This window comes from Nicotiana tabacum, chromosome 21, assembly GCF_000715075.1.
Source record: "Nicotiana tabacum cultivar K326 chromosome 21, ASM71507v2, whole genome shotgun sequence".
NCBI lineage: Eukaryota > Viridiplantae > Streptophyta > Magnoliopsida > Solanales > Solanaceae > Nicotiana > Nicotiana tabacum.
Window position 1 is genome coordinate 44,069,445 of NC_134100.1, and position 72,089 is coordinate 44,141,533.

Sequence of the window (72,089 nt, forward strand, 5' to 3'; positions counted from 1 at the left end):
CGTGCTTTTACTCTCATCCTCACCTGATAATAGAAATGAAATGGTACGGCATCACCCTTCGTGCTTTACACTCTCCCTCGCATGATAATATAATTTAAATGTCACGGCATCACCCTTCATGGTTTACACTCTCAAATGGTACGATATCACCCTTCGTGCTTTACACTCTTCCTTACCAAGCACATGTATATCATTAACAAGTAAGGTAGGAAGCATAAATAACATCAAGGAGAGTGTTTAAACCACAACACAATACAATAATTTATATCACAATCTGCCACTGATCACAACCAAATTCCAAATATGTAGCAGAATCAATAAATTTCTCAACAAATAGCGCAAGGCTCCACGCAACGTATATAAAACCTCAAAAAATCAACAGAGATGGAAAATACTCAGTATAGGGTGGCAACACCTTCATTAATCTAAATTCTTAATAATTATATAAATACCTCTTCTTAAGCTTATTTAATTAATTATTTATAGATGAAAAATTCATAATGAAATTGATTTCCAAAAAATATCAAATCATCAATTCACGGAATCCACATAAATATACAAGTAATAATCATATCAAATTGTCATATAAAAATAAATTCAACAAACAAGAATTGAGGCATGGCAAAATAGATGATTTAATAAATGCCAATAATTATCCAATTTACTACACAATATGCCTAAGACCTTAACCCAATATATTTTGCACATATAAGCCTGAGTACGTACTCGTCACCTCACGTATACAGCTTTTCATATTTCACAAATGGCACATAAGACTCGATGCCTAAGGGGTAATTCCCTCACTCAAGGTTAGGCAAGATACTTACCTTTTTGAAGTTATGCCGATATTCCAAAATCGCCTTCTTACTTGAATTGACCTCCGGACCATTCAAATCTATCCAAATTAATTGTACAACTTCATTAACATTCATCGGAAACAATTCCGGATAATAAAACGTTGACTTAAAAATTTATTCTAAAAAGTCAACAAAAGTCAACGCGGGACTCGCCTCTCGGAACCCAACATAATTTTCACGAAAATCGAACACTCATTCCGGTATGAGTTCAACCATACCAATTTTACCAAATTCCAATAACAACTCGACTTCCAAATCTTAAATTTTCGTTCTTGAAACGTTTTGCAAAAATCTTAATTTTTTCCATTTAAATCCGAAATAAATGATACATATAATCATAGAATCATAAAGTATAATCACTTTTGGATATAAAACACTTACCCCAATCCATATGGTAAAAATTACCTCAAAAATCGCTTCAATCCGAGCTCCAGAGCTTCAAATATGTTAAAAATGGCTGAAACCTCAAAATATAGCTACTGCCCATGTATTTACTCTTTGCGATCGTGGAAAATAATTCGCGATCGCGAAGCACAACTTTTCTCAGCCCAAAAATTGCCTTTCACGATCGCGGAAAATGCTTCGCGATCGCAAAGAACAAGTGCCCAGTTCTTCCAAATAGCCTCTAGTATAATAATCCTAACATTTTGTATAAAACTCAAAATTGTAAATGGTTTATCTTTCTGAAAACTAGACACCAAGCGCTACAACTTTTATGTTTTGCTTATCTCCCAGTTCTTTATAGATTGCTAGATATAGGCTGCCAAAATTAGCCATGTGCAACGCAAATTTCTTCTTAGCGATTTCCAAACTCTTCCCAGACAGCATGTAGTATATAAACCATAACCTTTTGTACACAACTCCAAATGCCAAATGGTTTGATTTTATGAAAACTAGACATAAAGGGCTACAATTTTTATTTTTGGATCATCTCCAAATTTCTTATAGATTGCGAGATATAAGTTTCCAAAATTGAGTCAGTGCAGCAGGATTTTCCTCTACGCGATCGCGAAAAGGCTTCCGCGATCGCAATTCACAGTGTCCAAACAACAAAATTGCTCTTAGCGATCGCGACCGTTTGTCCGCGATCGCGATACATACCTCTGTGGCCAAAAACCAGCAACTAAAAATGGCCTAAAAATAGTTTGAAACCACCCCGAAACTTATCCGAGCCACTTGGGATCCCGTCCGAACATACCAACAAGTCTCAAAACATATTACGGACTTAGTCGAAACCTCAAATCACATCAAATAATGCTAAAACCACAAATCATACCTCAATTCAACCTTAATGAAAATAAGAAATTTTAACTTCTACATTCAACGCCGAAACCTATCAAATCAAGTCTGATTGACCTCAAATTTTGCACACAAGTCATAAATGACATAACGGACCTATGAAAATATTCAGAACTGGATTCCGACCCCAATATCAAAAAGTCAACTCCCCGATCAAACTTCCAACTTAAATTTTCTATTTTTGCCATTTCAAGCCTAATTTAACTACGGGTTTCCAAATAATTTTTCGGACACACTCCTAAGTCCAAAATCACCATACGAAACTATTGGAATAATCAAAACTCTATTCCAGAGTCGTTTACTCAAAAGTCCAACTCTGGTAAACTCTTTTCATTTAAGCTTCAAAAATGAGAATTGTTCTTTCAATTTAATACTGAATCATCCGAAAACCAAACTCGACCACACCCGCGGATCATAATACATATTACGAAGCTGCTCGAGACCTTAAGTCACTGAACGGGGCGTTAATTTTTTAAACGACAAGTTGTCATTACAATAGCCTAGAGCCTTATGAGTAGTGTGTCAACACATGACCTTTTTCAATGATCACTCATTATTCCTATTAGAATATAGAACTTTGAATGAATCACAGGAACTGAGACAACTTTCTTGCCTCCTGATGCTAAAACTAAAATTGAATGCAAAGTTGTTGAGCTCAATTTTGACATATTAAAAGGTATACAAAACCTTTCTCATTTTCTAGCCTGCTCAGAGGAAGGTTTGAGCTTTATATCTACTTTCTAAATGACAATTCATGCTACACACTCAGTTTTTGAACATTTCATTAACAAGTTTGTACAGTATATTATATAGAAATCCAGCAAAAGTATCTTGAAGTAAGTGTACTTAAGGTATTTACGTTATTTATTGCAACCGTATCTCTGGTAGCATCTTTATTTAGCCAACTAAACCTTTTCTCATCATGATAATTATTTTTTCTCCGTATGTCACTAATGACCTAACATTACTATCTAAATGTTGTAAAAGGATTGTTCTTGATAGAAACTTTAATTCATTTTCTTTTTATGCAAGGCTTTTTCATATTTGCTGAGCTTTTTTCATCTTACTTTTTTCGCAAATTTCCCGCTTTAGACTTCTTCATGTGATAGATACGAAGTTAACATTAACTTCTAATTCGGAGAGCGGTTTTTTATGTTTCTGCTTCTGCTCGACTTTTATCACTACTTTCCTTGATAGTTGGATGTTGATACAACTCGCTTTTATCATATTACTCTCTTGTGTAATTATATGTGTATCTCACTGATTACTTCGATGATAGGAATAAAGACTAAGGATTGGTACTACAAGATTGACACCTATAAAAGATTTTGGGATATAATGGAAAAGGAGATATGGGATAGTTTATGCTGCTGGAGAATGAGTAATTTTTCTTCCATGCCTACAAGTCTACAACTTGAAAGCCAAAGGCTGCCTGTGAAACATTTGGAATAAGCTACAGTATGGTAATTACTATAGTAACGTATTTATCGATTTATTCTTTTTTATTTTAAAATTAATTGGTTTATTTGTTTATTTGATTCCTAATGAAAGACTTGCGAAGCTATTTAATTCAACATTCAAATTCTTACATCAAACTCACAATCCCAATGTTCTCCTACAGTACACTTGGAATCCTCTAAATTTGTTTCTCTTATGTTCTCCTTCCCAATTTGCTACGGTTTTATTCAGATTCAGTGGAGCTCTTTTTTTTTTTGGTTCATTATAGACTTTCAAATTAACAAGTGTTCATATATTCTTTTGACGAACACTCTTGCCTGTGGCAGAACTAAGTGGTGTGAACTGGGAAGGGAAACCTCTTCATCTGGAAATTATACTATACAAATAGAGTAAAATGATCTTTTTTTTGTTATGTATGAGCTATTAAATCTCCTTAATATAAAGAAAAATCCAAGTATAATAGTAAAAGGGGATCCAATTTGCTTTAGGTCATATGTTCAAATTTCAACTATCAAATAATAGTTTTTTTTTAATTCCCTTGTATAAATTTTAGATTCCGCCACATACTGTTGCTTTTTAAATTTTGCGTGGAATCAATATACAACCACATAAATTCTACAATCTTCAATAACTAATGTATAACATTTTTCAGTTTTACAGACTCTAACTTTATAAATTCTTATTACTACTATTTTATTCATTTACTTTAATTGATAATGATTATTAAAAAGAAAAATAGGAGGTATGTTTATCTTCAATATTTTACTTATAATCATTTCTTATTTCTCTATTTTTGCGTAACTTGGTATAGAATTGAAGATTCATGATGGAGATGAACTTTCAATTTCTTAACTTATTGCGTTGGAAACAAAGAGATTTAAGCTATTTTTGAATGTTGTTATCGATTAAATTATGAAAGTGAATGGCAAGATATAGATAGTCATAGTACTCCCTGATTCTGTTAGTATATAATAATATTCTTCTCTAAATATTTTCGTCACATTCGTTTCACTTTATGATATGTTCATACTTTTCTTAGTAAACATGGTCTTTAAAAGTAGGCGTCACTTCCTTATCAAAAAGAGCATGCTTCATAGAAATTATCTTTATTTTTTACCTTTGGTTGCTTTCTTCTCTTCATTTTTCCCTTTGGGGTAAAATAATTAGTACATTAAGAGAATCACATGATAGTCATGTACTTTTTCCTTTTTAATGCTTTATCATCTTTCTTTTTGGTTACTTAATTTGGATTAATACTCTAAAGTTTTTATTTCTGCAATGATTTGTGATTGCGTACTTTTCTACAGGACCAAGGTCGTCAATGACTCTAAGCTCTCCCTTTCCTATTTGGATATGAATTAGGACTCTCAGTTAAAAATGGTGGTGTTGCCGTAGTGTTTTACGTGTTTTACAGATTTGTTCTGTGAAGTGAAATGAAAAATTGAGATGTGATGGTGTAATGGAAAAGAAACCAAAATAGTGAAGAATATGAACAAATGAACGGGAGAGGGGGAGAGTGATGTTTTGTAATGCCGGTGATGATATGTGGTGAAGATTTGGTTCTCGTGCATTGGTGAGTGAATACTCGAATGTCGTCATAGATCACATAAATGTCACAAAATGCTTAACCGACATTTATTTTACACTTAAAACAAATGTCAGAAATTTCGATGTTGGGAATTTTTCGACATTTAAATTAGTGTTGTAAAATAATTAGTGACATTTGTTTTACGACATGTTGTCAAATGTCAATAAGATGTACTCTCGACTCATCTTCGAAAAATATGTCTCGTCAATAGTTTTTCTGTTTTTTGTTTTTTATATTAAAATAATATAATAAATTTTAAAATTATTCATTTGATATTTCATAATACCATACACCACAAAAACAAAACAAATAACCACTTCTGCATACTCTTTTCGTAAAGAACTACAAATTGTAATTATCAAAATATTGTAAGCAACGTAATAATACATAATTGTTATCAAACAAATGTAAATTTTCTTTATACATCTCTAAAATAAGTTAAGATCGTCTATAGTCTATGAAAATAATAATCAGCAATAGGGACCAAGATCTTTCTCTAAACTTAGTTTCAAGCATTTTTTATCTTGTCCGTGCTGTGTTGGAGAATATTACTCAAAACCAAATCTTCCATAATAACCGACTTTCCGTCATAACACTGGAACAACATTGAAAGGGGTTCTTGATTGATCGGCTAGCTAGAAGCCTTCCTTGAAATAGATCGTCACCCAAGTTGTGTATCCAGTACCACAACCTAGGTCACTGATCTATAAATCCAAACTTGTTGAACCTGTAACTCGTTAAAACATAAACAAACAAAAACATAAATAATACTCCCCTCTTGAGAAAAAAGATAGCTAACAAGTTGATAATAATCCTAAAATTTAGAATACCTTGTTGATGCCCTTCCCCAATTTCATATTTTCTTGGCTTTTGCAAATGGAAATCTAGATGTTTCCAAGGAATCCCAAATCAATCGTGAGAAAGGGTTGAGGAAAGGTGAGAGGCGGCTAGGGCTTTGAGAGAAAAGAATTAGAGTGAAGCCTTTATTAAGAGTTCCTAATTTGTTTTTCAGTAATAGTCTTAAAATTTCCTTAATATCCATCTATCAAATTTAAGTTACAAATGCGGTAAATTTTTCATTTTTAGTTCTAAATGTCACTAAATTGTATTTTATTGTGATTTAAGATCAAAATCAAAATTATTATTTTTGTTATCGTTTTTTACACTATTCTGTCGTTATTGTTATGTCAATATTTTAAACAAGCTTTTTATCGATATTTACTATCACTAATTAAATATAAAAAATGACTTTTTTTCTTGTACAAAGTACGATTTAACAATTAAAAAATATAGTAAAATTTCCAACATTAGATGTAAATATTGTTAGTTACCAATTACTAATATGATATTTAAAATATAAGTCATAATGTTTTCGACATTTTGTATCAAATGTCGTTATTTTTACAATTGTTTATATCAAATGTCATTGTTTTTACGATATTTTGTATCAAATGTCATTTATTTTACGATATTTTGTATTCAATATCATTATTTTTATAACATTTGTTCATAAATGTCAAGAAATTCATTTGTTTTCGACATTTATTTCAAATATCACTAAATAAATGTCGCCGTATCCTCACTTTCTTGTAGTGTCCTCAGGCTATTGTAACAATTAACGATGGAAAGGGACTCCCCTTCTAATTTGATAGAGCAACCTCTTTTTAAAAAAGTTTCTTACCGTCGAGGTTCTATATCATATACCTTTTAGGCTTTGAGGAGATGGGCTAAGTGCTGGTTAGCACGTGGATTGTTTTGCTTTTCCTCACTATCATAGCAATGTTTGATGTTGTTTGGAACTAAGATTATATTATACTGTGTTGCTCTTTGTTTAGTGTTTAGAGTGGCTATTATAACAAATCATTTGTATAATAGGACTTGATGACACTTTTTACACCTGTATTATTGAATATTGTCAAAAGATGAGTGAGTAAATTTTTGCACTTCACTTTGTTATTCCATATACAATTATAGGACTTGATCATACTTTTTATACCAAAATTATTTTTCGAGCATTTCAGAATTTTGTCAAAAGATAGAGCAAGTAATTGTTTCAATTTGTTATTCCAAATATACCAATGAACTCATAAAAATATCGTGGCCCTATAACAACCCAGTCATTCAGTGATCGCCAAGATGGTCGGTGAATTTGAAATGTAGATAAGTATTAAATTACTTGTACTTTAATTCTCACCTTCTAACATATTGCAATATTTTTACATGTAAAGAGAAAGTTTCTTGATTTTTTACTACATAGCTTATCATTTTTATTCTTTTCATCAGCAAAATATCAGGAAAAGAAAAAGAAGAAAGTGTCAATCTTGAAGTTTCTAACTCTTATTTCATAACTGATAAGATTGAAAATGCTATCTTCAGTATTCAGAGGCTCCAATTTATCCAAAGAACAAACTAATTCATGTTCATTACAAAATTTTCAACTTCCTTAGTACTTTTCAGAGTATATATAAACTCCATTCAAGATAAAGAAATGTAATATACTCTAATAAAGAACTTGATTTTTATTTACTTGATCTTATATGTTATACATAGGCCTGGTAAAGTTGTTGCCATGTGACCAGGAGGCCGGTCACAGGTTCAAGCCGTGGAAACAGCCCCTTGCAAGTACGTAGCGTAAGGCTGTATACAATAGACCCTTGTGGTCCGGTTCTACTCTGGACTCCGCGCATAGCGGAAACTTAGTGTATCGGACTGTCCAATCTTATATTTTATACAACCGCGCGAAGCACGGTATATTCACTAGTATATTAAAAAATTGGAGAACGATCCATTACTTTCTGTCCATAAGCTTTTTGGCATAAATAATAGTCCTTTCAAGGTTGATAGATACCGTCTTTGATATATGCCTCTTTTGTTGTAGGCTTGTAGCCGCTTGAGAATAATGTCTATGCCTCTATGGTATGTAAACTTGAATGTGGGGATAACATAAGAGGCGTTACTAAGAGTGTTATTACAGAGTAATGTCGGTTTGTTTAATTTTTAGTAGTAACAGTTTGACCAGTGCAATTATGTAGATAACTAATGAGGTGACTTCTTGAACTTTTTTAAATATCACATAAATGACAAAAAAGGGGGGGGGGGGGGAATGAGGTCTTCGGTTTTTAAGAACTCTGGCTTTTGAAAGTCCCACCTCATCAGGCCAATATCCCTCGTTTATAAGATATATAAATAAGATATATAAATAAGATATATCTACCATCCGATTTATTCTTAAAATAACTACTCCTATCATCATATTTTTAGATTATATTTTCCCACAGCTCTTAAATTATTTATTCAAACTCCGAAAATACATGTGATTGATCCTTATTGGATTAAAAAAACTCGTCATATTTCTAATTAAAACTCACCCGACACATACTAATAGCCCAACCATTTAAAAAAAACTAGTTTATAGTACGCACGTTGCGCGTGTACCCATATCAGTGAATATAAAAATATAAAAAAATTACATGAATAATATATTTGCATTATAAAATAAAAATTAAATAAAAATATAAATTTCTGGAAATAATTAATGTTGATACTATTTATTAGTTAGCTCAATAAAGAAATAAATCATGTCCCGCAAAAGTTATCAGTTGCCTTAATAATTATTTTGATGTATGAGTTTTATATTCAAAATCATCAAGATAAATAAAATGTTTTTGTTTGTTTGATATTGTTTTAACGTAAATATTTAAATGTTGTCTTGATATAAATATAATTATGTTTCATTCAAAATATATTCGAGCTTTAATTACGTAATATTTCGATTCCATAGTATAAATATTATTAAGGTTTTCTTTTAAAGAAAAATAAAAAAGGAAAAAGTAACGTGAAAACACCTAAATATTAGGATTGGGAAAAAGTACCATGAAATAAATTAGGAATATACTTTAAATTATAATTTTGTCCAATGTGAAATCTATTTTAAAAGGGTAAAAAGAGCGAACGATATTTCGCTAAAGGCCTTCATGCTTTTAATATAGTACTAGCTTTAGTGTGTGGTTAGCGTCAATCAGTAAAATATGTGTATATGAAGAACATATAAATCAAGTTATCAAATGCTATATTTTAAAAATGTCTATGTTAAGTTAATATTTTAAAATAAGTAACTTTATACAAAGAAAAGTATAGGGAGTTGTCATTTATTTGAACGAATACCAGAAAAAAATTAATTAATGGCAACTAACTTAGAATATATTTTGTCTTCTAATGTTTCATTCGTATTGTTTTTAACGTTTGTATTTTTAACAGTTTGACTCTTACTACTATATTATAATCTATTTTATTATAAATTTTGAAAAGAATGTCTTTGATTTTTCGCAAATTAGTTAAATCAAAGACTTTTTTGGTTAATTAGGATTGTTCTTGACGTTAAATAGATTTTTTTGTTGTTGATTCAAATCTTAATAATAGCTCATCCCAAGTTTTAAATATTTAATAGTAATTATGATTTTTATCCAAAAAGAATTTTACGTTCAATATAATTAAAAAAATTATTCAGGGTACGTGCATCGCGCGTGTATCCTATCTCAATTAGTTTTTGAGTTATAAGATAAAAGTATAAGTTCCTGACAATAGTCATTAATATTGACATTGTACGTATAACTAACTCAATTAAGAAAAAAATATCTCATAGAAATCCTCAATCATCAGTTACTAATTCAACTTAAAATTTATGCCACTTTTTTAATAACTAAAGTTAGCATACTTCATTTTCAGTTTCGTAGTACACATAGTCATTAAAAATATAAATAATGGATAGAACTTCACACATATATCAAACAACTAATAATCCATGAATTTCAAATGAACACAAACTCAAAGTGCCCTGAAAATAAGAAAAAACATTCAAAACGAATACTAAAGTAAGCTAATAAAATACATCGGAGAATGACTTAGAATTATATTTGAAAGAGTATATTTAGTTTCGATATATCATTATTCAAGTGGAATTAGTATTTAAATAATTCTAATATTCATTAACTCCATTTGTCGTTATATTTGAAAGTAATTAGTTTTATAACAATTCTAAAATTTATTTTTAAAAGATAAAATGATCGATATACATTTCGATTGGAGAACACGTATTTCTTCTTAATTTGAAGGGCATATCTTTGGAAACAATCTTACGAAAATTGTAGTAATTCCTATAACATGATATTGAATCTAAAATGATTGATATATCTGTTTTTTGGTAATTAAATTCCGATATTTATTATATAGTTTTATTATGATTCTTCAAAAGGCCATCAATAAAAATAATTATATATTTTTTAGAGATTTGGAATAAAGAGGGTCGTCATATAGTTTTTAGAAGAAACTGGTTCACACGTAAAATATTTGAGCACATATATTTTATATTAATTTGAAGGGCATATCCTTTGGGGTAAGCTTACAAAAATTGTAGTCATTTTTGTGACATAATATTAAATCTAACATGATCGAAATTATTTTATATTTTTATTATAATTCTTCAAACAGTCATCAAATTAACACTAATTAAAAATATATTGTATCTTTCTTTTAGAGCTATTGGAATGAACTGCTAGATCATATAGTTTTTAGGAAAAGAATGAATTATTAAGTAACAATATAAAGTCTAAAACTGACTAATACTGAATGTGTATTTTACAACCAATAACTTAATTCGTATACAAAAAACTATAGAGGGCCATTTATTGGAATAGATGAAAAATAAAAATAATAATAAATATGAACTTTATTTTGAATACTTATTATTTCATTCTTATTTCTTCTATTTTGAATTTTAACCAAGTTAATTTTTAATACTATATTATAATTGATTCGACTTTATTTTCTTATTTCTTTCATCACCGATGGTCTTTTTTATTGAAATATATCTATTTAAGCCAAAAGTTTTGTCAACTTGAAGATAGTTTTACTTGTATGATGAATTTGAAAAATAATAAAATTAAATGTTTTTGCTAATTAGCTATTCCAAATACTTAATTATTTATTTTCAGCAATAAAAGATATAAATTATATTTTATTGATTTAAATTCTTAATATTAGCTCATACCAAATTTTAAATGTTCGATTATAATTATATTTTATCGAATAAAAATTCTTTTGTCAAATTGTAAGAGAATCAAATGAGTGGAAAATAGTTTTGTATATTTTAAAATATTTTAGTATATAAAAGAGTTTCACCTAAATCAAAACATAAAAAAAGTTACTCTGTCATCTTCCAAGAACGTTGTACGTCCTATTTCTTTTTTGATTGAATTCTTGGTATCTCTCCAAAGGGATAAACTTCTAAATACCAAGTGGTTACGTCCTATTTGGTTAGTATTTTTAATTCTTTCCTTTTCTTGTCATTTATATATATAATTTAGATGTAAAAATTTATATAAAATAAAATGTTAATATTTTTGTAATATTAAATTTTTCTACGTTATCCAAATAAGGAAGAATGTAATATATAAAATTTAATTGATTTTGTAGTCCTAAATATTAGGAAAATAATTAAATGAGTATTTCTACATATTAGGAAAATAATTAAATGAGTATTCCTACATATTAGGAAAATAACTAAATTACTATTTTATCCAATGTAAACTCTATTTTTAAAGGATAAAAAAGGCGAACGATATTTCGCTAAGGGCGTTCGTGTTTTTAATATAATATAGATCCAAATGAGGAAGAATGTAATATATAAAATTTAGTTGATTTTGTAGTCCTAAATATTAGGAAAATAATTAAATGAATATTCCTACATATTAGGAAAATAATTAAATGAGTATTCCTACATATTAGGAAAATAACTAAATTACTATTTTATCCAATGTAAACTCTATTTTTATAGGGTAAAAAAGGCGAACGACATTTCGCTAAGGGCCTTCGTGTTTTTAATATAATATAGATCCAAATGAGGAAGAATGTAATATATAAAATTTAGTTGATTTTGTAGTCCTAAATATTAGGAAAATAATTAAATGAGTATTCCTACATATTAGAAAAATAACTAAATTACTATTTTATCCAATGTAAACTCTATTTTTAAAGAGTTAAAAAGGCGAACGACATTTCGCTAAGAGCCTTCGTGCTTTTAATATAATATATAGATAGATAGATATAGATAAACTCATTCGACCGATCTCCTTTCTCTTCCGATTCCCCTCCTTCATCCTTTTGGATTCACCACCCCATCTCCTTCCGCTTCTAATTTCCTTTTGTAACGACCCGACCGGTCGTTTTGAGCATTTACGTTTCTTTCAACTATTTGAAATCTTGAATAATTTCCTACGAGGTATTATGACTTGTGTGAATTGTCGGTTTTGGTTTTAAGGTATTTCGGAGTTAGCTTGGAAGAATGAATTTTCATGTTGGAAGCTTAAGTTGAAATAGATGATCGGATAATGACTTATATGTAAACAACCTCGTAATTTAATTCTGATGATTCCAATAGCTCCGTATGGTGATTTTGGACTTAGGAGCGTGTCCGGAAAATTATTTAGAGGTCCGTAGTGGAATTAGGCTTGAAATGCCCAAAGTTGAATTCTGGGAAGTTTGACCGGGGGGGGTTGACTTTTTGATATCGAGGTCAGAATCCGATTCTGAAAATTTGAATATCTCCGTTATGTCATTTATAACTTGTGCGCAAAATTTTAGGTAAATCGGACGTGATTTGATAGGTTCCGGAGTCGTTTGTAAAAATTAAAAATTTCAAAGTTCATTAGGCTTGAATTGGGGTGTAATTCACGATTTTGAGCGTTGTTTGAGTTGATTTGAGGGTTCGACTAAGTCCGTATGATATTTTAGGACTTGTTAGTATATTTGGTTGAGGTCCCGAGGTGCTCGAGTGAGTTTTGGATGGTTAACGGATAAAAATATTTGGACTTGAACAACTACTGGAATTTTCTGATATCTGATAATTTTTTCCTTCTACGCGATCACGTGAATGTGTCTGCGATCGCGTAGGCTTAGTTGGTAAGTGGGGGTTTTTGTCCTACGCGATCACGTGGGGATATCTGCGATCGCATAGGGTTAATGTGAGGCAGTGGCATTTTGTACTTCGCGATCGCGTAGCTCTAGGATTTTGTGACTCGTTTTGTGCTTCGCGATCGCGTGGACGAGTCTGCGATCGCGTAGGTCTGTGATGTTATGCTTCGCGATCGCGTGGAAAAGTCCACGATCGCATAGAGTAAAATCTGGGCGATGGAAAATTGTTCTTCGCGATCGCGTGGGAATGTTCGCGATTGCGTAGAGCAAATGTCTGGGCAGAGAGTTTAAGTTCTGAAAATCCCATTTTCAGTTTTTGACGGATTTGAGTTTGGGAAGAGGCGATTTTTGGGAGTTTTTCAAGAAAAACAACGCGGTAAGTGTTCTTAACTCAATATTGGTTAAATTACCTAAATCCATGGTTGTTTTTATCATTAAATTGGTGAATTAAGTTGGAAAAGTTTGAAAACCCTCTTAGTTTAAATTAAAGATTTGAGGGTCGAGTTGGGGTCGGATTTTGATAAAATTGGTATGGTTAGACTCGTGGTTAAATGATCTTCCGGATTTTATAACTTTTGTCGAGTTCCGAGACGTGGGCCCCACATGCAAATTTTGAGCTAAAATTCAGATTTTTATGGAAAATTAGCATTTTCTTATGGAATTAATTCCAATAAATTTTATTGACTGAATCGAATTAATTGTGGCTAGATTCGAGGTGTTTGGAGGCAAATTAATGAGGCAAAGGCATGCCGGATTAAAGAATTACACGGTTTGAGGTAAGTAACACTTCTAAACTTGGTTTTGAGGGTATGAATCCCCGAATTTGGTATGATATGAATTGTTTGGAGGTGACACACACGATAGGTAACGAACATGTAGACGTGCACCATAGAAAGTTTATCTTGAATAAATCCTGTGAAGTAGTAAAATTAAAGAATCATGTTATTATCTGAACATGTGAGACGTGTTAGAGGAATTAAGGTGAGGCTAGTAATAAAGATCATGTTTAGGCTATGTGCCGATATTTTAGGGCCCATGGGGTCGTGATGCTGTTGAATTAATTGTTCTACAATATACATTTCACACTCAGTAATATTTTTCCATTGTGAGGATATTTATGGGATTGAGCTGCCCGCCTACAGTAGGCCAGAATGGCTTTATACATTATTATTGTTCTGGATCGGGGCTGCCCGCCTGCAGCAGGCCTTATTGGCTTTATTATTAAATGGATCGGGGTTCCCCGCTTGCAGCAGGCCTCATTGGCTTTATTATTATACGGATCGGGACTACCCGCCTACAGTAGGCCATATTGGCTTTATATCACGCTTGGGCAGAAGGAGCCTCTCCGAGAGTCTGCACAGACCCCCAGTGAGTGCGCTCGACTTATAGCGCTTGGGGTGAAGGAGCCCCTCCGGAGTCTGTACACACCAGTGAGCGTCGATGATTATATATATTCGGGATGGATTTCCAAGGGCATGGACTTGCCTTACTTACTGCTTATATATATGTTTGGGATTGATTTTTCTAGGGCATGGACTTGTCTTACTTATTTATATTGTAATGAATTTACCTGGACATGGATCTTGTCCGTATCATTTGCATTTGGGGTTAAATTACCCCAGGGCTAGATTGGCCTTATACGGTACTGAATGACTGGCTGTCAATCGATGTGTATATATATATGGGGGTTGGAACACCCCGGGGCTGGACTAGCCATAAATTGTACGGAGTGACCTAATAATTGGTGACTAGTATCTATATGAGGTCTTGCTACTGAGATGTCATATTCCTTATATCATGTAGTATTGATCTATTTCACTTGTACTGAGTTTATCTGTTGAACTTGAAAGCATGCCTACATTCTGTACCATTATTTTTACTGGACTGTACCGGCGGAGCTCATCATTTCTTGTAGCCCAAAGGTTAGTCTTGTTACTTATTGAGTTAGTTGTACTCATACTACACTCTGCACCTCGTGTACAGATCCAGGTGCTTTCGGACACGGAGATTGTTAGCTTTCAGAGTACTGTCAGTTGGAGACTATCAAGGTAGCTGCTTGGCGTCCCCTGACCTTGTCTCTCTTTCCTTCAGTTATTGTACTGTTCTATACTTTCAGGCAGTGGTTTTTATCAGTCAAATATTGTATTCACATTAGATGCTCATGTACTCAGTGACACCGGGTTTTGGGAGTGAGATATTTGATATTTTGATATTTCTTCCACTGAATTTAATTATTTTGTTTTCAAATTTAAAAGAAATGGTGGTTTATTGGGATTTTTGGCTTGTCTAGTATTGAGATAGGCGCTATCACGACAGGTGAGATTTTGGGTCGTGACAAATTGGTATCAGAGCCTAGGTTACATAGTCTCACGAGTCATGAGCAGGTTTAGTAGAGTCTTGCGGATCGGTACAGAGACGTTTGTACTTATCTTCGAGGGGTTGTAGAACCCTTAGGAAATATATCACTTTCTTGTATTCTGTCGTGCGAATTTGTTGATTCCGGAAACTAAATTTATGTTATTATATTCTCTCACAGATGGTGAGAACACGTACTACCGTATCGGACGGCCAGCCATCACTGCCACCAGTTAGGTCCATGAGAGGTCGGGGCCGTGGTAGAGGCCGGGGCCAAGGTAGAGGTCGGGGTCGAGGTGTAGCTCGTACCACAGTTGGACCAGCACCTGTAGTACCACCAGTTACTCCAGCTCAAGAGCAGATCCCAAATATAGCTGAGCCGACAGGATCAGCTCATGCACCAGCTGTGCCCATTGATATTTCAGGCCTTCAGGAGACTTTGGCCTAGATATTTGCAGCCTGCACTAGTCTTGCTCAGGTGGTTTCGGCTCAGGCCGCACCTGCCGCTTCTCAGGCCGGGGGAGGTACTCATACCCCCGTTGCCCGTACTCCAGACCAGGTAGTACAAGGACTTTAGATACCGGGGGCACTACCAGCCCAGCCGATTGCAGCTGCTCAGGCCTTGGTAGTTCCTGTTATGGCAGATGATGAGCAGAGAAGACTTGACAGATTTGAGAGGCTTCGACCTCCACCATTTAGCGGTACTGAGTCAGAGGATGCTCAGGGTTTTCTGGATAGGTGTCAACGTATGCTTCAGACAGCGGGTATTCTGGAGACCAGTGGGGTCTCATTCACTACTTTTCAGTTTTCTGGGGCTGCACTAAGATGGTGGGAGACTTACGAGAGGCGTAGGCCTATTAGCACATCACCCCTTACTTGGCAGCATTTCTCTGTGGTCTTTTTGGAGAAGTTCGTGCCTCAGTCCCGCAGAGAGGAGCTGCGCAGACAGTTTGAGCAACTTTGCCAGGGTGATATGTTCGTGACGCAGTACGAGATGAGATTTTCTGAGTTGGCTCATCATGCAGTATGGTTAGTTCCCACTGATAGGGAGAGGATTAGGAGGTTCATTGATGGCCTCACATATCAGCTGTGGTTACTTATGACTCGGGAGAGGGTATCTGGTGCCACTTTTGATGAGGTGGTTGACATTGCTTCACAGATAGAGGTGGTTTGTAGCCAGGAGAGTGGTGACAGGGAGGCTAAGAGGCCCTGAGGTTTGGGCAGTGTTGGTGGGGTACCTTCTGGAAGGCATTTCTACCACAACAAGGGTCGTCCAGTTCACCATGGTGCATCATCCAGCCATGGTTCATATAGTTCTCATCAGAGTCAGTCATCTCTCAGTGCACTTCCAGCCCCGAGTACGCTCCGTGCACCATCAGTTCAAGGATCATATGTACCAGGTCCTTCTGGTAGTTATTCTGGTTCCCGAGGTCCGCCTCAGAACTCGCCACCATTCTTCGAGATTGAGTGCTATAAGTGTGGAAAGCTGGGCCATGTGAGGAAATATTGTCCCCGCCGTACGTGAGGTCCAGTTCAGCAGAGGAGTTATGCTACTACTTCTGCACCAGTTGCTCCACCACCCGCTCAGCCAACTTAGGGTGGAGCTCAGTCAGCTAGGGGTCGCCCAAGAGGGGGAGTCCAATTTGGCGGCGGTCAAGGTCGATTCTATGCTTTTCCTTCTGACCAGATACTGTTGCTTCAGATGCAGTGATCACAGGTATTGTCTCAGTGTGCCATAGGGAGGCATCTATATTATTTTACCTAGGTTTCACATATTCGTATGTTTCATCATATTTTTGTTCATTTTCTGGATATGCCCCATGAGTCCTTAGTTTCACCTGTTCATGTACCTATGTCGATGGGCGATCCTATAAATTGTGTACCAGGTGTATCGGTCGTGTGTAGAAATTAATGGGGGACGAGACCAGAGTTAGTCTTTTATTTGTTAGTATGTTCAATTTAGATATTATCTGGGTATGGTGAGATGTCATATGTTTTGTTATATGGCCTTGGGCTAAGTGGGGGAGTCTACTATCTACTATTTGATTGCACGATTAGGTGTGGTATTGGTTTTGGTCCGAGGCATACTTGTTGATTAGTTATGACTTGCAAAGGTTGAGATCGGGGATGACTCGAGTAAGAAAACTTCTTGAATGCGGGTTATATTTCACTTTTTGGAAAATCATGAGATGATTAAATTGTTATTTTGAAGGATGTAGTGCGCACAGAGTATGAATTTGATTGGTGGTGTTAAGGCAGAGTTACTTATTCGGGCGGTGCAATTTAGATTTGAGCATAGTGGGTGACTTTCGAAAGGGTTATAATGGATTCAAAATGTATATGTGGAAATTGAAAAAAAAAATTGGATTCGTATATCGCTATAATCGGTTATTTACATTGGGTGGTGTCGGAACTTGCGGTAATTATGTATGACTATGGATTCTACATTTTTATATAAGAAAGGAAAGAGAAACAATTTTTAATTTCACATAAAGTATTTCAGAGTGAGTGTTACGGTTGTGGTACTTTTGTAGTGCTTAAGAAGAATACAATGGCTTATGGACCTTAGGATGGTGTGGTTTTATGTTGTGATGTCTTATAGTGAGCTTTGGGTAAGGGTAGTAGTGTTCTGATAAGGAGAAACGTCAACTTGAGGGTAATTCAGGAGAACCTCGGAGAAAATAGGACCACTGGGTAGTAGGCTAGACCAGTATGGTAATGGCATGCTCTGTTCTTTTGGGTAATAATGATGTGGAAGCTTTACAGATGTTTTGGTGGCAATATTTTTGGGTTTTGGTGACCAGCGTGGCTTGGACGAGATAGAGAAAATTAGTTCTGATAGCTTGATTAGGTAAAAATGGATTTCAAAGTGTTCTTAATTGTTTCTACCATGGTTTGAATTGGATATTTCCTACCGGTGTGGGGAACATGTTGTGCATTGTGATTTCCTCCTGGAAAGAAGCAAGAGAAAAGTTTCCATCTAATAGGGTATGTAATTTGCCGGTGACTCAGAGTTTATAATGAGATTTTCGTGTTTTTCACGTGATAGATGTGGTGTGTTGTGAGGGATTTAGATTTATATGTATGAGGTGGCAGTTCATTCTTGAAAGGAAGATCACAAATTCTGAACGGAATGATCAGTGTTATATATTTAGATGAATGTTATAGTTGCTCAGTAATCCCTGAGAAGGGTGTGCGGTTGAAAGGAGCATTGTGTTTTGATTTACAGATGTTCATTGGTATTACGGTACTCTCCTGATTGATAGACTGTTGATATTCAAATTATTGATATTATTGGCACGTGAGTTGTCCGTGCAGGTTCAGATATTGATACGATAACACGTGAGTTGTCCGTGCGAGTGATGTTAATGTGAGCTCTAGAAGAGCTGGTTACTGTTATTAAACTTGTGTGTATTGGTACTACTATATATAATGAGCTTATAGCATTATAGTTGTGGTAGTGCTTGTTGAACTTGCAATACGATTCTCTTCCTTGAGACATCTCCCATATTTGGGTACACGGATTGCGCAGTTGTGGCTTGTGTTATATTGATGTGGCATGTCTGTGGGATAGTTGTGTTTAATTATATAAGGTCATTGGACCTATAATGGCTACTATCACGTTTGATTATGGTATATTCGGGAGGATAATATTGAAAGTCGGCTTAGAAAGTGATTGTGGTTTTGGTTGGGGCGAGAGAACTCCATGACTTGTTGCTCTGATAAGGGCTCATGAGATTTTTGCATGTTTCTTTTATTATCAGCAGTGTACGAAGGTTTTGGAACGAGGTTTGGCTTGATATGAGGTTTAATACTTGCACTTGGTTGGTTTGGAGTAATTACTATGATCGGGAATGGTGCTGCGAGCATGTGAGTTGTGTAGTATGCAATATGATTATATCTGGGGTTATGACTATGGCTTGATACACCTTGTTCAGGCTTATACAGTGTGTAGATGTGAGATCCAGGTCTTGAAAAGAATTCTGGATGTTAGAAATTTGGCTCCAAGGTTTTTGGGCTAATGTTAAATTAATGATTTTCAGTTATGTTGTGTGGTCAGGCCTATATAGAATAGGGTGACATGACATCACCCCCGGGTATGTGCGTGGTAATGTGGAATAGAGATTTGAAGGTTAAGAACAACTCTTGGCACGTTCGAGGGCGAACGTATGTTTAAGTGGGGGAGATTATAACGACCTGACCGGTCGTTTTGAGCATTTACGTTCCTTTCAACTATTTGAAGTCTTGAATAACTTCCTACGAGCTATTATGACTTGTGTGAATTGTCGGTTTTGGTTTTAAGGTATTTCGGAGTTAGCTTGGAAGAATGAATTTTCATGTTGGAAGCTTAAGTTGAAATAGTTGACCGGATATTGACTTATGTGTGAACAACCTCAAAATATAATTCTGATATTTCCAGTAGCTCTGTATGGTGATTTTGGACTTAGGAGTGTGTCCGAAAAATTATTTGGAGGTCCGTAGTGGAATTAGGCTTGAAATGCCGAAAGTTTAATTTTTGAGAAGTTTGACCGGGGGGTTGACTTTTTGATATCGGGGTCGGAATCCGATTCTGAAAATTGGAATACCTCTGTTATTTCATTTATGACTTGTGTGCAAAATTTGAGGTCAATCGGACGTGATTTGATAGGTTCCGGCGTCGTTTGTAGAAATTAGAAATTTCAAAGTTCATTAGGCTTGAATTGGGGTGTAATTCATGGTTTTAGCGTTGTTTGAGGTGATTTGAGGGTTCGACTAAGTCCGTATGATATTTTAGGACTTGTTGGTATATTTGGTTGAGGTCCCGAGGGGATCGGGTGAGTTTTGGATGGTTAACGGATAAAAAAATTTGGACTTGAACAGCTACTGGAATTTTCTGATATCTGATGATGTTTTCCTTCTACGCGATCGCGTGAATACGTCTGCGATCGCGTATGCTTAGTTGGTCAGTGTGGGTTTTTGTTCTACGCGATCGCGTGGGGATATCTGCGATCGCATAGGGTTAATGTGAGGCAGTGGCATTTTGTGTTTCGCGATCGCATGAAGCGGGATGCGATCACGTAGCTCTGGGATTTTGTGACTCGCGAACGCATGAAGAAGGTCGCGTTTGCGTAGAGTAAGTGGAGCGGAAATAGAAGTCACGTGTTTTGTGCTTCACGATCGCGTGGACGAGTCCGCGATCGCGTAGGTCTGTGATGTTGTACTTCGTGATCGCGTGGGAAAGTCCGCGATCGCGTAGAGTAAAATCTGGGCGATGGAAAATTGTTCTTCGCGATCGCGTGGGAATGTTCACGATCGCGTACAGCAAATGTCTGGGCAGAGAGTTAAGTTCTAAAATGGGACTTTTTCCCATTTTCAGTTTTTGACGTATTTGAGCTCGGGAAGAGGCGATTTTCGGGAAGTTTTCAAGGAAAACAATGGGGTAAGTGTTTAACTCAATATTGGTTAAATTACCCGAATCCATGGTTGTTTTTATCATTTAATTGGTGAATTAAGTTGGAAAAGTTTGAAAACCCTCTTAGTTTAAATTGAAGATTTGAGGGTCGAGTTGGGGTCGGATTTTGATAAAATTGGTATGGTTAGACTCGTGGTTGAATGGGCTTCCTGATTTTGTAACTTTTGTCGAGTTTCGAGACGTGGGCCCCACATGCGATATTTTTTAGCTAAAATTCGGATTTTTATGGAAAATTAGCATTTTTTATGGAATTAATTCCAATAAATTTTATTGACTGAATCGAATTAATTGTGGTTAGATTCGAGGCGTTTGGAGGCAAATTCACGAGGCAAAGGCATACCGGATTAAAGAATTATACGGTTTGAGGTAAGTAACACTTCTAAACTTAGTTTTGAGGGTATGAATCCCCGAATTTGGTATGATATGAATTGTTTGGAGGTGACACACACGACAGGTGACGAACATGTAGACGTGCACCACAGAAAGTGTGTCTTGAATAAATCATGTGAAGTAGACAAATTAAAGAATCATGTTATTATATGAACATGTGGCAGGTGTTAGAGGAATTAAGCTGAGGATAGTAATAAAGATCATGTTTAGGCTATGTGCCGATATTTTAGGACCCATGGGGTCGTGATGCTGTTGAATTAATTGTTCTAAAATATACATTTCACACTCAGTAATAATTGTCCATTGTGAGGATATTTATGGGATTGAGCTGCCCGCCTGCAGCAGACCAGAATGGCTTTATACATTATTATTGTTCTGGATCGGGGCTGCCCGCTTGCAGCAGGCCTTATTGGCTTTACTATTTTATGGATCGGGGCTGCCCACCTGCAGCAGGCCTTATTGGCTTTATTATTAAATGGATCGGGGCTGCCCGCCTGTAGCAGGCCTCATTGGCTTTATTATTATATAGATCGGGGCTGCCCGCCTGCAGTAGGCCATATTGGCTTTATATCACGCTTGGGCAGAAGGAGCCCCTCCGAGAGTCTGCACACACCCCCAGTGAGCGCGGTCGACTTATAGCGCTTGGGCTGAAGGAGCCCCTCCGGAGTCTGTACACCCCCAGTGAGCGTAGATGATTATATATATTCGGGATGGACTTCCCAGGGCATGAACTTGCCTTACTGACTGCTTATATATATGTTTGGGATGGATTTTCCCAAGGCATGGACTTTTCTTACTTATTTATATTGTAATGAATTTACCTGGACATGGATCTTGTCCGTATCATTTGCATTTGGGGATAAATTATCCTTGGCTGGATTGGCCTTATACGGTACTGAATGGCTGACTGTCAGTCAATGTGTATATATATACGGGTTGGAACACCCCGGGGCTGGACTGGCCATAAACTGTACGGAGTGACCGAATAATTGGTGACCAGTATCTATAGGAGGTCTTGCTACTAATATGTCATATTCCTTATATCATGCAGTATTGATCTATTTCACTTGTACTGAGTTTATCTGTTGAACTTGAAAGCATGCTTACATTTCTGTACCATTATTTTTACTGGACTGTACCTGCGGAGCTCATCATTTCTTTCAGCCCAGAGGTTAGTCTTGTTACTTATTGAGTTAGTTGTACTTATACTACACTCTACACCTCGTGTGCATTATGAATACTCTTGAGAAGTTATTTTCCTTAATTTGCGTACCAAACACCGAAAATTGAGTAAGATTACTACTTGTTTTCCAAGAAAATATTTTCTTGTAAAACATTTTCTATGGAAAACATTTTCCATTATACCAAACACACCCTAAAGGTTGAATTTTTCCTCTAGTGTTGCATCTCTGAAATTGAAAATACCATTCCGCTCATAATATTTGTGTTTACCCTTAATATTGGATAACAATTAAACTTATAATATGATTATAAGGACACGTGATTTCACCTAATACCAATTGACAAATGTGAGGATGAGTAATAGAAATTAACAATAAAATAAAGCAAACCAGTGTTAGAATGAAACTCAGCCCTTGAGTTTCGACACCCTTGAACTGGTCGATGCAAGACAAGCTGAATAACAATGGTGAGAAAAATAAAGAGAATTATATTGCTTTTTTGTGTCTGTCAAAACGTGTCCTACAAATGATTAGAACCCCCCTTTATATACTAGAGGAGTTTCACTTATGGTACAATTCTAATTACAGAAAGAAACCCCATGATTAGCTAATAAATCGTTTCTTGTTTGATCCGTTCCAAAATTTACACCATGATCCTCGACCAGTCACCGAGATTTATGCCATGATCCTCGATCAGCCACAAATATCTTGCCTTTCTGTTATTATGATATCTCCGATCTTGCTCGATGTTTGTCTCATTTGACTTCGATCGCTATTAGCCTCGATCTCGACAGGTACCTTGGTTCTGAGCTCGGTACCTTACCCTCGTGATATGGCCTATTCTGTTACGAGATCGTCCTTTGATGTAAACCCCCGGTTTTGGACAAACAGTAAAATCGTGGGGGACCCTGGTTTTAATCGTATACAGATAGTACCCTCGTTTTTTTGGAGTGTAATGACAAGAAACGAATTTAGCCTTCGATTTTCTACCTCGACCTGTCATGACGTCATCCTTGTGACATAAGCAATGAAAGTTACTGAAACATCCTGTATATACAGTTACCAAGGCATTAAATGCGCGCAGTCGATGGTCGGCCACCGCCAATATTGAACCGTCGTTGTGAAATTTATAAATAGCCCCTCTCTCCACCATTTCGAACATTTACTTTCAGATTTCTAATCTCCAATGCTTTTTATATATTCTAACTCCTTCATCTGCAAATCTACGATTTTCACTGCTACCATCTTCTCAAAACACCAAATCTTATCATCTCCATCTATTTTTAACTTCAAACCCATACAAAAATGGCAAAAATATCAAAAACTGTTCCTCAAAAGGAAAAAGCTTCTTCATCGCGGTCGGCCGGCGACAAAAGACCGATGGAACCACGACCTAAAGAGTGTGTTCCCGGGGTGTGTGTTCTCACTTTTGATTTCAAGATCGATAAAGCCTCGTCGATTCCTGGTCGATGCAAGCCATTGTTGAGGTATATATGCTCGATAACCGAAGGGTACCTTAAGTAGATAAGGAAAGACTGCAATTGGAAAGGCAAAAAAGTGGTGATCCCGTCCCCGGAAGAAGACATTACCACCTATGTGGAAGGGTTTTTAAGTGTTACACTTACCCTTTCACGCTGGGCCCCCTCGACCCCATCGTCATTGATTTTTGTCGTCAGTATCAAATAACCCTAGGCCAAATCCATCCTTCTTTTTGGAGAATTATCATTCTGCTCCGATTCTTCGTGATTAAAGTCGAGGGGATCCCTTTCACCCTCGACCACCTCATCAGGTTATACATCCCCTGCCTCTATCAAGGTGGGCTAATAAAACTCCAACGCCGGGCCACCAAAGTGCTGTTCTCGAGCATAGACTAGGACAAGGACCGAGACTGGATGTGCCGGTTCATTCGGGTGTGGACTTCCGACCTAATCGCGGCCGAGAAGATGCCATTTCCTGAGAAATGGAATATGAAGCATAAGTACAATTCCATTGTTATTTCTTATTTATTGTTTTGCCCCTTTGCTTCTTCTTATCAATATCCCTTTCTATAATGTAGCGGTTGCTTGGATGTCCGGTGCAATTCCTAACCTCAAAAGATAGGTTATAGACCTGGCCTCGACCTCTACGTACGTTGAGCGCTCGTGGCGCGATTTATCAAAGGGCCAATGGGAGGCCAATACTCATGGTAAGCCCCTTTTCCATGTCTTTGATGGTTCTGTCAAGGCATTTCTCACTTAATTTCTTTTCATATAGGCCTTGGCAAAGATACTGTTATGAGGCCCTTATCTGGTGAGGGGGAGACTTCGATACCAACACCGAAACCGGTGAAGGACAAGAAAAGGAAAAATTCCTCACCCTCCGAGGATCTAGAACCTAAAAAGAAGGTGGCTCGCAAGCCGAGGAAGAATATCATCCTCCTAACCAAAGAGTCTGTTCGGCGTCTAAGGGAGAAAGATGAAGTAGTGGAAGAAGATGACTCTGGGCTGGTGGCCCGAGTGAGAATGAGCACCGAGGCCCCAAAGGCCACTGAATCGGTGAAGGTTGCAGAGACTCCGTCTCGAGATGAGGGGGTCTCGGGAAGAGACTTGGGCTAAGTCCCTGAGTCATCGAGGATCGAAGATGCCTCCCACCACACTAAGCCAACAGTGAGTACGGTTGTCGAGGCCCCTCGAGATGAGGGGAACGCCCCAAGTTATTCACTTGGGGCAATAGAAATTGGAGGCTCCCCGCTGCTCCACTTATTTTTTGAGGAGATAATTCAAGAGGCTCGGGCCTTGAAGACCCTCTCCATCGACGGAGCCCACGGAAGGGAGGATCCCTTCCAGAATTATTTTACTAGGGTCGAAAATGCTAATGGCCTGAGTGACTTGGATGTCTCGAGTAAGGACTCGGGCGAGGCATCGAGCCTTTTCAATGAAGCGCAACAAACTCTAAATAGGGTAAGGCTTAACTCCCCTTGTTGGTATTAACTTTGTGTTTATTTTTCTCTTTCTAACTTCTTTTCTTTTTTTGGCATAGGCCTCAGCGCTTCATCGGGAAGTATTTTCTCGGTCTTGAGCTGGGCTGAGTCAGTACGAGGCTGACATTCAAAGGCTTACTGATGAGAGGAATGCCCTCAACCTTCTCGACAAGCAAAAAGAAGAACAGATCAAGGACCTTCGAGCCGAGTTGGCCACGGCTCACAAAGATCAGACCGACCTGATCGAGCAAGTAATGAAAATCTTAAAATCTCATGGGCTTGATTCGGGAACGGTGGCTAATATTTCAATCTCACAGCTGTAGAAGATGATCGAGAGGATCGAGCAGTTCCGCGAAGAGGTAGATACGATAAAGGCGGAGTCCTTGGGGTGAAAAGAAGGTATGGACCGCTTTGTTGCAGAAAAAGAGACTGTTCGAGCCCAATTATCATCGGTCAAAAGTCAGCTTCAAGGTATGAAGGAGAAGAGCTTAACTCAAGCAAGGAAAATAGAGGAGCTGGAGGCTCGATTGGCTTCCGAACTTGCCAAGGCCAAATCTGAAGCCGAAAAGGCAAAGGCCGAGGCAGATGCGATCGTGGCCGTCTACCAAGCCAATGCTGAAGCCACTCAAGTCCAAGAGAGAGAGGCATCCGAGACTGCTCACACTCGAGCATATTGGATTGTCGAACTTGCCAAATGCCAATCTCGGAGGGAAACCCTCGAGGAAATCCACGCTCGAGGTTTCCACCTTACCAACGAGATAGTAAAGGCTAGAGAGCATGAAACTGAAGCTGGAGCGCTGGCCACTTCCGATAAAGATGATGATGATGGCAGCAAGAGCGGGTCCGAGAATGGGGAGGACCTCGATGGAGAAGAAGCTGCCCCCGGAGAAGATCAGGAACCTTAGGATTTTTCACCTTTGATCTTTTGTATAGGATCCTGATCGGACCTTGTAAATATTTTCATATATATAAAGATCTCTTTCCTTTCCGATTTGTCTTTATTTCATTTATGCTTTGTGAAAGTTTTGTTCATAAGTTCGAGACTTAGGCAATTTGATCCAAACCGAACTAGTGTAGTTTTTATAATCCAGTGAGTACTTGCTCGAACTCGGACTAGGGTGACCCTTAGGTTTTAATTGAGTGAGGATGATTTATTCGAACTCAAAAATAAACTGGCCCTTTAGGCTCTTGAATTAGGCCGATACGGCCATAGCAAAACAAAAATGGCTTTCTCCCCCTTTTCGGCTTGAAAAGTTTATCGTTATATAAATTCTGTTGTGCCTTAACACGAAATAAAGGATTTTCTCGAGAGTTCGAACGGTTCTGTACCCATTAGGATTTTTAAGGGTTGATATTATCGAGACCCTTTGTTTCGTAATGCCTTAGCATAAAATAAAGAATTTGTTTGAGAGTTCGAACGCCTTTGTATCCATTAGGGTTTTCGAGGGGTAATATTATCGAGACCCTTAGAAATTTAGCCGAGGGTAGCCTTTTTTAACCGGTTTGTGAAAATATTCGAAGGCCTATTTAATAACAAAAATCGGCCGTCTCTGAATCGTGTTGATTTGGCCGTAGCCTTTAACTTGGGATTCACCTTTTGGTCTTATTCCTTGTTATACTTAGAACTTGTTCAAAGTATCAGTCCCCGAGTGGGGTGGCCGTGGCCTATAAAATCGAGGATTGCCTTTTTAAGGTCTTACGATCTCGAGGTTTAGTAATTCGATTGTGTCAATTTTTTGGACGGTAGTCCCCGAGTATCGGGTAAATTGTTTGAACTTTAGCTGTGATCGGCCCTTAAGCCAGTTTCCACCATAGATCATAAGTATGAAATTGTAAAGTATAAATTTTTCTAAAGCATTGAGCATCTGGTAAGGAAAAATACTTCTTCTAATAAATTATACATGTGTACATGTTTTGCCATTAGGGCTCGAGTAATCTACACGGTTTATTTGACCGTTTGGTCCTCTACAAAATTTACCTATCGAGACCTTGTCGACATGAAGTATTTTCTTTGTAACTATCCGAGGGTGATGCCCCCTAGTATTCGAGGTTGATTGTAAAGGAGCCTCGGATACTGTTGAATTGCTCTAAGTTAGCACGAACAATGGTTCCCTCGTTAAAAACCTCGCCGGAAAAACCCATTTGGGATAAAAACCGGCCTAAGGGAAAAAGAGTGCAACACGTGCTTTCAGACCTAAGGACTGCGTTTGAAGAATCCTTTGATGTCTTTGATCAAACATCTGCAAATGGTTAGTATAAAATATAAACGAAAATGGAGAAGGTCATACCTTAGCAGTAATATCGTTTGAGGAGTGATATGTTCTAATTGTTTGGTAATTGTTCGCCGTTCATAGTGCCAAGTTTGTATGATCCTTTTCTAACGATGTCGAGGAACTGATATGGTCCCTCCCAGTTCGGACCAAGTTTTCCTTCATTTGGGTCTCGAGTATTGAGGGTGACCTTCCTCAGAATCAAGTCCCCGATTTTGAAGTGTCGAAGATTGGTTCTTCGATTGTAGTACCTTTCGATCCGCTATTTTTGTACGGCCATTCGAACGAGGTCGGCTTCCCGTTTTTCATCTAGCAATTCGAGGCTTGTATTTATAGCCTCGTGATTTGACTCTTCTGTTGCATATCAAAACCTGATGCTGGGTTCCCCGACTTCAATAGGGATCAGAGCTTCGGCGCTGTATACTAAAGAAAACAGTGTTGCCCCCGTACTAGATTTTGACGTCATTCGATACGCCCAAAGGACTTCGGGAAATATTTCTCTCCATTTTACCTTAGCGTCGTTCAATCTTTTCTTTAGATTTTGAATGATGGTATGTTTGTTGATTCGTCCTACCAGTTCCCACTATGGCATCGATAGGATCCTCTTTATTTTGTGATCTTCGAGCAATTTTGTTACTTTGCCGCCGACGAATTACTTTTCATTGTGGCATACAATCTCGACAGGCATCCCGAATCGGCATATAATGTGATCCCAGATAAATTCTATGACTTCTTTCTCTCTAATTTTCTCGAAATAACCCACTTAGAGAAATAGTCAATCATAAACAAAATAAATTTAGCTTTACCTGGGGCCGATGGAAGATGGCCGACGATATCCATTCCCCACTTCATGAATGGCCATAGGGATAAGACTGAGTGGAGTTGTTCTCCAGGCTGATGAATCATCGGTGCATACCTTTGACATTTGTCGCACTTTCGAACAAACTCTTTTGTATCCTTTTCCATATCGGCCCAATAGTATCCTGCTCTGATGACTTTTTGAACCAATGATTCGGCACCGGAATGATTTTCGCAAGTGCCCTCGTGGATTTCTCATAAGACGTAGTCGATATCTCCTCGTCCCACATATATCACCAATGGTCCATTGAACATCCTTCTATATAGTGTTCCATCTTCGGCCAATGTGAATTGTGCGGCCTTCGTACATATAGTCCTCGATATTTTAGGATCCGATGGAAGCTTCCCGTTCTTTAGGTACTCAATATATTTGTACCTCCAATCCCAGTTCAAACTTGTGGAGTTGATTTCGGCGTGGCCTTCTTCGATTACTGACCTTGAAAGTTGTACGACAGTCCTCGAGTTAATCTCGCCGTCTTCAACTGATGACCCCAAATTTTCAAGGGCATCGGCCTCGCCGTTTTGTTCTTGAGGTACATGTTGTAAGGTCCATTCTTTAAACCGATGTAGAGTCACCTATAATATGTCCAACTACCTCTGCATTCGATCTTCTCGGACCTCGAAAGTTCTATTGACTTTGTTTACCACGAGCAGGGAGTCACATTTGGCTTCGATGACTTCTGCTCCCAAACCTTTAGCTAGCTCAAGACTTGCAATCATGGCCTCATACTCGGCCTCATTGTTAGTTAACTTGAAAGTTTTAATAGCTTGTCTAATTGTATTACCCGTGGACGGCTTCAAAACGATGCCTAGCCCAGACCCCTTCACGTTCGAAGTGCCGTCTATGAAGAGGGTCCACACACCCCGATGGTGTACTTGATTTTAATAACAGTTCCTTTTCGACCTTAGGTATGAGGGCGGGTGTAAAGTCGGCCATGAAGTCTGCTAAGATTTGAGACTTGATGGTCGTTCGGGGTCGATACTCGATATCACACCCACTGATCTCGACAGCCCATTTGGCCAATCGGCCCGAAAGTTCGGGTTTATGCAAAATATTGCGAAGGGGATAAGTAGTCACCACACATATCGAGTGACACTGAAAATATGGTTTTAATTTCCTAGAAGCGCTTATTAAGGCAAGTGCTAATTTTTCTAAGTGTGGGTATCGGGTCTCGACCTCACCTAGAGTTCGACTAACATAATAAACAGAAAATTACGTACCTTGCTCTTCTCGAACTAGGACCCCACTTACCGCGATTTTCGAGACTGCTAAGTACAAGTATAGTTGCTCGTCTGCTTTCGGAGTATGAAGCAGTGGCGGGCTCGAGAGGTAACGCTTTAGTTTTTCCAATGCTTGGTGACATTCCGGGGTCCATGCAAAATTGTTGTTCTTTTTGAGCAGTGAGAAGAACTTGTGACTTCTATCTGAAGACCTCGAGATGAATCGGCTTAGGGCGTCTATGTGCCCTGTTAGTCTTTGTACGGCCTTAACATTATCCACGACTATGGTGTCTTTGATCGCCTTGATCTTATCGGGGTTGATTTTGATACCCCGATTTGATACCATAAAGCCGAGGAACTTGCCCGAGCCGACCCCAAATGCACATTTTTCCGGGTTGAGTTTCATGTTGTATTTCCTTAGTATATCGAAGGTCTCCTGCAAATGTGTCAAATGGTCCTCTGCTCGCAGGGACTTAACTAGTATATCATCAATATAAACTTCCATTGACTTACCTATTTGTTCTTCGAACATTCGATTTACTAAGCGTTGATAGGTGGCACCAACATTTTTTAGTCCAAACGGCATTACATTATAACAATAGGTGTCGTACTTAGTGACGAACGAAGTCTTTTCCTGATCCTCCGGGTTCATTTATATTTGATTGTACCCGGAGTAGGCATCGAGGAAACTAAGGATCTCATGGCTGGCCGTGGCATCGATCATGCAATCGATATATGGCAGACGAAAAGAGTCTTTAGGACATGCTTTGTTTAAATCTGTATAGTCTACACACATCCTAAGTTTATTTCCCTTTTTAGGGACTACAACTACGTTTGCTAACCATTCGGGATATTTTACCTCCCGAATGGACCCTATTTTGAGAAGTTTGGTTACCTCGTCCTTGATGAATGAATGTTTTACCTCGGACTGGGGTCTTCTCTTTTGTTTTACCGGGCAGAACTTCGGGTCCAAGCTCAGTCGATATGTAGCGATTTCCGACGGGAACCATGTCATATCTAAGTGGGACCAAGCAAAACAATCCATATTATCAATAAGAAATTTAATGAGTTTTTCCCTAAGCTCGGGCGTTAACCCTGTACCCAGGTATACCTTTCGATTGGGTAGATGCTCGATCAGTACGATTTGCTCCAGCTCCTCGACCATCCATTTAGTGGTGTCAGAATCCTCGGGGATTATGAAGGATCGAGGGATCAAATAATCATCGTCCTCGTCCTTTCCCTGCTTCTCTGATTAAGTCGGGGCTGGTAGCTGTGGTTGCTATTTAGCTCCCTATTTTCCTTTAGACTCTGATCCTTTTGTTGATGAAAGTGTCGATACCGGTATCACCTCGTCGACCGTGAACATCTCTTTGGCAGCATGTTGTTCCCCATACACCGTTTTTACTCCATCTGGTGTTGGGAACTTCAGCATTGGGTGAAGTGTTGAGGGGATCACCCTCATATTGTGAATCCAGGGTCTTCCGAGCAATATGTTGTATCTCATATCGCCTTCGATCACATGGAACTTTATTTTTTGAATAATTCCGGCTACATTTACTGGTAGGATAATTTCACCTTTAGTTGTTTTGCTTGCCATGTTAAAGCCATTGAGAATCCGAGCTGCGGGTACGATCTGATCTTGTAGGCCGAGCTGCTCCACGACCCTCGATCGAATAATATTGGCCGAACTTCCTGGATCAATTAAAACACGTTTAACCTGAATTTTATTCATAAGGATAGAGATTACCAAAGCGTCATTGTGGGGTTATGAAATCCCTTCTGCTTCCTCATCATTGAATGATAAAGTACCTTCTGGCACATAGTCCCAATTTTATTTTTCTCTGGTGATCGATACTTTAGTTCGTTTGAACACGGGCCCTTGTGGAATATCAACCCCACCAATGATCATGTGAATCACGTGCTGTGGTTCTTCCTGCTCGTTCTTCCTATTTGTGTCTCTGCCTCTTAAATGGTTTTTAGCTCGGTCTCTCAAGAATTCTCGAAGGTGACCCTCGTTGAATAGACGGGCCACCTCATCCCTTAGTTATCTGCAGTCTTTGGTTTTATGACCATGTATACCATGGTATTTGCATGTTTGATTGGGGTTCCTTTGGGATGGATCGATTTGTAGGGGTCTGGGTCATCTAGTATCTTTGATTCTTCCAATGGCTGACACAATACCTGATGCATCGACGCTAAAGTTGTATTCTGACAATCATGGTGCTTCTGTGGGATTTGCATGTTTATCGAAGCCGCTTTTGCTCATGAGCCCTCGAGAGCTCTGTCTTCGATCGTTCTTTCGATCATTTTGGATGGGATTGCATCCTGGGCCGCTATTTCTACAATCTGCGTTGTATGGTAGATACCGATCTCTGCTCGACCGGGGTTCTCTGTCGATATCCCTTTGAGTTCTGCCGACGGGCCTGTTTGGATAAGCGGAATCGAAAGGGGTCCCAATTGATCATCCTCGACCCTGATCTTTGACTGGTACCGATTATGTACATCGGCTCAGGTTACCGCAGGATATTCAATTAAATTCTGCTTTAGCTGTCGTGATGCCACCGAACTTCGTTCGTTCAAACCTTGAGTGAAGGCCTGGACAACCCAATCGTTTGTGAACGGTGGTAGTTCCATGCGGTTCCATCTGAAACCGAGATACGAATTCCCTCAATATTTTGTTGTCTTTTTGTTTCACCTTGAAGAGGTCTGATTTTCTAGTTGTGACCTTTATTGCTCCGGCATATGCCTTTATGAAGGAGTCTGCAAGCATGGCGAAGGAATCGATGGAATTAGGCGGCAAATTGTGGTACCATATCATTTCTCCTTTCGACAAGGTTTCTCCAAATTTCTTCAGTAGAACAGATTCAATCTCATCGTCTTCTAAGTCATTTCCCTTTATTGCACATGTATAAGAAGTGACATGTTCATTAGGGTCAGTGGTCCCGTTGTACTTAGGAATTTCTGGCATTCGGACTTTCTTCGGAATGGGTTTCGGTGCCGCACTCGGAGGGAAAGGCTTCTGTACAAATTTCTTTGAATCCATGCCTTTTAAAATCGGCGGCGCCCCTGATATTTGGTCAACCTGGGAGTTATATGTCTCTACTTTCTTGTCATTTGCCTCGATTTTCTTTTCTCCCAATTTAATCCATTTAGTGAGCTCCTCGAATATTTTTATAATTGTGGGGTCAGTCCCCGATTCATTGGCATTCGACCTTTCCGGCACATGCTCGATCCTTTGAACAACTTTTGGTCCGATCTTACTCGATGTTCGGTGTTGATTTTATAGTTGTGCTATAGTGGCCTGTTGAGCCTAAAATATTTTGAATATCAGTTGGAGGCTAACTCCACCATCTTCTCTGCCCTGTGCACCTCGACCACCTGATCGAACTTCCTTGTATATACTACCTTTGGGCTCAATGCCCAAATTTGCATTTATGGAGACATGTGAACTAACATCGACATGATTTGCAATTGGTGCTCCCTCGAGGTCGGCCTGAGGCACCTCGATTCCTAGGGCGGCTATGTTGTCGTTTTCCTCGTGAAATCCAAGGTTGTTGTCACTGTGTGTAGGTGCTGCTTGTGAGTTTGACATGTTTATCCTGAAAACAAAGATTCTTATGAGAAAAAGTGTAAAGCAGTGTGTGTTATTGAAATTAGTATTAAGCAATCACTATTATCCTTAGCCCCACGGTGGGCGCCAAATGGTTTACCCTTAAAATTGGATAACAATTAAACTTATAATATGGTTCTAAGGATACGTGATTTCACCTAATATCAATTGACAAATGTGAGGATGAGTAATAGAAATTAACAATAAAATAAAGCAAACCAGTGTTAGAATGAAACTCAGCCTTTGAGTTTGGACACCCTTGAACTGGTCGATGCAAGAACTATAAAAGTATAACAAGCTGAATAACAATGGTGAGAACAATAAAGAGAATTATATTGCTTTTTGTGTTTGTCAAAACGTGTCCTACAAATGATTAGAACCCCCTTTATATAGTAGAGGAGTTCCAGTTATGGTACAATTCTAATTACAGAAAGAAACCCTATGATTAGCTAATTAACCATTTATGGTTTGATCCGTTCCAAAATTTACGCCATGATCCTCGACCAGTCACCGAGATTTACGCCATGATCCTCGGTCAGCCACAAATATCTTGCCTTTCTGTTAATATGCTATCTCCGATCTTACTTGATGTTTGTCTCATTTGACTTCGATCGCTATTAGCCTCGATCTCGACAGGTACCTCGGTTCTGAGCTCGATACCTTACCCTCGTAACATGGCCTATTCTGTTACGAGACCATCCTTCGATGTAAACCCTCAATTTTGGTCAAACAGTAAAATCGAGAGGGCCTGGTTTTAACAATTTGTCCAAATAAAATCCCGTAAAATCTAATATTCCGTGCATTGAAAAAGGTTGGATCCCCCCCCCCCCCCCCAACTAGTTACCTCTTGTTTCGTTCCTCTAACCTTTAAAGTTGTAAATTACAAAAAATTTAGCAAAACTTGAAAGTAAAATCCATCAATAAAAAAAGTTAAAGGTTATACTCTAAAATATCTTTCTGACAAGTAAAGAAATCAGAATACTAGAAAACATCAAAGAGAAAATTTGAAATATTAATGAAGAAATGAAAGTGTATTGATGAAACTAGCTGAAACACTCAAATCACTTCTCTTTTTCCTCGAGAAAACAAAGAACAAAATCTTGAATCTTGCACTGAAATATGAAATTAACCATTAAATTAAAAGGATTCTTAAAGATTATTCTTAAAACTAGCTGAAACACTCAAATTATAAAGTATCATTTTCCACATTTTATCAATAGAGAGATGGTAACAAGAAGGGACAGGGGAATTAGATAGAGATGGTGGTGAATCCAAAAGGATGAAAAGGGGGAAAGAGAAGGGGAAGATAGGGTGGAATGCATATAATTTTTTTGGGAATGGGTGGATTATTAATATGGAACAGTTGGATTTTAGTTTGGAAATGAGGCGGGTCTTTTTAATCCAATCAGGGCAGTCACGTGTATTTTTTAAGTTGGAATGAAGGATTTAATGAGGGGGCGCAAATATAGGCCAAAAGTATGACAGTAGAGGTAGTTATATTAAAAAAATCGAAATATATGGTAGATATAACTTATTTTCGAAAGTAAAGGGACAAATATGACCCTTTGTCATTTTATTTATCTGGTTGAAGGTTATGGTCCATTTTGTTTTCTTTCACGTAGTTACTAGGAGAGTAAAGAAAGTTAGTTGTATAATAATAGCTGCGAAATCTGTAAGATTTGAACTCGTAAAATCATATTTAAATTACGCTAAATATATATATGTGGCCCCTTAAACTTGCTCGATTTTTTTATTTATGCACCTAAACTGAGTGTTGTTACTATTGAATATCTAAACCTAAGTTCAAGTGTGTCTATTAGACACATCTCTCACACTCTCAGAAACAACTTAAGCGTGTGTTCTCAAACCCCTTCTATATGACAAATAAATAAATTAATATGTGACATATGAACAAGCAAAAAACCTTTCTTACTATTTTTTATTCAGAATCTCTCCCCGTCTTCTTCTTTCCCACTGGCAGCGATGTCGCGGGAGTGACCATCAAGACCTCCACCAATAAATTGAAGATGACTTACAATGAGGAGAGGGTGGCTACATAGCAATCATAAACAGAGAGACAATCCTACAAAATCACTTTCAGATTCTAGTTAATATTTATATGGCACATAAAAATCATAAACAACGAATGAATTAACTTCAAGGGACGTTCTTTAATGGAAATAATTTGTATATTTTCTTGTTTACGGGAAAAATAGTTTATTCGCTTTACCAGTTTTTTGATAAAAAATGGGTTAAATGCTACTGAATTGAGGATGATACAAAATCCTTTATCAGCTAGTATGATCTGTAAGAACCGTATGAAGAATTTAGACAAAAACAATATCAATGATCAACAAGGCAGGGCTAGAGATCTAAATAAAAATACAGTGATGAGCTTTTTCGTACTGGCTAATGCTTTTTTTCTTCAAAATAATACAGATAGAGAGAGAGAGTTCTATCGTAATGGATCTGCCTTATATTCACTGAGAAGCTATCTATATAAAATAAGAAAGCGCCTTTTTTGTGATAAGACCCTTTGACAGTGCAAAAAGGACTATTAAAAAGGCGTCTATGGTTCAACACAGAGCTCGATAATAGCTGATGTCAGAGAGTTAGTGATAATGCGCTCCAACTAGCGTTAGGATCAAGGCCAAAATAAAAAGATCCGTTGGATCTAGTGTTACTGTACCACGGGCCAACAATGACCTTAACCATTTTGAGACAACAAAGTTGCCTAGAGATACCAATTGCCACGATCTTAGAGCCCCCAAATGAGGCCATCTGCCACGATACCATGAGTGTCAGACTTCTATTGGTCCGAACTTCCACATGTCATATCCCTATTGGTACACCTGGCAGGTCTAAATTTTCATCTTATACATATAATCCCCCACTTTTCGTATACTTGATGAAACATATCATGGAAGTGGAAGAGGTACAAAATTCCACTGGCGGTAAAGAAATCGAAAAGGCTATCGACGGCTTCAGATACGTGCCACGACGTGCATTAAAGAGCCCTAATTATTACTCTTGGATTTCGTTCGGCGGTACCTTTTACCTTAAACTTGCGAGGTCACCTGGCCCCTCCATGATTGAGCGGTTACTGGATGCAACGATTTCACGTCTTCTTACTCAAACCAGTTCCAATTGCAAGAATGGTTCATTACCTTCCTTTCATTACCTAACGGTGTCTACTTCCTAAAATTACTCATTTTCGCTACAACTCCACCAAATGATTTGGCTCCTTCTGTGCGTAGAAGAGGGAAGGCCCCCGTGGTGGAAACTGCTGACAAGTTGGGTCTAGAGGATCTCGTCGCCGAGATAGTTCCTCAAACCCTATACCTTGAGGGCGACTATCAAAGCGTCAACAAGGGCAGGCCAGTGGAGGAGTATGTGTCCTTAGTGAGGGAGGAATGCCTTTCTCGAGTAATGGCAGATTGCGACTGGATGCCGATGTTGAATTCGACATCGTGGGCGACGAGGCTCGAATCACCAACCACATGGCAGGCTTCTCTATGATCTTCACTAACCCGTTTACCATAGGCTTTGGGCTCTCTATACCCAAAATTATTGAAATCTTCTGCCACCACTATCAGGTCTGTTTGGCTTAATTGCCCCCCCCCCCCCCAGTTCTGGAGATTGGTTGCATGCATCTAATTCCTGGCCGATCGGGCCAAAATGAATTTCACCCTTGACCATCTGATACATCTCTACTCTCTTCGACTATTCTGGGAGGAATGATACGCTTGATTGCATGAGGTACACGCACCTTGATGATGAGTGCTGAAGACGACCTTGACCGGGGATAGTGGGACCAGTTTGATAGAATCTTAACATATCGACTGCATCAGCCAACTTCCCCACCGCTTCCGAAAACATAGAGGCTTTCACGTAAGGCTTTGTAACGCTCTTCAACACTTTTTATTAGTCCAAGTCTTACTCATCTTTTACTATGTTGGTTTTGCGTTTGCATCCCGAGCGGTCTCCTGTACACCTGTACCTAAGATCTTCGACTAGGTGAGGGACATTTTATGAGTCTCTGTACAGGATGACCGAACATGGAGGGCCATTTTATTCAACCGATTAAAGGGTAAAAACCATGGTAACCGGTGGCTAGAGCGCATGAAACAAAAAAATTTCTTGTCACATCTTCCTTATCTCTGAATTTGTATTTTCTGTATGCATGTTAGGGAAGATATCAAATGCTAGGGTGCTCCCTTAATCCGCCTCCATATTTGCTCGTATTCGGGACTTAGCTTCCGAAGTTTCTTTACACTAGAAAAGAAGGGCCCAGGATTATTGCGAGCCCAATATTAAGGGGATCAATGCACGTCTCCTCCACCGTTGTCGGGAGATCAGGAGCTGGAGGGCAGAGATGACCAGGGTGGTCAACATCGATGCCGAAGAGGTAGAGGCCATTTCTATGGGAGGAGGTGGAAGATATGAGGTTTCAACCGCTGAATTGGAGGTGATCGGGGGACTTGTGAAGGAGAGTGTGGTTCCTTCCGGTCCGGCAATCAGGGACGGCTGAGGTACCATTGATCAGGAGCTTCCCACTGAAGAGGGCCTCTCGAATCTTCTCCTTACCCGGTGGGTTCTCACGATCCGAAATCCTCTCTTTCCTACCTCTTTTAAGTAACATAAGCTTTCCTCTTATTTTATCTTTCTTGAATTTGGAAATCTTATCTTGATGCTTTCACTCGTGTAGCTCTATTCACTTGCCATCACCTCTATGAAAATTGCATGAAGTTAGCCGATGGCACTCACCGAGGAAGTTGAGTGTGCTAAGGCTGAGGTCAGCGAGCTTCACGCAAACAACTCTAAGCTTCGAGAAGATCAAGAGGATAGGCAAGCTCTATGATCATTCTTATCTTTGTAGTTTGATTATGTCCAGAAGGAATTGATGGAGCGAAAGGCTACTCTGGCTGTTCTCTCCGAATCCAATCGGGAGCTCTAGGTGAAAAACCTTTCTAGGGCGAATGACCATGCTCAAGATTTATCTTCAAGCATTGCTCTTCAGGAGTGGATGGCTCAATGCAGGCTGAACTAAAGACCTTCAAGGACCATTGTCATCAAGAGGTAGCTTCTAGAATAAAGCTCGAGGACCAATGTAGGAAACTCTGGGTGTACCGCCAAGCTGACAAAGAAACGGCCGAGTTGGACCAGAATTGGGTGATCCTCTCTACCCATTTGGAGACCCTGCATCCAGTTCAGGGAGGCGGCCTTGATCTTTCCTAAATAATCATCGAGGCTGAAGCAGTCACCGCTACTATAGAGCAAGCCCTAGAACTGGTGCCATCTGGGTCCGATGAAGAGAGTTCCGAGAGCGAAGATTCTGCTGGTCCTTTTAGAAGTGTTTCCCCTGTCTTAGTGTTTGTTTTATGGAGTCCTCAGGATACTATGCCCTTTTTATATTTTATCTGTTTTGGGCACTTAGGTTAGGTATTTTTAGATCCTTTCTACGTGTGAATGACATTTGGTCCCACCAAACAAATACAACCTTCTCCTGGTTATGTATACAAGTGAGTTGATGAATGCTTACTTTGCTATCTTTTGTGCTTCTCATGATTGCCTTGCTCTGTTCTTGACACTTAGATTTATTTGAATGTTGTTTTGTGATTAAACGTTAATGAAGAATTCCTCATAAATTAAGGGTACGATATGTGTCTAAATGGATCCTCGGAGTTCCCCCAATCGATTACTTAACACTTAATCGTGAAGGCTTTCCGACTTTTACCTTTTGTTGGAACTATGTTCGCGGGAATGTACTACATGTTTTGAGTGACAACTATGGTTTGCCTTGAAGGTTTTTAAGTTTATATTTCTCTTTTTGATGAAACCAAGTCTCAAACCAAATCTGAATACGTAGCATATGATGGCGTTTGCTATGATCAAGAATTATCCATTCGATTCATGAACAAGAACACTTAACCGTAAAGGTTAGTTTGCTTTGATCCTCTTTCAGGACTGTATTTACATTTGAGAAATAGGGGAATATACTTAGGGATTAGGTGAAAATTTTCGGTTATCTTCGAAGGAATTTTTTGCTTTTTAATCCTTTTACCTGTTGTCGAGTTTTGAGCCGAATCTGGGTATGTAACTTCCATTTTTGTGTTAAAATCGGGAATTAGTCATCCTACTCAAAAAAGGAGGGCCCTTTTAACATGGTGCATATGAGGAGAACGTCTTGACCTCATTTTTAGGCACAAGATCTTTTTAAAACTTTATGATTTTAATCCGGAGATTGTGTCGCGTGTTTCTTGTGAACTTTTACAATCTAAGTCTGGAGACTGTGTCACGTGTTTGTAGCGGGATTTTATGATCTAAGTCTGGAGACTGTATCATATGGTTGTTATGAGCTGAGTTTAGGAATGTGTCATGTGATTGGTTTTTAATGAAAACTATACGTCTGAGTCGGGGACTTGTTATAATAAAAGAAAATGTGAGAAGATTCTTGAATTTGATAATTGCTTTATTTTCTTTGAGGGGAAAACTGCCCTATTTATACATATCTTTGAGGGTCAAATAGCCCTAGTTATACATAAACCTCTACGAGTTTCCCCGACTTAAGTTGTGAGCTTTTTGTAAGTATGGTAAAAGGAAATATTCCTGGCTATTGATCTCACTTGAGCAGTCTCCGTCAACCCTGATTTTGTGAAGTCTCGGTACCTAATCCCCCTAGTGAATAAGTATGAGGGTGGAATACTTTAGCTCTGGAATCCTTTCGCGAGTCCTGCACTCTGGAATCCCAGTACACTCTTGTGGTAATACACATTACATTTGTTGTCTTATTAAAAACCTTGCCAGTAAAATTCGTTCAAGATAAAAATCACGGGTAAGAAAAAGAGTACAACGCGTATTTTAAGGTATCTTGCTCGCCATGACATTAGACGTACATCTGTGCTTGTAGTCCCGGTCATGTGGGTGAATTATTTTTGTGACCAAAAATTGGTGAAATATAGTCTAGATTAAGAGTGTGAATCATACTTATGTTTTAACAGTAGTAGAATATAAATAGGTGATGTTCCAATTTCTTTATAATTCCTCACTAGTCCTATTTGTGAGTCGGCATGCACCTTTGAGGGCGACCCCGATGACTCGATACAATCCTTCCTAATTTCGACCCAATTTTCTAGTGTTGATTTCTCTCATTTTGATAGTCACTTTATGGAGGACATAGTCCCCGACTTTGAAGTGTCGTGGGTTGGCTTTGCGGTTGAAGTATTTTTCAACTCTCTACATTTGCACCATCGTTCGGCTGAGAGCAATATTTCCATGCTCCTCGAGTAAGTTCAGCCCAATATACTGTAATGATTCGATCAGTCATTTTGTATAATTGCGCCCAGTTTACCCTTTTCATACTTCACACGGATGTGTTTAAGCTTTTATGACTTGTGGGGTTGGATAGTTTCGTTCTGGCAAGCTTTCGGGTTAATTTGGACTCTTGATTTTGGACTTAGAAGTTTAAATTTGAAAATATTGACCAAACTTTGACTTTTATGAAAATGACCCCAGAACTGTATTTTTATGACTCTGATAGCTTTGTATCATGATTTCGGACTTGGGCGTATGCCCAAAATTAATTTTGGAAGTCCGTAGGTTGATTTGCCGAAATTTGGCAATTTAAAATTGAAACGTTGGACTGTAGGTTGACTTTTAGCTATCAAGCTAGGAATTTGATTTTGGGACATGGAATAGATCCTTTATGGTATTTAGAACTTGTCTGTAAAATTTGGTGTCGTTTGGAGTTGATTTGATAAGATTCGGACGTCTAGTTTTAATTCTAGAAGTTCTTGAAAATTTCTTTAAAAATCATGCATTTTAGTGTTTGATTCGTATTTTTAGATGTTATTTTTATGTTTTGATCGCGCGAGCGAGTTCATATGATGTATTGAGACTTGAGTGAGTATTTGGTTTGGAGCCTCGAGGGCTCGGGTGAGTTTCAGATGCTTAGCGAGGTGTTGATAGAGTTTAATTGATGGTTTTTTGCACATGTGCCTCTGATCTCGCATTTGCAAGTTTTTGGATCGCAATTGTGAAGTTAGGCCAAGTCTGATGGGTTCACATTTCCAGTGTTCGCATTTGTGATAGGTACCTGGGGAGAGATGGTTCATATTTGCGATCTCCATGGTCGCATTTGTAGAGGTCCAAGGTTCGCAATTGTGAACTTTTCATCACAATTGTGATGACAACAGAGATGGAAGGTCTTCGCTTTTGCTAGGGATTCTTCGCATTTTCGGGGTTTACAATTGCGAACCCCAGATCGCAATTGCGACATCTGCGACTGGACAAATAGCTGAGGGACGGGATTTTTGAACTCATTCTCTCATTTTTGAACCCTAGACTCGGTAGGAGGTGATTTGGAGAGGAGACTTTCACCTACAAACCTTGGATAAGTGATTCTAATCTATTTCTAATCATATTCCATCAACATATCTTAGATTTTAACATCTAAATTATGTGAATCAAAGTAGAAATTTGTGAAACTTTGTCAAGTTTTTGAAAAATAAGAAATTAAGTGTTGAGAGTCGATTTGGACTCGAATTTTAAAACTAATCACATAAATGAACTCGTGGGGTCATGGGTAGACAGAATCTACCATTGGACCCGACTTTTGACTGAGCGGGCTCCAGGTTTATTTTTATTGACTTTTTAGAAAAAGTGTAAAGATTTTAACTTTATCTATTGCAATTGAATTCCCTAGCATTGTTTGATGATATTGAGTCGATTTTGGGTAGATTTGAGCCGTGAGGAGGTAGATTTTAAGGGAAAAACTATTTTCGAGTGTTGAATTGGCTTAGTTGGGGTAAGTGTCTTGCCTAACTTCATGTGGGGGAACTACCCCTTAGGATTGGTATTGTTTGATTCAATTGTGCTAAGTGAAATCCGTGTACGCAAGGTGACGAGTGGGTACACGGGTTGTACGTGGTATTTGATTGATTTAGGCTACTTAGACTTTTTCCATGCTTTAATTGAAATGCCATATCATGTTCTAAATTCTCATAGTCAATCTATCCTTAATTGTGTTAGACTATTCTTGCATACCTTAATTGACTTATTTAGTACTTGTTCTACATCCTACTTGCTAAATTTCTCCCATGCTTTAGTTGAACTTGTTGCCTCTTTTATTGTTACATGCTATCTCTTCATTGTTAATTATCATTAGTTAAAGTTATTGTTCATATTATCTCTTTCCTTATTGATTTTTGTTACTTGAAGTAATTGTTCATGTTATCCCTTTACTTGTTGATTTCCATTATTTGAGACTCATTGTTGAATATTATCTCTTTTATTGTCAGTTAGTCTTATCTAATATTGTGGTTATACATTATTTCTTTCATTGTTGAGCTATTTGGTGTTGAAGTTGTGAAAGTCGTTAATACGTTGAGGCGATGTTGGTTATTGTTGAAACATCTATCGTATTGAGCATTTTTCATCCATTGTTTTTATTGATATTCTTGTATATGTTGTGGTGGAGCCGTAGGCTATTGTTGTGAAAACATTGATATTGTTGTTGTCGGCAAGTTGTGATATATGGACACTTGTGGTCCGAATTATTATTGTGATATGATAGTGACACACATGTGGCGGTATAAGGCTTGGGGTTTATGTGCATGCAGCGGTATAAGGTGGGACTTATGTGCGTGTTTCTTGTAGGGGAACTACTTGAAGCCACGCAGCGTCATAAGGTGGGCTAAAGTGCATGTAGCTATTTTGGAAAAACAGTTTTCAAAAACCTATTTTAAATGTAAGGCTCACGCGGCGGTATAATTAAAGATTGTGACTGAAATTGAGAAATGTGAATACGAGGCAGTACCTCGGTTGTGATTCTTGATTATACAAGGCGGTACCTCGGTTTTGATTTTATTATACACGAGGCGGTACCTCGTTGTGATTCTTGCTATTCGTTTCATGTTGCAAGGTGTTTTTAGTGGAAAATATATCTTATCGTGTCATTCCTTATTGTTCTAGCAGTTGTTTTCAGTACATGATCATTGTAGCACTTTAGTTGCTTCTTTTATGCTATTTCTACTATTGATTTCCAGTACTAGTTCTTGCTATTATATTGTTCCGTATCAGTTATTTCTTCACTTTCCATTACATATCCATATTATATTTTTATACTATCTATTTTATATCCTAGTAGGGGTCTTGACCTGTCGTCATCACTACTCTACTGAGATTAGGCTCGATACTTATAGGGTACCATTGTAGTGTACTCATATTACACTTCTGCACATTTTTTGTGCAGATCCAGGTACGTCTGCTCGTACCAGTCGTTAGAGGTTGTTGTTGTTGCTGCTTGGGAGACTTCAAGGTATACGTGCTCCACATCCGCAGGCCTTGGAGTCACCTTCCCTATTTTTACTTCCTGTTGCATTTTCTTTCGGACAGTGATGTAGTAGTACTCTAGTTGTATTCTGTAGAGCTTATGACTCAGTTCCACCGGTTTTGGGGTTTGTATTATGAGATTTTGTTTTTCGGAAGGATTATTCTATTATTCAGTTATTTTCAGTAACTTGTTAGTTATATCTGTTTAGTTGTTACTATTTGTTAGGCTTACCTAGTCGCAGAGACTGGGTGCCATCATGACATCCTTCAGAGGGAAAATTGGGGTCGTGACAAGTTGGTATCAATGCTCTAGGTTCACAAGTTTTACGAGTCATAAGTAAGTTTAGTAGAGTCTTGCAGATCGGCATGGAGACGTCTGTACTTATCTTCGAGAGGCTACAAAACTATTAGGAAAACGTCACTTCTTTGATTCCTTATCGTGCAAATTGGATGATTTCGAAACTAAATCTTTGACTTTCTATTCTCTCACAGATGGTGAAGACACGCACCGCTGGATCTGACGATTAGACACCCGCGTCCCCTACTAGAGCCGCGAGAGGCCGGGTCTAGGGCAGAGGCCGAGGAGGGGCACGTGGTGAAGCCAGAGCACCTACTCGAGCTACGACAAAGGAGCCACCAGTAGCTCCAGTCGGGGGATAGGCACCCGAGGTGCCTATTGCCACCCCAGCACTTTAGGAGACCTTCCTGAGCATGTTCGGTACCTTAGCTCAGGCAGGGTTGATCCCACTTGCACCAGCCACATCTCAGGCTAGGAGAGGAGCACAGACTCCCGCAGCTCGTACCCTAGAGCATCGGGTCCAGATTGATCAGGTCCTAGAGGTTATACCAGTACAGTCTATTGCTCCGGTTCAGCCCGTGGTTAGGGCATCAACATCTGAGAAGGAGGAGCTTAGGTTCGAGAGGTTCAAGAAGTACCACCCTCCTACTTTCAGTTGTTTGGCTTCAGAGGATGCACATGGTTTTCTTGAGGAGTGCCATCGTATCATCTTAACTTTGGGTATTGTGGAGACGAGTGAGGTTGTTTTTACTACGTTCCAACTAAAGGGAGCAACATATCAATTGTGGCGAGCGTACGAGGTGGGTAGCCAGGAGGCAGCTTCACTTACATGGGATCAGTTTTCAGAGTTTTTCTTGAGAGAGTTTGTCCCTCAGACCCTTTGGGATGCTTGGCGCGCGGAGTTTGAGCAGCTGCGCCAGGGTGCTATGACAGTGTCGGAGTATGCTGTTCGATTCAGTAATTTGTCCAGGCATGCACCTGCCTTGGTTGCTACAGTCAGATAGAGAGTCCGTCGATTCATTAAGGGGATCAACCATGGTATTAGATTCAGCATGGCCAGGGAGTTGGAGTCAGATACTCCGTATCAACAGGTAGTTGAGATTGCACGGAGGTTGGAGGGTATGTGACGTTGTGTCATGCCCCGTTTTCTCTCGAAAGTGGGTTTCAACATATGACAATTCTTTTATGTGGGTATTAAAAGAGAAGAGTCACCACCTAACGGTTTAAGGTGCGTTAGGGAACCTATTTGAAAATAATTTTGTCTAACTAGTCTACGTCACCAAAGATCCAGTAAAGGCTCAAATTACCTCAAATAGAGGGTGTTAGGCACTCTCGAGGTCCACAACTGTGGGTCCCGACCGAAGTTTATTCTATGTGGGATTATCTTAGTATAATTGTCCTAAGTGATCATATAAGTGAGGAAAGACAAGGAATTTAAAGGTTCTATTATAAACAAGTGTAAAGAAAATCGGACAACAATTAAACTATACATATAATCAGTAAAGTCTTTAGAAGTTATAGGGTACAACGTAATTATTCTAAGTTCAACAACTAAGTGCGATCAATAAACATATAATATAGGGGGGGTCCTAAGTGTTTTAGCCTAAAGGATCATCTCGTGCAACATAAATAATACTTCGCAACTCCCTTAGAGTAGGGGTTGCTCATATTATTCAGCGGACACAGACTATCATCTCCTGCTACCCGATTACTATGTTAAAGTTGTTTACTTAAAGCGCTCTAATTCAATTCTAGACCGTCTCCTATGAGTGCGCTAACCATCCCATGCCTATGGTCCAGGAGGCTTTGGACCTACTATTTGGGTGGTTCTAGACTTTACTTAGGGTGCTCAAAATAATAAAACTAGGTACACATTCATAACATGTAGGACTACACGTAAAGAAAATAAATGGCTCAAGTTAGCCTCCACACATAAACAACAAATGCACGCGGGAAGATTAGGCAATAGACAATTTCAGAGTTAAGACACATCAGAGTCACTAAGTCCTATAGGCAGTGTTTCTATATGATTCTGATTTCCAGTATCGTACAGACAGTATTGCAGCTTTAGACTAACGAATTTACAGATTAAAGGTATTAAAAACCATATAGGCATGATCTCTAAATTGTTTGAGCAATGAAGCAATACAACTATTTGAAAGCTCAGAATTAACAGCGTTGATTTTATAAACAGGCTTTCTAGGCGAGTGAAAGTATCCTATAGACAGGATTTCAAACAGTTGGCATTCGAACTTGATTTTATCATACTTATCCCTATAGGCATGCCATCTAGGTGGGGCAATATAATGAGTGCAACAAAAAGTAGTTGATTAATTAATTAAAACCCTATTGTTATGATATCTGGATGAGCATTAGCGGAGGCATGTTGTAACACCCCAAAAAATTTCGAAGCACTTAAGTGTAAAGCCCAGTAAAATTCTTGCAAAAGAAAATAATATTTTGTGGTGCCGAATTGGGCTTACGTGTTTGAGGATTATATATTCGATCTTTTTGGGATGAACAATGCATTGAAAAGTAAAGGAAACATTTTTGGCAAAAGAGGACGTTTCTGCGGCCCATTATGCGGTAGCAGAATCACTCTGCGAACCGCATAATGGCCGCAGAAGTGAGGCAGGAGAGGGGCAGTTTGGATGCCATTTTGCGGTCGACTATGCGACCACAGAACTGTTCTGCGGTTCATTATGCGACCGCAGAATAGGTCTGCGGGCCGCATAGTGATCGCAGACCCAGGCAGATATTTGCCAGTTTTGGACACCAAATATGCGGTGGATATGTGGTCCACATATCGGTTATGTGATCGCGGACCATGTTCTGAAGCTTCATTTTTGGGTTTATAAAACCCGACCCTACTTGGTTAAATACACGCTTTGGGCCATTTTTGAGCTAAAATCTGATGTTTTGGTGAGAACCATGATCATCTTCCTAATTTTGGTTCAATTTGTTATATTTCTACAATAGATTGAAGTTGCTAAGAATTAAAGAACATTCTAGAGTTTAAGAAAACTCAATTAAGGTATATTGGCTAAACCCTTCTCTTAGAATTGAATCCCATGACATTCATGTAATTTATGCAAGTCCCGAGTGGTTCATTATAAAATTGGCTATTCCGAGTAAGATTGGGTTGAAAGATATATGTTCCATAAGTATCCCAAATGCTTTATTTATGTTATGTTATCAATAGAGGATGTGTTAAAAATATGGGCTGTGCATTAAAAATGTTCAACTTCAAGTCAAATTCAAACGAAGGCTATTATGCCAAAGTTTGTGAAGAATCTCTGTGTGCCTTAGACTCTTAATTGCTCACAGGTGTACTACATACCTTGATTTGAATTGTTGTTGTTGGTAATGATGATGTTGATGTTGGAAAGTGAAAATGTGAGCATGAAATACTAAATACGGCCAACGTGCCTATAATGATTTATAATTATGGCCATTAGTGCCAATGAAATAAAAAGATGTGAAAGAAGAATGAAATGCGATGATTGATATAAAAAGGTTGATGTCTCGAATAAGACAGCCTAGCCGATCGGGTCGTAATCGGACACCATGCCGCACACATGGTGGTGATTGTGCCGAAAATTGTAATTGAAATGGTAATTGTGGTTGATGTCCCTAATGGATAGCGTAGCCGATCGGGTTGTGATCGGACATCTTGTTAAAGACGGTGGTATTGATATTGAGAGCAATTGTGGTTGATGTCTCTAATGAGATAGCCTAGCCGATCGGGTCGTGATCGGACTCTGTGCTGAGAGTACGGTGGCATTGGTATTGTGAATAATGGTATTGTGAACAATGGTATATGTTACTAAAAATCTCCCAATGTGAGATATGAAAATTAATTTTAACACTGTCTTGATCCTAAATTGAGGTTTGATGTTGTTTAAGGCTTCCATTGATATTATGATATTCTTGTTTGTATTATTCATTATTCTATTGAGAGGGTGTTTTGTCATTCATACTAGTACTATTCCATATGTTCTAACATCCCTTTTGCCGGGGGAGCTGCATCTTCAATGGATGCAGGTGGTTCTACAACAGGAGACACTAATCAGTGATAGTGGTACACTCTCTTCCCAGCAGACTTGGTGAGCCCCACTTCATTTTGGGGTCATGTATCTTTTGTTCCTCGTGTATTGTGTTTGAGGTATAGCCGGGGCCTTATTGCCGGCATTATCATAGTACTCTTTTGTATCTATAAGAGGCTCCATAGACATAATGTGGGTTGTGTATTGGTGCTGGAAAAGTCAAACTATGTTATGTTGTGGTTGTATTACTTCTCTGTTTGAGACTTTAAAAATGATGAAACGTATGGTAAGAAGTTGGTATTGCAGACATGATCATCTTATTGTCTAATTATTGAAAATATGTATTATCTCCATTCATGGATGAGTTTGGGTAGAAGAAAATCTAATAGGCTTGCTCGGCCGGGTTCACTCGGTTGAGCGCCGGTCGCGCTCCCCGGTTTTGGGGCGTGACACATGTATTATTGCGTCTTATAGGCATGATGTCTAATAATTAAACAAGTAGTTATTGGCGTTAGATTCCTATAGACATGTTGTCTAATAGCGCACAGTAGTAGACAGGGAAACAGGTACATCATTTTTTTAAGCTAACATGCTTTGGATAGTGTACAGGTATTAGACAAGTTAAGTGAAGTGTGTGATTTCATATAGGCATGACTTCTACTAGTGTATAGAAATGGAGCATGTCAAACAAATATCAAACAAGGCACGTACACCCTATAGGTATGTTTTCTACCCCCCTTAAGCAAAAACAAAATATACTCATTTCCTCAATTTCACTAGCTCCCCAATTGTTTGTTTACAAATTATTATAGGCCCAGATAATGAGTACAAGTACAAATATTTACACAAAGAACCATATGCGAGCCTGAGAATATGCCCAAACGAAAGTAACCCAGCACTGACTGGGCCTTCAACAACCTCACTCTCCACACAACCAGCAGACCCAAATCCCAAACTTAGTAGAACAATAGAGTATGCCTAAATCTGGTACCGAGGTCCAACAACATGTATGGCCCAAGATGTATGACTTACTTAACCCAACCGATGCCAGACTTAACCATGCAAGTAACAACTACACAGGGAAGTAATTAAACATCTCTGAATGCCACACACTTAGTTCTTAAAGTTGTAACTAATAGAAGTTCTAACCAAGGCATATAGACAGGATCACATGAAGCTTTAGAAAGTAACAAGGCGTATAAGGTGGACTCATGCTAGGTTTCAAAGTGACATGATTGAACATCATAAGCTAGCAAACTACTTCAAATAGAGTTTCAAAACAAAGCATAGTCCTGAATTAGCCTAAAGGTCTTCAGACAATTAACATGAGAATCTAGCAAAGTCATAGACAGGAACAAGTGGATGGCAGTTTTCACATGAAGGTTTTTAACATAAGAGCCTAATGAGCATGTGGTCACAAACAGCGTAACAACAGGCTAGTGGGCATAGATTACAACATTTGGCAGACATATCACTTAGTTGAACATGAGACTTAATATAATGAGTATCAATCATAGCAAGAACAATACCAGAACTTGATAGGTGAAAATATATCAACTCCAAATTAACAGGACATGCATACACTAGGTCTTAATCACATATAGGAGAAGAGGCTAGATATTGAATCACATTCTAGAGGTCTTAGGCAATATTAAAGAGCACCTGATTGAACAAATCAGGGAGCACAAGTGTCACGCCCCAAACTCGAGGAGTGCGACCGGCGCTCAACCGAGAGAACCCGGCCGAGCAAGCCTATTAGATTTCCTTCTACCCAAACTCATCCATGAATAAAGAGGAGATGTACTCAATTAATCAAACACTGAAAAGATTTTATTAACAACTTCCTTTTCATTCTCATTAGCAGCTTCACTCATAATTTCTAAAATATTACGAGTTTATAGAATTAATGAAAAAAAACATGATTTCCAAATATCAACATTTCTAGTTCAATTCCCAACATCAACCACAACCCACAACCTGTCTACGGAGCCTCTAAGTACAATAGAAGTGTAATATGGAAATGCCGGCAACAAGACCCATGCTATACCTCAAAACATAGTACATGAGTAAACAAAAGATACATGACCCCGAAATGAAGTGGGGCTCACTAAATCAGCTGAAAAGAGTGTACTGCTATCACTGATCAATGCCGCCTGCTGTAGAACCACCTGCATCCATTAAAGATGCAGTGCCCCCGGCAAAGGGATGTTAGTACTGTCGAATAACACTAGTATGTATAGCTAAAAGTCCTCTTTCAAAATAGAATGCCCATATAAGAAAAGGCAACACATAGAAACAGCAAGTCACAATCAACAATATCCAAATGTCCAGTTAAAACATAATAATTTTCAAAATACGAACTTCATATATAATTTTTGGTTGGCAGATCATTATCACCGATATACCACCATCTTTGTTAACACGGAGTCTGATCACGCCCGATCGGCTAGGCCATCTCCCCACGAACAATGTGGTTTGACATGGGATGCGAAAGAAAGTTGTTACCAAGAGTAGTACCATCATATGCGCAATATGGCATCTGATCTCCACTCGATCAGCTAGGCCGCCTTCCCACATATGCCGTGTGAGTTAACTTTTCCAATCCACAAAGGTTCCAGTTTCATCCCAATTAAGCGAATAATATCACAATTTCCCAAAGGTTCCAATTTCATCCCAAATAAGGGGAATAATCCAAATCCACCCCTACACCGGCACGTGTAGTTTCAGGTGTGGGCTTTATGACCCTCCCTTCCTCGGTTTTTCTAATGATGCTCTCAAAAACATTTTTGATTTAATTTGCACATATAGGTAACATAAATACAATTGTACATACCTCAACATCTGTCACATTGTCTAAATTCTCATTAGTATTTCCAGTCATTCATAGCGACAATATTTTCTTGGCTCATTTGGCCATTCACAACATTCTTTATTCCTGGCACGATGACCGTATTTCATATTCCACACTTTTACCTCTTTCAATTTCAAAGATCACCATCAAATATCAACATATAGAAAATTTCAGAAATCATATACTTCCAATCCATTTGAAATGGGAACTTCAAACACGAATGGTTTCTTCCCAAAGAATGAGGCATACCAACCAACAATACAAACACACATGAAAAATCATAAACAATCAATACACCATTTACTCTTGCAATACTCTTCCCCAGAAATGACAATGTACAATTTCAACACATGAGTATATAGAACTCGAATCACACTGGATATAGATATAAAGCAAAGCATTAGTTAAAGCAGCCACTAATGGGCATGAATTGAGTACAAAAACTCTTAGGCAAATTCTAATTTTCCAAATCACTTTTAACACAGTTGAGTCGAGGCTCATTTCATATTCTTTATCGCATTATCTCAAATCATTTGCACTACTAGCCACAGTCATAACTTAAATTCTTGGCACGTTGGCCACACTCTATATTCCCAATTCAATTATTTCATTTCCAACCACCTTTATAGGTTATCAACAATAAGACATTTCCAATCAAGACTTTAGGTACACATATGAGCAATTTTGAGTCTTAAGCGTATCGAGTTTTTCTCACCCAATTGGTGTACTAGTTCTCATTTAAAACACGACTCAAAGCCATAACATTTTAATACTCTTAACAATCTTCCCACAAACCTTATTGGTACATATATGTATACATAATACTATCACACCCAAGAATCATACTTCTCATGACCTACTTTTAATCAAAATCCCGAAATTTAGGGCTAGGGAGTAGAATCTTACCTATTAGATGAAGATCTTGTGAAATCTTCAAGCCTTGAGCAAGAATTGATGAACAAAATAGCTAGGTCTTCTCTTTCTCTCTCTAAGATAGCTCTCTCCTCTCTCTACAAAATCACATTTTACCTTCTAAAATGACCCCCTAAGGCCTTATATCAAAATTGGATCGGATATGAAAATTTTCAAAAATGACCCCCGAAGTCAATTATGTGGTGCAATTATGCTATAGCATAATCGTTTTGTGGGCAGCATAATTGCAGCATAATTAATTACGCGATAGCATAATTGCAGCATAATAATTATGCGACAGCATAATAATTATGTGACAACATAATTGCAGCATAATCAATTATGCAACAGCATAATCAATTATGCGACAGCATAATTGCAGCATTATAGTTTGTCTGTCTCAGCTCCACTTTGCGATGCTTATGCGGTCCGCGGAACCGTTTTGCGGTCGCGAAATTGATTGCAGATTCAGCCTTTGGTAATATGGTCATAACTTCTTGTAAGAGTATGAAAATGACAAACGGTTTGAAGCGTTGGAAACTAGACACATAGACCTTTCTTTTGATAGCTAATACACCAAATAATTCTTCATAACAAGAGAGTTATGCTCGTTTGAATTTAGGTCTTGTGCGAACTCACTTGAAACTTTATCCCATCATAAAATTTTCAACTTGACTTAGCCTTGGGGCTCTTCTTAGACCATAAACCATTATTAATGCACCTCATACATATATTATCACGATCAATTGATATAATTCTTATAATAGCCCTTGTATGCACACAAAATAATATAATTAGCGCACATCAACTTTCTTAATAGCGCTTAAATATTTCAAAATTTTCTGGGGTGTTACATTCTCCCCCACTTCAGAACATTCATCCTCGAATGTTTTAAAAGTCCCTTCTAAGAATATAGTTACCATAATTTTACCTCCAACCATTATACATAGGCACTTATGACTACATCGGTCTTATACTTCATTTCCCAAATTTCAACTTACTTATGGACCTTAAGATTTGACTATCTTTACAAATTCTTAAAAATTTTGACAGAGTTTCCCCTGTAACTGGGCCTATCCACCTATCAGAGAATTCCAGAAATCAATCCTAATAATATATCCATTACTGAATGACGTATCACAGTATATATCAACACCACCGATCTTAACATTAGGGCATTACATTAACAAAAGTGGTATCTTGACATGAAATGTACACATTTAAACCATAATGCATAGAAGGTACGTTTTTGAACCACAACCATTTGGCTCTACAAACAAGTGAGAATATTTCCTTTCCTCAACACTTTCGTACTACGAGGTGATCTCCTCGACTCACAGACTTAGCCATACTACTTGACGGAGGCAATCTTAACTTCCAGACTTATCTAACAAGGATAGCAAATAGTTGCTCCTCATAATCTAATTATCCATTAACTTCACCTTCAATAACCTCCACCGGAACTATATACAAAGGATTTCCAGTTACCTTCTTATACATAGGAACATGAAACACCGGGTACACGGAGAACAATAATAGAGAAACATCATACTCGTAGTTTGGCCTATTTCCTTTCAAGATTTCATAAGGCCTAATGTGACTACATATACTTTACATTCCTTAACAATTCACACAATATAGTCATAGACAAATCTTTAGAATAACCCGTTCACTTTCTTCCATTCCAAATATCTACACCGAACGCCCAAACTAAAACTTTTGCGACCTCCAACAATTACTCTAAGATGTGCTAGCATGAATATGACCATAAAATTTTCTATCCAATATATTTGATCACGGAATGATGCTTCTTCTTTGACATGTTTGAACCTTTAACCCCCATAGGTTTACTAAAAATAGGAACAACGAGGTTTGAGATTGGGCTGGAATTATTCAAGAATCCATCAATGTGCCGAGCACGGCATTTCAGGAGGTTATATCCTAGAGACATGAAGATTACTACCAATAGTGCTGACATGGTTAATCATTGTGATGACATCATTGATTCGACATATGAGACATAGAGTTGCCTAGTAGGCATTGATAATGTAGGGATCATGTTCATGATTCTGAGATTTAAAAGAAATGAGTCATGAAAAGGACAACAACAATTGTTTCATTTCATATGTGCCTTGTTCGGCAATAGTAGGCCTCAAAGAGAGATAGTCATATATGTGACACTAGTCGCCTCTTGGAATGTAGGAAAAATTAGTTTAACTTGAAATAAGAATATTCTAACACTCTGAATGTGATATGGGTTTCAAGATAAATGAAGTTGCATTACGCTCTTCACAGTATTTGACACAAGAAATCTATGCCACAAACCCATGAGGTTGAAAAAGAAGTTGAACACTTGTGAGGTTATTTTCATTCTCACAGCTTAACCTTTCCTGATAGTTGATCCTATATGAGAGGACTAGAGATACGAAAAAAACTTGTCTTTCAAATCAATATGCTCATCATAAGTTGTTTAACTTTCGACCACACACAAGTGAAATCATGTAGCTAGGACATCTTAATGTTGGGATGAAACCATGTATTGGTTAGAGAGAATGAATACTTTGTTGTGAGCTAGACATGTTTTTGCCATAACAACTCTTAAGCTGCAATACTAGGCCACTTCATAGGCAACTACAATACTAGTAACAATGTGAGTTACTCACTGAGGCATGACCTAGGTGGACATGAAAGTCATACTTAGATGGGCGAACAAAAAGATCTTCTTGCGACATATTCACGAAAATCTCAAATTCCCGAGAAACTTTATATAGATAAGTGACCCCTTTCAATTGACAGGTACACATATGATAGGGGCTAAGATATGCTCTCATGTTACTAGACAGTGAAAAGGATTCATGATACTATTCATAAAGGAGTAAAGTGATTGTTCCAACCATAGAAGACACATACACCGGAGAGAAAAACAGTGGCTCAAGAAGGATCTCAACACTAGGCTGCTTTACATTAGATTTGATACAGCATAGTAAATATTATGGTGGTGCATGCATAGGCATAAGTGAGCAGATGTTATTCATTCGATTCAAAAGGTTCTGTAAGAAATTCATCTGATATAGTCCCATGTTGAGAATTTAGGAAAGCAAGTGGGATGTATTAATCCTAGAGTTATAACTCAATTCAAGGACATAATTATATAGCTCAATTCCACAAGAGGTTGTAAATAAGAGAATTTGTGATATAGTGGATTCACGAATAACGCGTCTCGTTCAAAGAGTAGGTACATGTATACAACAAGTAAAAATTATGAGATCTCCTCAATATGGGTGCACATATACAACAAGTAAAAATTATGTGGTGTTCATAACGATATAGCAAGGAGTGACTTACTTGGTAACTTTAGATTGACAGGGTAGTACCTTACTTGATGCCCCTCAACTCCACAACCATAACTTATTTCAAGAGTCATTCAACACGTCCCCAAGTGGCGTTTCTTGCAAATCAAACCTTCCGACTTATTGGTACAAACAACCCTCTTTCGTTTCTTAGGTGCTCTTGCCACATGATCCGGTGGCACGATAACATTAATAGGGACAAGTACACTTTCCTTAGCAACTGGTTCTCTCATTCCCTCCTCACTGACTCGAACCTGTAGGTTACTCATATGGAAAATGAGGCATGATGAGGAAAATACCTTCCTATCTTGAGCTCTATCGCATGATCAGGAGTATCAAAGAAGTCTGAAATTCCTAAATGTCCAAGTAGCCTCCTCATTATAAATGTGGTCGATAACACACCAATAAGAAGGACTCTACTATACACGGCTCCGAGACATCCTAGGACACTTGAAAAACTTAGGCTCTGATACCAAGTTTGTCACGCCCCAAACTCTGGGAGCGCAACCGGCGCTCAACCGAGAGAACCCGGTCGAGCAAGCCTGTTAGATTTCCTTCTACCTAAACTCATCCAAGAATAAAGAGGAGATGTACTCCATTAATTAAACACTGAAAAGATTTTATTAACAACTTCCTTTTCATTCTCATTAGTAGCTTCATTCATAATTTCTAAAATATTACAAGTTTATAAAATTAATGAAAAAAACATGATTTCCAAATACCAACATTTCTAGTTCAATTCCCAATATCAACCACAACCTACAACCTGTCTACAGAGCCTCTAAGTACAATAGAAGAGTAATATGGAAATGCCGGCAACAAGGCCCATGCTATACCTCAAAACACAGTACATGAGAAACAAAAGATACATGACCCCGAAATGAAGTGGGGCTCACCAAATTAGCTGAAAAGAGTGTAATTCTATCACTGATCAATGCCGCCTGCTGTAGAACCACCTGCATCCATTAAAGATGCAGCGCCCCCGGCAAAGGGATGTTAGTACTGTCGAATAGCACTAATATGTATAGCTAAAAGTCCTCTTTCAAAATAGAATGCCCATATAAGAAAAGGCAACACATAGAAACAGCAAGTCACAATCAACAATATCCAAATGTCCAGTTAAAACATAATAATTTTCAAAATACGAACTTCATATACAATTTTTGGTTGGGAGATCATTAGCACCGATATACCACCGTCTTTGTTAGCACGGAGTCCGATCACGCCCAATCGGCTAGGCCATCTCCACACGAACAATGTGGTTTGACATGGGATGCGAAAGGAAGTTGTTACCAAGAGTAGTACCACCATATGCGCAATATAGCGTCTGATCTCCATTCACAAGATTCTTTATTCCTGGCACGATGGCTGTATTTCATATTCCACACTTTCACCTATTTCAATTTCAAAGATCACCATCAAATATCAACATATAGAAAATTTCAGAAATCATATACTTCCAATCCATTTGAAATGGGAACTTCAAACACAAATGGTTTCTTCCCAAAGAATGAGGCATACCAACCAACAATAGAAACACACATGAAAAATCATAAACAATCAATACACCATTTACTCTTGCAATACTCTTCCCCAGAAATGACAATGTACAATTTCAATACATGAGTATATAGAACTCGAATCACACTGGATATAGTTATAAAGCAAAGCATTAGTTAAAGTAGCCACTAATGGGCATGAATTGAGTACAAAAGCTCTTAGGCAAATTCTAATTTTCCAAATCACTTTTAACACAGTTGAGTCGAGGCTCATTTCATATTCTTTATCGCATTCTCTCAAATCATTTACACTACTAGCCACAGTCATAACTTAAATTCTTGGCACATTGGCCACACTCTATATTCTCAATTCAATTATTTCATTTCCAACCACCTTTATAGGTTATCAACAATAAGACATTTCCAATCAAGACTTTAGGTACATATATGAGCAATTTTGAGTCTTAAGCATATCGAGTTTTTCTCTCCCAATTGGTATACTAGTTCTCATTTAAAACACGACTCAAAGCCACAACATTTTAATACGCAACCCATACTTTGAAAATTACAAGAACATTATGGAATTCAATTCCAAGAGAAAAATTTTAGCCAACATACCTCGCTTTGAGCTTTTCTTAAATTACTATAACGTTTCGGAAATTCTAGAAATCCCAATCTATTTTGAGACATAACAAAATTGAACATAAATTAGGAAGATATTCATGGTTTCAGCTCATTTGAGCATTTTATCAAATACTAGGTGTGCAAATTTGGCTACAAGGTTCTTCTACAAGATTTCCTTCATTCTATAACCCAATCTTTACTTATTTGAGCTCAACAATCTTCCCACAAACCTTATTGGTACATATATGTATACATAATACTCTCACACCCAAGAATCATACTTCTCATGACCTACTTTTAATCAAAATACCGAAATTTAGGGCTAGGGAGTAGAATCTTACCTATTAGATGAAGATCTTGTGAAATCTTCAAGCCTTGAGCAAGAATTGATGAACAAAATAGCTAGATCTTCTCTTTTTCTCTCTAAGATAGCTCTCTCCTCTCTCTACAAAATCACATTTTACCTTCTAAAATACCCCCCTAAGGCCTTATATCAAAATTGGATTGGATATAAAAATTTCCAAAAATGACACCCGCAGTCAATTATGTGGTGCAATTATGCTATAGCATAATCATTTTGTGGGCAGCAGACTTGCAGCATAATCAATTATGCGACAACATAATTGCAGCATAATAATTATGCGACAGCATAATTGCAGAATAATCAATTATGCGACATCATAATTGTAGCATAATAGTTTGTCCGTCTCTGCTCCACTTTGTGATGCTTATGCGGTCCGCGGAACGGTTTTGCGGTCGCGAAATTGATCGCAGATCCAGCCTTTGGTAATTTGGTCATAACTTCTTGTAGGAGTGTCCAAATGATGAACGATTTGAAGCGTTGGAAACTAGACCCATAGACCTTTCTTTTCATAGGTAATAAACCAAATAATTCTTTATATAAAGAGAGGTATGCTCGTTTGAAGTTAGGTCTTGTGCGAACTCACTTGAAACTTTATCCCATCATAAAATTTTTAATTTGACTTAGCCTTGGGGATCTTCTTAGACCATAAACCATTCTTAATGCACCTCATACATATATTATCATGATCAACTGATATAATTCTTATAATAGCCCTTGTCTGCACATAAAATAATATAATTAGCGCACATCATCTTTCTTAATAGCGCTTAAATACTTCAAAATTTTCTGGGGTGTTACAACAAGTTAAGTAGCAGGAAAGCATGTTTGGCTAAAAACATGATCAAGAATTAGCTCTAGGAAAGCATTAAGTTATACATGAATGATTCAACAGGGATTAGAACATATTCTGGGCGTAAATTGGTTTATTACAAGAATCCAGAACAGGGCAGAAGATAAACTCAGGACAAGCAGCAGATGTAAGCATTCAGACACACACAAACACACTAGGTTCGACATGCTTAAGAAAGCTAGAATCAGGGTTAGAATTTAGGCTAGTTCAGATGCTAGAAAAAAAAAGCCATGAGAATAGCTTCAGAGAAAATAGGGCTACAAATAGAGATGACATAGTAGCATATTGATTCACGAAGGGTTCAATGACATAGATATACAGAGCATGAACACAAACAAATAGAGAATGAAACTGCAAAGGCCAAAGGCACTTACCAATTACAAATTAACGGACAAGTAAGTAAGAAGAACAATTTCCAGTAATACTTTAATTATCAGTACAAAAGAGCAGCAAAACCCCAAAATCCCAGTACGTCAGAGTTCCCAAGGGTTTCAAGTGAACCTCGCGCAGTGCTCACACTGAGAAAAGAACACAATTGAATTCTGGTGGCCTTGGCTTTCAGCCGACCAAGGTCTCAAGTTTAGAATAGTGAGATGAATGAGAGTGAGTGAGTAATAGCAATAGTTCCGTGATTGTTCAGACTTAGAGGGGAACGAGAAATGGGGGTCTATATAGTAGTAGAAATTGAACGTACAAACATGGAAAATAATTAATTAAGAACAAATAAAGAAATAAAATATCACATGCAATCGATAATAGAGCTGGTAAAGGGAGAATTGAAATCCAAAACCTAATTAGGGTTCAATGTTTGAAAATTAGTCTGTTGGTGTGAGAAATCAACCCATTTTCCGTGTATATAGACAAGATAAATTTGGATGATTAAGTCATCACGAAATAATTTGAAAGGATAATTAATAAATATTTGAACAATTTAAATGCAAGAAAATCAATTTTAAAACTTTAAAGATTGTGAAAAATTAGAGAAACTACTTATATAACTCTTGTAAATTGGGTAATGATGCAAAATGATATTTTGAAAGTATATAGAATATTTTATAAAATATGAGGCCAAATTGGGTATCAACAGGTCGTGAGAGGGATAATAGGGAGGCCAAGAGGCCTCGTGGTACGGGAGGATTTAGTGGTGGTCATGCTGCAGTTACAACCCTTCAAGGTAGGGTCTATGTGAGTCGTTCAGTTCATTCAGCACTTCCATCTTCTAGTGGTGATCCGATTGTTCTGAGTTCTCAGGTAGCATACTTTGCTCAGCCACTTTCTAGTGCACCTCCTACACGGGGTGACTTCAGCGGTCAGTCCAGCCTACCAGGCCCGAGCCAGTCCCATCCACAACTCCCAAGCTTACTTTGAGTGTGGTGATACCCGCCACATGGTTAGATACTGCCCTAGACTGAGGAGGGGTGCACCTTCCCAGACTACTCAAGCTCCACAGAGATGCATCAGTCTTATTTGATCCGGGATCCACTTATTCATATGTGTCATCTTACTTTGCTCTGTATTTGGATATATCTCGTGATTCTTTGAGTTCTCTGGTTTATGTGTCCACGCCTGTGGGAGATTCTATTATTGTGGATCGCGTGTATCGGTCTTGTTTAGTTGTTATTGGTGGTTTTGAGACCAGAGTTGATCTATTGTTACTTAGTATGGTAGACTTTGATGTTATACTGGGCATGGACTGGTTTTTGCCCTATCATGCTATTCTTGATTGTCATGCAAAGACTGTGACGCTGGCCATGCTAGGTTTACCACGGTTAGAGTGGAGGGGTGCATTAGTTCCTAGCAGGGTTGTCTCATTTCTAAAGGCTCAGCGGATGGTTGAGAAGGGGTGTGATGCATATCTAGCATATGTGAGGGATGTTAGTGTTGACACTCCTACCATCGAGTCAGTTCTAGTAGTGAGGGATTATCCAGACATATTTCCAGCGGATCTTCTAGGCATGCCGCTCGAGAGAGATATCAACTTTGGTATTGATTTTGTTACCGGGCACTCAACCCATTTCTATTCCACCATATCGTATGGCCCCAGCGTAGCTTAAGGAGTTAAAGGAGCAGTTGCAAGGGTTACTTGATAAGGGATTTATTCAGTCTAGTGTGTCGCTGTGGGGTGCTCCGGTCTTGTTTGTGAAGAAGAAGGATGGTTCTATGCGCATGTGTATTGATTATCGTCAGTTGAACAAGGTTACACTGAAGAACATGTACCATTGCCACGCATTGATAACCTATCTAATTAGCTACAGGGTGCCAGAGTGTTCTCCAAGATTGATTTGCAGTCAGGTTATCATCAGCTAAAGATTCAGGATCCGGATATTTCAAAGACTGCCTTTAGGACTCGGTACGGTCACTACGAGTTCCTTGTGATATCTTTTGGGTTGACCAACGCCCTAGTAGCATTTATGCACTTGATGAACAGTGTATTCCGGCCTTATCTTAATTCATTCGTCATTGTGTTTATTGATGACATCCTGGTGTACTCCCATAATCGGGAAGATCATGAGCAACACTTGAGGATCGTGCTCCAGATATTGAAAGAGAAGAAGTTATATGCAAAGTTATCAAAGTGTGAATTATGGCTTGATTCAGTGGCATTTTTAGGTCATGTGGTGTTGAATGAGGGGATCAAGGTAGATCTAAAGAAGATTGAGGTGATGCAGAGTTGGCCCAGACTGTCTTCAACTACTAAAATTTGGAGTTTCCTTGGTTAGGCCGGGTATTATCATCGTTTCATAGAGGGCTACTCATCTATTGCTGCACCTATGACCAGATTTACACAGAAGGGTGCTCCTTTTAGATGGACCGAGGAGTGTGAGGCGAGCTTTCAAAAGCTCAAGACTACTTTGACTACAGCCCCTATGTTGGTGTTGCCTACGGACTCGGGGTATTATACTGTGTATTATGATGCATCACGTGTTGGCCTTGGCGTGGTGTTGATGCAAGACGGTATGGTGATTGCTTATATGTCTCGATAGATGAAGACTCATGAGAAGAATTATCTAGTCCACGATTTGGAGTTGGCCGCCATTGTTCATGTATTGAAGATCTGGAGGCATTATTTGTACGGTGTTCCTTGTGCGGTCTTTACAGACCACCGTAGTCTACATCATCTGTTCAAATAGAAAGATCTTAACTTGCGGAAGTGGAGGTGGTTAGAGTTACTGAAGGACTATGATATCACTATTCTATATCATCTCGGGAAGGCCAATGTGGTGGCCAATGCCTTAATTCAAAAGGCGGAGAGTTTGGGTAGTTTAGCATATCTACCGGTAACTGAAAGGCCATTAGCATTAGAGGTTCAGGCTTTAGCCAACCAGTTTGTTAGATTGGATGTTTCGGAGCCTAGTCGAGTTCTTGCTTGCATAGTTTCTCGGTCTTCTCTATATGACCGTATCAAGAGCGTCAGTATGAAGACCCCCATTTGCTTGTCCTCAAGGACACGGTTCAGCATGTCGATGCCAAGGAGGTTACTATCGGGGATGATGATGTGTCACGAATGCAGGGCATGTTATGTGTGCCCAATGTGGATGGTTTGCGTGAGTTGATTCTTCAAGAGGCCTAGAGTTCGCGGTACTCTATTCATCTGGGTGCTGCTATGATATATTGGGACATGAGGAAACACTATTGGTGGAGGAGGATGAAGAAATACATAGTGGAGTATGAAGCTCGGTGCCTAAATTGTCAGTCGGTGAAGTATGAGCATCAGCGACCGGGTGTTTTGCTTCAGCGGCTTGAGATTCCTGAGTGAAAATGGGAGCGTGTCACCATGGACTTCGTTGTTGGGCTCTCACAAACTCAGAAGAAGTTTGACACGGTATGGGCGATTGTGGACAGGTTGACCAAGTCGGCTCATTTCATTTCTATAGTGATTACCTATTCTTCAGAGCAACTGGCTCGGGTTTATATTCGCGAGATTGTCTCAATTCATGGCATACAAGTATCTATCATCTCTGACCGGGGTAAGCATTTCACATCGCATTTCTGGAAGGCTATGCAATGCGAGCTAGGCACACGGGTTGATTTGAGTACAATATTTCACCCTTAGATAGACGGACAGTCCGAGCGCACTATTCAGATATTGGAGGATATGTTTGCGCCTGTGTTATGGATTTCGAGGGTGCTTGGGATCAGTTTTTTCTACTTGCGGAGTTTGACTACAACAAAATCTACTAGTCGAGTATTTGGATGGTTCTGTATGAGGCTCTATATGGGAGACGGTGTCGTTCCCCAGTTGGGTGGTTTGAGCCGGGAGAGGCTAAGTTATTAGGAACGGATCCGGTTCGAGATGCTTTAGAGAAGGTCAAGATGATCCAGGATCGGCTTCGCACAACCCAATCTAGATAGAAGAGCTATGCGGATCGGAAGGTTCGCGATGTTTCATTAATGGTTGGAGAGCGAGTCTTGCTCCGGGTTTCACCCATGAAGGGTGTGATGAGGTTCGGGAAGAAGGGCAAGTTGAACCCTAGGTATATCGGACCTTTTGAGATCCTTGAGAGGATTGGGGAGGTGGCCTACAAGCTTACCTTATCACCTAGTTTATCTGCGATTCATCCGGTGTTCCATGTCTCTATGCTCCGAAAGTATTATGGTGATCTGTCTCATGTTCTAGACTTCAGCACAGTCCAGTTGGACGAGGATTTGACTTATATTGAGGAGCATGTGGCTATCTTGGATGGACATGTCTGAAAGTTGAGCTCAAAGGATATTGCTTCAGTGAATGTTCAATGGAGGGGTCATCTGGTCGAGGAGGCGACCTGGGAGACCGAGCACGACATATAGATTCGTTATCCTCATCTATTCACCACTTCAGGGATGTCCTTATGCACGTTCGAGGATGAACGTTTGTTTTAAGATGGGGAGAATGTAATGACCTGATCGTTCATTTTGGTTAATTGCATCCTGTTTCCCCCTTTCATGCTTCACACATGAGTGTTTATGCTTTTATGAATTGTGGGGTTAGTTAGTTTCGTTTCGGGAAGCTTTCGGGTTGATTTGGACCCTTGATTCTGGACTTAGAAGTTTAAATTTTAAAATATTGATCAAACTTTGACTTTTGTGAAAATGACCCTGGAACTGTGTTTTTATGACTCTGATAGGTTCGTATCGTAATTTCGGACTTGGGCATATGCCCGGAATTGATTTTCGAAGTTCGTAGGTTGATTTGCCAAAATTTGACAATTTAAAGTTGAAAAGATTGACCGTAGGTTGACTTTTAGCTATCGAGCTCGAAATTTGATTTTGGGACTTGGAATAGGTTCGTTATGGTATTTAGAACTTGTCTGCAAAATTTGGTGTTGTTTGGAGTTGATTTGATAGGATTCGGACGTAATTATAGAAGTTCTTGAATATTTCTTTGAAAATCATGCGTTTTAGTGTTCGATTCGTAGTTTTAGATGTTATTTTTGTGTTTTGATAGTGCAAGCGAGTTCATATGATGTTTTGAGACTTGAGAGGAAGTTTGCTATGGAGCCCCGAGGGCTCGGGTGAGTTTCAGACGCTTAGCGGAGTGTAGATAGAGTTTAAGTTGCTGGATTTCTTGCACATGTGCCTCTGATCTCGCATTTGCGAGTTTTTGGATTGCAATTGCGAAGTTAGGCCAAGTCTGCTTGGTTCACATTTACGAACCCAGTGTTCGCATTTGCGATAGGTACCTGGGGGAGATCTGGTTCGCATTTGCGATCTCTATGGTCGCATTTACGGAGGTCCGAGGTTCGCAATTGCGAACTTTTCATTGCAGTTGCGATGATAGCAGAGATGGAAGGTCTTCGCTTTTGCGAGGGATTCTTCGCATTTGCGGGTTCGTAATTATTGCGAACCCCAGGTCGCAATTGCGACATCTGCGACTGGACAAATAGCTGAGGGATGGGATTTTTGAAATTCTCACATTTTTGAACCCTATACTCGGTAGGAGGCGATTTGGAAAGGGGATTTTCACATACAAACCTTGGGTAAGTAATTCTAATCTATTTCTAATCATATTCCATCAACATATCTTAGATTTTAACATCAAAATCATGTGAATCAAAGTAGAAATTTGTTAAACTTTGTCAAGTTTTTGAAAAATAAGAAATTGAGTTTTGAAAGTCGATTTGGACTCGGATTTTGAAACTAATCATGTGAACTCGTGGGGTCATGGGTAGACGGAATCTACCATTGGACCCGGGTTTTGACCAGGTGGGCCCCGGGTTGAATTTTTGGAAAGAGTGTAAAGATTTTAACTTTATCTATTGCAATTGAATTCTTTAGCAATGTTTGATGATATTAAGTCGATTTTGGTTAGATTTGAGCCGTGTGGAGGCGGATTTTAAGGGAAAATCTATTTTCGAGTGTTGAATTGGCCTAATGGAAGTAAGTGTCTTACCTAACTTCGTGTGGGATAACTATCCCTTAGGATTGGTATTGTTTGATTCAATTGTGCTAAGTGAAATCCGTGTATGCAGGGTGACGAGTGGGTACACGGGTTGTACGTGGTATTTGACCGGTTTAGGCTACTTAGACTATTTTCATGCTTTAATTGAAATTCCATATCATGTTCTAAATTCTCATAGTGAATCTATCCTTAATTGTGTTAGACTATTCTTACATGCCTTAATTGACTTGTTTAGTACATGTTCTACATCCTACTTGCTAAATTGCTCCCATGCTTTAGTTGAACTTGTTGCATCTTTTACTGTTACATGCTATCTCTTCATTGTTAATTATCATTGTTTGAAGTTATTGTTCGTGTTATCTCTTTCCTTATTGATTTTCGTTACTTGAAGTAATTGTTCATGTTATCCCTTTACTTGTTGATTTCCATTATTTGAGAGTCATTGTTGAATATTATCTCTTTTATTGTGAGTTAGTCTTATCTAATATTGTGGTTATACATTATTTCTCTCATTGTTGAGTTATTTGGTGTTGAAGTTGTGAAAGTCGTTAATAGCTGAGGCGATATTGGTTATTGTTGAAACATCTATCGTATTGAGCATTTTTCATCCATTGTTGTCGTTGATATTCTTGTATACGTTGTGGTGGAGCCGTAGGCTATTGTTTTTGTTGGCAAGTTGTGGTATATGGGCACTTGTGGTGCGAATATTTATTGTGATATGATATTGACGCGCATGCGGCGATATAAGGCTTGGGGTTAATGTGCATGCGGCGGTATAAGGTGGGACTTATGTGCGTGTTGCTTGTAGGGGAACTACGTGAAGCCACGCGGCATCGTAAGGTGGGCTAAAGTGCGTGTAGCTATTTCGGAAAAACTATTTTCAAAACCTATTTCAAATGTAAGGCTCACGCGGAAGTATAAGGAAAGATTGTGAATTATGAATACTCTTAACCGAGATACCCCAGCCGAGCAAGCCTGTGCAATACCTTCTACCCAACTCGCCCCTAAATAAAGAGAAGATATATTTATATCATTAATTAAACATTAAGTGGATTCCGTGAACAATGCCAATTCCATTACCATTAGTCACTTCATTTTATAGTCTCAAAATACATACACAATCATAGTTTAAGTGCAACAAGTGATTCAGGTACAAAAAGGCTAGTTTGACTTTTTCAACACCCATATACAACCCACACTGTATCTACGGAGCCTCTACGGATACAAAATACTATGATAACGCCAGCAACAAGGTCCCGATTATACCTCAAAACATAATACACGTGGGACAAGAGATACACAACCCCGAATGAAGTGGGGCTCACCAATCTGCTGAGACGAGGGTGTACTACTATCAATGATCAATGCCACCTGTTGTGGAACCACCTACATCCATTAAAGATGCAGCGCCCCCGGCAAAAGGGACGTTAGTACATATGGAATAGTACTAGTATGTAAGACTAAAAACCCTACGTTAAAACGAATGATAACACAAGGAAGGACAATCATAGATCAATGGAAGCCTCAAGCAATACTAAAACATCAAATTAGGAGCAAGATAAGTGTCAAGTAAATTTCCATTATTTTAGGTTGGGAGATCTTAGCACTGATATACCACCGTGATTTTTAGCACAGAGTCCGATCACGGCCTGATCGGCTAGGCCGTCTCATCCAAAGACATCGACCACAATCACAATCATTATCACATTTTCAATCAATATCTCAATAACAATTTCAAGCACAATCACCACCATGTGTGCGGCATGGCGTTCGATCACGACCCGACTGGCTAGGCCGTCTCACCACAATGCCGTGTGGATCGACATCACCCTTTTCTAGCAATTGTCTTATCCCAATAAAGAGGAATATTCTATTTATAACAATCTCATCCCAATAAAGGGGTACAATCACAATTCACTCCTACACTGGTATGTCTAGTTTCGGGGTTAGGTTATTTCAACCTACCCTTCCTCGGTGACAAACGATACTCCCAGGGTGTTTATTTATTTAAAAGGGTTGACAACTCATTTCATTATCTTTTATATATCATTCAGTTCATTGGCACCGATGACCATAACACAATGTCACTTTTGGCATGTTGGCCGTATTTCATACTTCATATTCATCTCTTTCACTTTCAAACCTTATCACAGATCATCAACAACAGAGCATTTCTATTCATGACTTTAAGTCCACATATTGAGCAAATAAGAATGTTAAACACATTGAGATTTCTTACACAATTTAAAATAATAATCTTTATTTGAATCACGACTTAAAGATATAGCATTTGGATATGCAACTAAGGGTGACAAGTGGGCTGGTCCAGGCCCGGGACCGGCCCGAGACCGCGTGCCAAACGGGCTAAACGGGCCAGGATCGTTTGGCTTGGTTTTAGTGGGCCTGGGCCGGTCTCGTGGGCCGGTCCTATGATTTGGGCCCACCAGGCCCGGAACAATTTAGCCCGCCAGGGACCGGGACCGGATCGGTCCCTTAGCGGGCCAAACGGTCCCAACGGCTATTTTAAAAAAAAAATAATAATAATATTTTTTTTATTTTAAAATATAGCCTTTGGGCTGTGAAAAATAGTCGTTGGCTATTTATAAAATAGTCATTTAACCACCCCAACTTTGTTTTAATCCCAAACTTTTTATAATTACACTTTTTCCCTATTTTCAACTATAAATACCCCATCATTCTTTCATTTTTCCTTACAAAATCATCAATCTATCACAATCTCTCTCTAAATTTCTTCTATAATTGCTACTATTGTTTACTTTATTATTACTAAGTGTATAATATATAAGCTATATTCGATATATATATATATATATATATATATATATATATATATATATACTATACTATACTATATATACAACTTATATAAGCTATATAAGATGTATATATAGCTTATCGAATATAGCTTTTATATATATAGTATATAAGCTATATAAGATGTAAATATAGCTTATATATATATATATAGACACACATCGATATATATACATATATATACTATACTATACTATATGTACATCTTATATAGCTTATATACTATACACTTAGTATATATATACTTTTTAGTAGTAACATGAAATGACCAAAGTATGGTACTTTTTAGCTAGTATAAATATGGAATGATAGAAGATCAAGTTTTAGCTCAACTCAGTTTTAGTTGAAACTGTAATCTGAGATGAGCTAAAACTTGATCTTCTATCATTCCATATTTATACCAGCTAAGAAGTACCATACTTTGGTCCTTTCATGTTACTACTAAAAAGTATATATATATATATATATATATAAACTATATTCGATAAGCTATATATACATCTTATATACAATATATAAGATGTATATATAGTATAGTATAGTATATATACTAAATGAGATGTATATATAGTATAGTATAGTGATATCATGTATAATATATATATACTAAATATATATATATATATATATATATATATATATATATATATATATATATATATATATATAAAAGTTATATTCGATATAAGATGTATATATAGTATAGTGTATATATATATTAAATAAAATTTAGGTCACAATTCTATAATAAAATTTACAAAGCATTGCTTTAGATATTTTTTTTAACATCCTTTTGTCTCTAATATCTATTTAATTTTTATTTTTTTTAAACATCTGTTGGGCCTACTTAGCCCATTTAGCCTGCGGGGCGGGACCGTTTAGCCTGGGACCAAACGGTCCCAGTCCCGGTCCCGGGTCGGTCCCTACAAAAAGACTGTTTAGCCTGGGACCAAACGGTCCCAGTCCCGGGCCGGTCCCTACAAAAAGACCGTTTAGCCCGGGACCGTTTGGCCCGTTTAATTTGGGACCGGGACCGTTTGGACCGGCCCACTTAGCCCGTTTAGGCCCGGGACCGGCACACTTGCCACCCTTATATGCAACCCATGCTTCGAGCACATTTTCAAATAGAATATAACATAAAAAGAACATTGGAATACATATTGAACATATATCTTTCGACACAAGGCTTATTCGGAATAATCAATTCATAATGAATAACTCGGGACTTACAAGGATATTGTGGGATTCAATTCTAAGAGATTAGTTTAGCCAAGATACCTCGCCTCGAGCCTTTTAAATTACTACAATGTTCCAGAATTCTTAGCCACTTCGATCAATTTAGAAATATAGCAAAATTGAACACAAATTAGGAGAGAGTTTATGGTTCCAGCTCATTTGAGCATTTTATCAAACACTAGGAGGGTATTATGATTTTAAGGTCCTCCTATGGTGGATTCCTCCATCCCACTACTCAAAGTCTACCCAATTTAGCTCAACATTCTTTCCCCAACCCTTGATAGTACATGCATACATAATGGACAACTCCCACACCCAAGAATTGCTTTTCTCATTACCTATTTTCAGCAAAATCATGAAATTGAGGGCTAGGGAGTAGAATTTTACCTCTAGGACGAAGACCTTGTGAAATCTTTAAGGCTTGAGCAAAGATTGATGAACAAATGACTTAGAAATTCCTTTTCTCACTCTAGACCACCTTACTCTCTCTAAAATATAAGTTTGAATCTTCTAAAATGATCCCTAAGATTGTTTTATAAGAATGGGGTCAGGTTTATAAAACCAGAAAAATGAAGCCCCAATGCAGATCTACGGTCGCATATGCGATCGCATAATGTCCCTCCGGAGCTGGGCACTCTTGCCTCACTCTGCGACCGGTCTGCGGTCGCATAATGCGCCGCAGAAATTCCCTCCAAAAATCTTTGTGTTATCTGCGATGGGTTGTGCGGCCCGCAAAATGATTATGCGGCTGCATAATGGACCGCATAATGGTCCAAACTTTGCCCAAATTTCTGCTTTAGTATGCGACAGATCTGCAGTCCGCATATCAATTTTGCGACCACAAAATGGACCGCAGAATCGCCCTGTACTTCCAAAAAATTTCTTCAACTCCCCAACGCACTGTTCAACCCAAAAAGTCTGAACCGCCTACAATTATCAACACATAAGTCTAACTTGGCACCACAAAATCCAGGTTTTAGATAAAATTTTACAGGGCCTTACACTAGTATAAGGAAAAATTGTGATTGAAATTGAGAAATATGAATATGAGACGGTACCTCGGTTATGATTCTTGATTATACGAGGTGGTACCTCAGTTTTGATTTCATTATACACGAGGCGGTACCTCGTTGTGATTCTTACTATTTATTTCATGTTGCAAGGTGTTTTTGGTGGAAAATATATCTTGTTGTGTCATTCCTTATTGTTCTAGCCGTTGTTGTCCTTGCATGATCATTGTAGAACTTTACTTGCTTCTTTTATGCTATTTCTGTTGTTTATTTCTGGTACTAGTTCTTGCTATTATCTTGTTCTGCATCAGTTGTTTCTTCACTTTCTATTACATATTCGTATTACAATTTCATACTGTTTATTTTATATCCTAGTAGGTTTCTTGACCTAGCCTCGTCATTACTCTACTGAGGTTAGGCTCGATACTTACTAGGTACCATTGTAGTGCACTCATACTATGCTTCTGCACACTTTTTGTGCAGATCCAGGTATGTCTGCTCGTGCCGGTCATTAGAGGTTATTGTAGCTGTTGCTTGGGAGACTTCAGGGTATACTTGCTCCACGTCCGCATGCCTTGGAGTCACCTTCCATATTTTACTTCCTGTTGTATTTCTTTTAGAGAGTGATGTATTAGATAGTCTAGAATTATTCTATAGAGCTTATGACTCAGTTCCACTAGTTTTGGGGTGTGTATTACGAGTTTCTGTTTTCAGAAGGTTTTTATCTATTATTCAGTTATTTTCAGTAACTTGTTAATTATATCTGTTCAGTTATTATTACTTGTTAGGCTTACCTAGTCGTAGAGACTAGGTGCCATCACGACATCTTACAGAGGAAACTTGGGGTCGTGACATATACATGGACTCAGAATTAGACTCCTCTGTAGCCTAGGTGAACCTTAGGCTTAGTTCTCCTATATCAACCAGTATCAGCGCTTCTGTACTATAGACGAGGGAGAAGGGTGTCTCATCGGTGCTAGCTTTAGATGTCATCCGGTAAGCTCACAACACTATGGGTAGCTTCTTCGACCATCTTCCCTTAGTAGGCTCTTACTTTTTCTTGATGGTTTATATCAGAGTTTTGTTTATTGACTTTGCTTGCCCATTTGTTCTAGGATGATAGGGAAGTGATGTGATTCTTTTGATCTTAACTTTTCAAAGAATTGGATTACCTTGGAGCCAATGAATTGGGGTCCGTTGTCGCTACCTTCATTGGGACCCCGAATCTACACATGATATGGTCCCAAATGAATTTGATCACCTCTCATTCTCGGATATGATTTTAAGCTCCCGCTTCCACCTATTTTGAAAAATTAGTTAGTTAATATTAACAGAAATTTTACCTGACCAGGTGGTGTAGGAAATGGGCCTACTATGTCCGTCCCCATTTCACGAATGGCTAAGGCGAGACAACCGAGTGAAGGGGTTCTGCCGGCTGATGAATCATCCGAGCATGCCGCTGGCACTTATTGCATTTTTGCCCAAAAAACTTAGCATGTTGTTCTATTCTAGACCAGTAATATTCGACCCTCATTAACTTTTGAAACAACGACTTGTAGCCGGAGTGGTTTCCATAGCTATGTTTACGTACTTCCCTTATCATATAATCGGTTTCTCCCAGACCCAGGCATTTGGCTAATGGTCCATGAAAAGACCTTCGGAATAAATAACCCCCGACCAAGCAGTACCGGGTTGCTTTGGTTCTAAGGTTCTGAGAAGCTTTGTTGTTCTCGAGTTATATACCATCCTACAAATAACCCATGATACCATTATGCTAGTCCCAAGTTAAACTTGTTGAACATGACTCGTTTTAATTTGATTCAAGGGCAGAATGAAGAATATGCACGACCAAGTCCGGCCCCGATTTTGCGATGCCTGGTTGTGGCTGGTTGATGTTGGAATCGAACTAGAAATGTTGGTACTTGGAAATTATATTTTTTCATTAATTCTATAAACTCGTAATGTTTTGGAAATTATGAATGAAGCTACTAATGGGAATAAAAAGGAAGTTGTTAATAAAATCATTTTAATGATTGA

The 72,089-nt window shown here is 38.4% G+C and overlaps 1 long non-coding RNA gene across 1 annotated transcript; it reads left to right on the forward strand.

Moving 5' to 3' along the window:
• The first annotated feature begins 36,388 nt into the window (after nucleotides 1-36,388).
• Nucleotides 36,389-38,970, forward strand: LOC107808569 (uncharacterized). The gene is made up of 3 exons (XR_001653174.2): nucleotides 36,389-37,357; nucleotides 37,657-38,056; nucleotides 38,175-38,970. It is a non-coding gene; the product is annotated as an uncharacterized LOC107808569 (long non-coding RNA).
• Nucleotides 38,971-72,089: the final 33,119 nt, after the last annotated feature.